Below are 72,089 nucleotides of genomic sequence, written 5' to 3'. Positions count from 1 at the left end.
AAACCTTGCCAGTGATTGTGTCCTCTGCACTAACAACTCCACAAGAAGAGAAGTTGGTGGAAATGTTGAAGCAACACAAGACCGCCATAGGATGGACATTGGCGGATATCAAGGGAATCAGCCCTACAACTTGCGTCCACAGGATACTTCTAGAGGAGGGGTCTAAACCCACTAGAGAGGCTCAACGTCGTCTCAACCCTCCAATGATGGAAGTAGTGAAGAAGGAGGTTATCAAACTCCTTGATTGTGGGGTAATCTACCCTATTTCTGACTCCAAGTGGGTCTCTCCAGTTCAGGTCGTGCCCAAGAAGTCTGGGATCACTGTGGTAAAGAATGCTGATAACGAACTGGTGCCCCAAAGGACAGTAACAGGCCACAGAGTGTGCATTGACTATAGGAGGCTCAACGCAACTACAAGGAAAGACCACTTTCCTCTGCCATTCATTGACCAGATGCTTGAGCGCCTAGCTGGACATGACTACTACTGCTTCCTGGATGGATACTCTGGTTACAACCAGATTGCAATTGCTAATGAAGATCAAGAGAAGACAACCTTCACTTGCCCCTTTGGAACGTTTGCCTATAGACGTATGCCCTTCGGACTTTGCAACGCTCCAGGTACCTTTCAGAGGTGTATGGTAAGTATCTTTTCAGATTATATTGAGAAAATCATAGAGGTATTCATGGATGACTTTTCAGTTTTTGGAAAGAATTTTGATGATAGTCTTAATAATCTGGAGATAATTCTGAAACGTTGCATTGAAACTAACCTTGTCTTAAACTGGGAAAAATGCCATTTTATGGTTAAACAAGGAATAGTTCTAGGACATATTGTCTCTGCTAGGGGTATAGAGGTTGATAAAGCCAAGGTTGATATTGTGCGTCACTTACCCTCTCCCACTTCTGTGAGAGAGATTCGTTCTTTCCTTGGTCATGCAGGTTTTTACAGGAGGTTCATCAAGGACTTCTCCAAAATTTCGAGACCCTTATGTGATAGGAGCAAAAAAGTGTGACGATATTATTAATTATGTGCCTCATTTTAGCCTTGTTTCTCCCTTAAGTTTAGTGTTTTGAGTCATCGAGTCATTTTAAGAGTCTTGTAGAGTGTTTGGAGTGAAATAGGCAGAAAACGCAAAATTCATGAAGAATCCTAGCTGGATCAGGATTCCTCACCGTCATGCAAATCTGTGGGCCTTAAGATAGAATTTATGGGAGTATTTTTCTGAAATTAAATTGTTTTAATTCTTTTTATTTTCTCTAAAAGAATTTAATTTTCTGCCCTTTATTAAATCAGGTTGACCAAGCAATGAAGAAGGGAAATAAAGCAGAAAAGACGTTTTCAGTTGAGGAATAAAAGAAAAAGATGTTTCAGCTGGAAAAATAAATAAGAGAAAGATGTTTCAACTTGGAAATTAAAGGAATTGCCCCATTATGAGAGGAGTTAAGGCCATAAAGAAGACGTTTCAGTTGGGAAAGCCAACCAATGCTCCCCTATAAATAGGCAACGTCCAGAACTGAATTTGCATCACTTCCCAGCCAAGATCACTTCCCAGCCAAGATCATTCCAAGACTACCCAATTCACTCCTCAAACCTCCATATCTTACAAGACCGTGACCACCATCCATCCATCAATCTACAAAGCTCTAAGGCGCTGAGTCAAGGACGCTCCACCACCATAGTAGAGACAAGTTCATCACCTTGTTGCTAAGCCGCTGAGGAAAGCTTCAAAGTGTAACTATGACTCTACTTATATTTTTTATTCCGGTTTTGTGTGTTTCAATTTGCGAGTTGTGTAATTGGAGACATGGAATTTTCAGAATATTTTTATTAATATTTTTGAGATTTTCAGTTTATTATTGAGTTAATTTCGAGAATTCTTTTATGATGCATGTTACAATCTTGTGCCCTTTTACGTGTTTAGGTAATTTTCAGAGTTAGGTTAATAAGTTTGCATGCTAGAATAATGGTGAGAGTTCTTGTGTGTTTGCTTAATTTGCCAAGAGTAATTGTTATTTGTTAAGGCGCTGAGTTAAACAAGTAGCAATTAGTTCTAAAAAGTGGTAAAAACTATGTTCAATGGTTAAACGATTCTGGAAATTACGTGTTAAATTCTATGTCTAATGGTTAATTTGCACGTGTGAGTTGATTCGAGGGTTAGATAATACTACTAGTTAAGAGAATTACGCTGAGTGTTTTCGAAAATTAGTAGTATTAGGCTTGGTAAGGACTTTTCCGATTCAAGCCTACATTAGAATGAATCAGATAAGTGGATTGATCCGCTGAGGCTTTTCATTTGAGCTCTTATCTAGGCATTTAAGGTGGGCACATTTTTGTAGCATGTTGAAATGAATTTCTGTTTTTACACTTAGTAATTTCCGAGTGGTATTGGTCTAGGTTAGGGAAGTCGATCATTGTATATAGTTTTATTTGTTTTGTTTTTATTTTAAGTAGATTAGAAACCAAATTCCAAAACCCCCATTTTATTTTTTTATTTGTTAATTGACCTTTTTGTGTAGGTGTACCCTACAATCCCCGGACTGAACGATCCCTGCTTATCCTATACTGACAACTACATTTTGCAGGGTTAAATTGTGAGGCTATTTCAGCCGAATCAATTTTTGGCGCCGTTGCCGGGGATTGTTAAAATCCCTTGCACTTAAAGTGTCATCGATTTTGTTGTATATAGAATGCATGCTAATTTTTGTACTACACTTGTGGAATGGTGACAAATTGCGATTTCGGTTAGGCCAAGCTTTAATTGTGATTTAGTTTAAGTTTTATGAGTGTTACAAAATTAAGCATGTCTTTTATCATTGTTGTACAATTTGTAGAAGATGTTTTTTTTTAACCATATTGTAAATTGAATGCGTTTCACTTAGATTTTTTTTTTTTTTTTTTTTTTTTTTTTTTTCAGTATATTGTAAATTGTAGAATGAGTTTTTTTTTTTAGTATGTTGTAAATTGTATGTGTTTCACTTAGATTAATATACTTAGGTTATGAATTTAGCTAAATACTTAATTGTTGTAAGTGTGTAAAATCGTATGAGTAGACAAGGGCCCTTTTGTTAATATTGGCCTAAACCCTTCATTAGTACCTTACTCAGGTCTCTTGAGGTTGAGGGCGGCCTTTATTAGCACTTGGAGAACGGTCTAACACATTAGTTAATTTCCCAGCTGAGTAAGGGGCGCATACGGATGGTGTCTTAGGTTGAGACCCTGGGTGATGGGTTCAATTGGATCTCAGAGATACTATAGAATGAGCCTAAACCACTATGTGGGAGTAGCCGATAGGGGCCTAAACCTCAATGAGGGAGTAGCCTCCGTAGTATCACTAAAATGAGTCCTCCCTCTCACTTACCTCTTAATCTGGCCATTCGGCCTTCTGAAACAAAGGAAAGAGACTTATGTCTGGGCGACTATCCCTATATCGTATCTCACCAATAGTAGTGGTTTCTATTGGGCTCGACTTATAACTTGGAATCAATTGAGATATTAACTATGTTTATAATAATTAAAAAAAAAAAAAAAATTGATGTGTGACCTGCTTAAGGTATATTGGATTAAACATGACTTTGTCGAGGGTAGCTGTTCTATAGTCCCATTGCACAAACGAGGTCCTCTGTTCCAGTACCTAAGTATGTAAATGTAAAAGTAACTTAGAAAGTTAAGGAAAGACATAATGTTTGTATTTCGAACCTTGTACATGTTACTAACACTTGATTTGGTCTTAAAGGTCCATGAATGTCCACTGTCTCTGATAAGACTAAGGAGCTCTTTGAAAAATTGGAACGTGCTAAGCAAAGGGCAGAACTCACTTTTTCAGACCGCCTTCCTCTAGAAAGGAGGGATTCTCAGGACTCTAGCTATTCAGGTTATAACTCCTCAACTAGATCAACCGAGGAGATCAACAAACCTGACCATTCTGAAGAAGGAGAAGAACAAGTCTTGGAAGAGGAAGAAGAGGAGGTCATTGAAGAGGAAGAAGAGGAAGAGCACGCCCGTGTTGAGCAAGTACAGGCACCAATGGCTGAGACTATTAGGCAACTGTCTAATCCTACAGGTGGGGGTGTTGCACCCTTATGCATTGCCTATCCAGAACCAGGAGAGGGGCTTAATGATGATTTTGAGTTAAAGAGTGGGTTTCTGCATCACCTACCCAAGTTTCATGGGATGAGTAGTGAAGACACCAACAAGCATCTCAAGGAGTTCGAGTTTGTCTGTGGGAGTATGTGCCCTAAAGGAGCTGATATCAATATCTTGAAGATGAAGGCATTTCCCTTTACTTTGGAGGACAAGGCCAAGACTTGGCTATTCGAGCTGCCTGCTGGGACTATCAACACTTGGGATAGGATGAAGGGCGAGTTCCTTACGAAGTACTTTCCTGCCTCAAAGGTCACTGTTTTGAGGAAGCAGATTAGTGGAATCACGCAAGGACATGAGGAGAATTTCTGCAATTATTGGGATAGATTTAAGAGCCTTGTAGCATCATGCCCTAACCATGGGATGAGTGAGGGGTCCCTCCTAACCTATTTTTATGAAGGACTCACCGCTAATGAGCGTGGTCTGTTAGATGCTGCTGCTGGAGGATCTTTTATGGATAAGACACCTGCTGATGCCAAGGTGCTACTTACTAATCGTGCACTAAACTATCAACAATATGAGGGGGTGCTTTCCTCTCAACGGAGGGTACATGAGGTGTCCACTAACTCTGCTCTTGAAGACAAGGTCAACAAGATGTCTACTCTGCTGTCTCAAGTCTTAAACGTTAATGGAGGAGGAGCAATGACTCAAGTGTGTGGGATGTGCTCGACTCAAGGGCACCCCACAGATAAATGTCCCCAGCTTGCCTCTCCAGAAGGATGGGAATCTGTTAATGCCCTAGGGTATCAAGGAGGTCAAGGAGGCCCGAGGTACAACCCTTACTCCAATACTTACAATCCTGGGCTCAGAGACCACCCCAACTTTCGTTGGGCCAACAATGATAACACCTTGAGACCACCTCAAGGCCCAGGTCAGAATTCTCAGCGCCCACCAGGTTTGTTTTTGAGGCCTCAGGTACCTCAAACTTTTGGTATTCCTAATTCTGTCCCTCCACCTCCTGTTTCTAATACTTTGAGTGCCCCTAATTATGATGAACTGTTGAAGTCCCTTGCTGCGGGGCAACAACAACTAAACACGGCTACTCAAGCTTTGGTTGTAGGACAGGCGACCCATTCAAAGGATATTGCAGAGCTCAAGAATCAAATGGGCCAAGTGGTGGATTTCATGGGACGGATTGCTGAAACAGGGAAACTTCCAAGCAACACAGTGCCTAACCCAAGGAATGAGCACGCCCAAGCCATCATCACTAGGAGTGGGCACGTACTAGTTGACCCTCCCAGAGCCCACAAGAAGGCCCAAGCAGCCCATAATGAAGAAGAAGACGTTGTGGAGGTGTCTAAGAAGGATGTTGAGAAGGACCCAGCTACATCAAGGGTGGAAGTTGACTTGCCCCAAGCTGAGACACCCAAAGGTACAATTCCTAACTCTACTGGTTTAGTTAAGACTAACCCAGTTGTTTCTATACCTTTCCCAAGCAGGTTTGCCAAGACAAAGAAAGATAAATCTGATCAAGAGATCTTGGAAATCTTCAAGAAGGTTCAAGTGAACATGCCCTTGATCGAGTGCATCAAACAGGTGCCTAAATACGCCAAGTTCTTGAAGGAGCTATGCACCACAAGGAGGCAGACAAGAGAGAAGGAGGTGGTGAAAATGAGCGAAACGGTATCAGCCGTTATCCAGAGGAAGCTACCCCCAAAGTTGAAGGACCCAGGGAGTTTTTCTGTTCCCTGTATCATTGGTGACACCAGGTTTGAAAATGTGATGTTAGACTTAGGGGCATCCATAAATGTTATGCCTTATAATTTGTATGTGTCCCTAGGTCTAGGCCCTCTTAAGAGGGATAATGTTGTCATTCAACTTGCTGATAGGTCTAACAAATACCCTCAAGGGTATGTTGAGGATGTTCTTGTGCAGGTAAACCATCTGATATTCCCTGCGGATTTCTACGTATTGGACATGGAGGAATCGGCCCTAAATACCACACCATTACTTTTAGGGCGTCCCTTTATGAGGACTGCAAGAACTAAAATCGACGTGTACAAAGGGACTCTCACCATGGAGTTTGATGGTGATGTTATACGCTTCAACATTCTTGAAGCCATGAGGTACCCTATTTCTGATTTGAAACCTTGCTTTGCTATTGATGTAGTTGATTCACTCGCGCAGGTTTTCTCTGAAGCAATGGTTGAGGATGAATTGGCTCTGACCCTGGAGGAGGGGGTTGGATATGATGCAAATGGGGAACCTATTCCCAAGGTTGAGTGGGACGCTGAGGAGCCTAGAGTGATCAAGACTGTGGCCTCACTGGAGGCTCAGCCTATAAAGAGGTCAATTTCCTATTTGTCAATTCCGGTTTCTACTAATAAAATGCTACCCTCTATTGTTCAGGCACCCAAGTTGGAATTGAAGGTACTCCCTGAGCATTTGAAGTACGCGTACCTAGGAGAAAAGGAGACCCTCCCAGTGATCATATCATCAATGCTGGAGGTAGAGCAAGAAAGAAAGTTGGTGAACGTGTTGAAGAAGCACAAGACCGCCATTGGTTGGACTCTGGCAGATATCAAGGGGATCAGCCCAACCACGTGTGTCCACCGGATCCTGTTAGAAGATGGCGCCAAGCCCACAAGAGAAGCCCAAAGACGTCTACATCCGCCCATGATGAAGGTGGTCCAAGACGAGGTGATCAAGTTGCTAGATTGTGGGGTGATCTACCCCATTTCTGATAGTAAGTGGGTCTCTCCAGTGCAAGTGGTGCCCAAGAAGTCTGGGGTGACAGTGGTGAAGAACGAGGATAATGAGCTAGTGCCCCAGAGATTAGTCACTGGTCATAGGGTATGTATCGACTATCGGAAGCTGAATGCCACAACGAGGAAGGATCATATGCCCTTGCCTTTTATTGACCAGATGTTGGAGCGCTTAGCGGGCCATTCCTACTATTGCTTCTTGGACGGATATAGTGGGTACAACCAGATCTGCATAGCCCACGAGGATCAGGAGAAGACGACTTTCACATGCCCCTTTGGGACCTTTGCTTATAGGCGCATGCCCTTTGGCTTATGCAACGCACCAGGTACTTTCCAAAGATGTATGCTTTCCATTTTCTCAGAATACATTGAAAATATTATTGAAGTCTTTATGGACGACTTTAGTGTCTTTGGTAAAGATTTTGATACTTGTTTAGAGAATCTAGGATTGATACTTGAGAGGTGTGTAGAAACTAACCTTGTGCTGAATTGGGAGAAGTGTCACTTCATGGTGACACAAGGAATAGTGTTAGGACACATAATATCTGATAGAGGCATTGAGGTAGATAAGGCTAAGGTTGATCTTGTACGTCACTTACCCTCCCCCACAACTGTGAGGGAGGTACGCTCTTTTCTTGGCCATGCAGGATTTTACAGGCGGTTCATCAAAGACTTCTCCAAGGTGGCGAGACCTATGTGTGCCCTATTGCAAAAGGACGTGCCCTTTGTGTTCAATGAGGATTGCAAGAAGGCGTTTGAAAAGCTCAAGGAGTTGTTGACCACGGCCCCCATCATATGCCCTCCGGATTGGAGTCTACCCTTCGAGCTTATGTGTGATGCATCGGACTATGCTGTTGGAGCTGTGTTGGGCCAGAGGAAGGATAAGAAGCCCTATGCTATTTACTATGCTTCTCGGACCCTCAACGACGCCCAGCTCAACTACTCCACCACTGAAAAAGAACTCTTGGCCGTAGTCTTTGCTTTAGATAAGTTTCGTTCTTATGTATTGCATTCTAAAGTAATTGTTTACTCTGACCATGCAGCCTTGAGATATCTGATGATTAAGAAGGAGGCCAAGCCCAGATTGATTCGATGGATCCTGTTGCTTCAGGAATTTGACCTAGAGATCAAGGACAAGAAGGGCAGCGAGAATGTGGTGGCGGACCATTTGAGCAGGATAATACATGAGGAGGACGTCCAGCCCCTACAGGAAACTTTCCCAGATGAGCAGCTCTTTGGGATAGAGGTTAGTGTGCCCTGGTATGCGGATATAGTTAACTATTTAGTCACTAGGACATTTCCTGACACACTTTCCAAAGCTAGTAAGGATAAATTGAAGAAAATGGCTAGGCACTTTATTTGGGATGAGCCCTATTTATGGAAACATTGTAGTGACCAAGTCATTAGGAGATGTGTCCCAGAGTCTGAGCATAGGTCAATTCTATCATTTTGCCATAGTGAGGCTTGTGGAGGCCACTTTGGGCCTCGTAAAACAGCCTTGAAGGTCTTAGATTGTGGATTTTATTGGCCCACTATCTTCAAGGATGCAAACTTGTTTTGTATTTCTTGTGATAGGTGCCAACGGACTGGTAATCTTGGCCCAAAAGATCAAATGCCCATGAGCCCAATAATAAATGTAGAAATTTTTGATGTTTGGGGCATTGACTTTATGGGCCCATTTCCCTCATCTAATGGTTGTTTATATATACTATTGGCTGTGGACTATGTATCAAAGTGGGTGGAAGCAAAAGCCACCCGGACTAACGATTCAAAAGTGGTTGCAGGTTTCTTGAAAACTAACATATTTTCCAGGTTTGGAGTGCCACGTGTGCTAATCAGTGATGGAGGTTCTCACTTTTGCAACCGTACAATCGAGGCTTTGCTGAAGAAGTATGGGGTAACCCATAAGGTGTCCACGCCCTACCACCCTCAGACCAGTGGCCAAGCAGAGGTATCCAACAGGGAGATCAAGAGGATACTCGAGAAGACAGTGGGCCCGACAAGGAAGGATTGGAGCCAGAGATTGGATGATGCGTTGTGGGCCTACAGAACGGCCTACAAGACGCCTATTGGGATGTCTCCCTTTAGGTTGGCCTACGGAAAGGCATGCCACCTTCCAGTGGAGCTAGAGCACAAGGCTTGGTGGGCTGTCCAGAAGTTCAACATGGATTATGATGAAGCGGGCCTACATAGGAAGCTACAGCTAAATGAGCTTGAGGAGATAAGGAATGAGGCCTACGATGCTTCATGGATCTACAAGGAGAAGACAAAGGCCTACCATGACAAAATGATTCGCGGAAAAAGCTTCCAAGTGGGCCAGAAAGTTCTGTTATTCCATTCCAGACTTAAGCTATTCCCGGGTAAACTACGTTCTCGTTGGGTTGGCCCATTTATAGTTTCAAATGTGTTTGCTCATGGTGCTGTAGAGATCAAGAGTGAGAAGACGGGGAAGGAGTTCAAGGTAAATGGGCATCGTCTCAAGCCCTACTATGAGTCCTTGGTGGGGCACACATTGGAAGAGATACCCCTCCAGGAGGCACCCCATGACGTGTGAACAAGGAGAAGAGTCCAGGCTGAAGGACTATAAATATTAAGCGCTGCATGGGAGGCAACCCATTTCAACCGAAGCTGTGAAGGAGCCATCAACGAGAGTTTGACATTTCTATCCCTTCACTTGCTTAGGTTGAATTGTACTTGGGTCTTTGTTTGTTTGTTTGTTTATTTTACCCTTCCCTTATTTTCGTAGCCCCCCATATTTAGGGTCTATATACCATACTTTTTGCCTACATTAAGACAATGTAGATTCTAAGTGTGGGGTGGGTTTACACCTTTATTTCAGTTAAAAAAAGAAAGAAAAAAAAAGAAGTTGGTTTTATAGAGTCTTTTTGTTTGTTTGAGTCTTAGGATGCCTCTAATGTCTAGGATGAACATGTCTCTGAATTCATGGCTGAAGGTTTTGACAATCAAAATAGGACTTAATTGAATTCTGTGGTTAATCGACGTTGTGATGCTTGTATGAAGATTTGAGATAGGATTGTAACTTGGTTCATTAAGCATGCTAGGATTAAGTCTGATTCATTTGACCCTAAGTGAGCTGTTGAGCTAAAATACTTTCTTTTTGAGTGCTTAATTGATAATTCTAGAATTTCATGGCTGTATTTGCAAAACCTCATCATTCTTTGAAATCCAATGATCATGTGCCATAGATTTTAATGGACTAGAGAGTACTAGAACTCGGCTGTTGTGACTGTCAAAACTTGTATGCCATAATATGCACTGATCCTGGATAGGATAGAAGGCATTAGGGTAACCACCATAGCCAAACAAGCATGTGTCCCCAACTGTGCCCGTCGTGGGACTCCTTAGAATGAACCCCTTTGAGCCTACGTTGAAAACCTTTGTTTCATCACCCTCACTACCCTACCATGAGCTTAGTACAGGATATCTCTACCCTTGTCTTAGGGACTTAGTAGAGCATGACATAGTATGTAGGGGTGACGATGAAAGACAAGTGTGGGGTGGGGAAAATCCAAGAAAAAAAGAAGAGAAAAAAAAAAATTTGCCGTAAAAAAAAATGAAAGAAAATGAAAATGAAAAAGAAAGAAAGAAAAGCGGCAAAATAGAAGAAAAATTGAAAAGAAAACTCTTGGGAAATTGTTGCAGTGTGGTTTTGGACTTTCAAATTTGTAGAAGGCTTAAAGTTGAAAATTATGCCTTTGTCCATTCCCATGTTGGTTAGAGTGAAGGTTTGGCCCAAAACAATGATATTTGGTCTACAAAAATGATGACATAAGGTGGTCCTTATGTGCTCTGCTAGGTCCTTAGGATTTTTGTATCCTTAATCTTCATTTCAAAAACCCTAGCTTAGCCCCATTACAACATGTTTTAAGTGCTTACTTGATCCTTGAGATGGGCAGTCTTTGGTTAGTGGAGTCAGGTACGTAGTCGAGCTTATGGTTTAGGTCCATTTGTGCACTTAGTCATTTCATGAGGTCTTTAATAATTCTACACAAAATGCGTTTCTTGATGAAATATACAAGCTGTTTGTTGCCTTACAATTTGTTCTCTTGCATATACTTGAGTGTGAAGCTTTTAAGCATAGCCATTTCTGAGAGAAAAATCGAGAGTATGCCCTGTGAGTTTGGATTGGACTTGTTCGAAACATGCTATCATTCACTGTATAACTTAAGTTCTCCATATCTTGCTTAGTCATATGAATGTCACATGTTTATTAACCATGGAATTATCTATGCGATTTTGATTAAGTGTTTAACGTGAAAGCCATGAGTTTGGAGTCTCTGAGACAACAGTTAGGAGCAATAGAGTCATTTACTGCTTTTCGTTGAGTCTTTGTTTTGTTTTGTATTTTTGTTTTGCTAAGGGACTAGCAAAAGCTAAGTGTGGGGTAGTTGATAGGAGCAAAAAAGTGTGACGATATTATTAATTATGTGCCTCATTTTAGCCTTGTTTCTCCCTTAAGTTTAGTGTTTTGAGTCATCGAGTCATTTTAAGAGTCTTGTAGAGTGTTTGGAGTGAAATAGGCAGAAAACGCAAAATTCATGAAGAATCCTAGCTGGATCAGGATTCCTCACCGTCATGCAAATCTGTGGGCCTTAAGATAGAATTTATGGGAGTATTTTTCTGAAATTAAATTGTTTTAATTCTTTTTATTTTCTCTAAAAGAATTTAATTTTCTGCCCTTTATTAAATCAGGTTGACCAAGCAATGAAGAAGGGAAATAAAGCAGAAAAGACGTTTTCAGTTGAGGAATAAAAGAAAAAGATGTTTCAGCTGGAAAAATAAATAAGAGAAAGATGTTTCAACTTGGAAATTAAAGGAATTGCCCCATTATGAGAGGAGTTAAGGCCATAAAGAAGACGTTTCAGTTGGGAAAGCCAACCAATGCTCCCCTATAAATAGGCAACGTCCAGAACTGAATTTGCATCACTTCCCAGCCAAGATCACTTCCCAGCCAAGATCATTCCAAGACTACCCAATTCACTCCTCAAACCTCCATATCTTACAAGACCGTGACCACCATCCATCCATCAATCTACAAAGCTCTAAGGCGCTGAGTCAAGGACGCTCCACCACCATAGTAGAGACAAGTTCATCACCTTGTTGCTAAGCCGCTGAGGAAAGCTTCAAAGTGTAACTATGACTCTACTTATATTTTTTATTCCGGTTTTGTGTGTTTCAATTTGCGAGTTGTGTAATTGGAGACATGGAATTTTCAGAATATTTTTATTAATATTTTTGAGATTTTCAGTTTATTATTGAGTTAATTTCGAGAATTCTTTTATGATGCATGTTACAATCTTGTGCCCTTTTACGTGTTTAGGTAATTTTCAGAGTTAGGTTAATAAGTTTGCATGCTAGAATAATGGTGAGAGTTCTTGTGTGTTTGCTTAATTTGCCAAGAGTAATTGTTATTTGTTAAGGCGCTGAGTTAAACAAGTAGCAATTAGTTCTAAAAAGTGGTAAAAACTATGTTCAATGGTTAAACGATTCTGGAAATTACGTGTTAAATTCTATGTCTAATGGTTAATTTGCACGTGTGAGTTGATTCGAGGGTTAGATAATACTACTAGTTAAGAGAATTACGCTGAGTGTTTTCGAAAATTAGTAGTATTAGGCTTGGTAAGGACTTTTCCGATTCAAGCCTACATTAGAATGAATCAGATAAGTGGATTGATCCGCTGAGGCTTTTCATTTGAGCTCTTATCTAGGCATTTAAGGTGGGCACATTTTTGTAGCATGTTGAAATGAATTTCTGTTTTTACACTTAGTAATTTCCGAGTGGTATTGGTCTAGGTTAGGGAAGTCGATCATTGTATATAGTTTTATTTGTTTTGTTTTTATTTTAAGTAGATTAGAAACCAAATTCCAAAACCCCCATTTTATTTTTTTATTTGTTAATTGACCTTTTTGTGTAGGTGTACCCTACAATCCCCGGACTGAACGATCCCTGCTTATCCTATACTGACAACTACATTTTGCAGGGTTAAATTGTGAGGCTATTTCAGCCTAATCATTATGTCAACTACTCCAGAAGGATGTGCCCTTCCACTTTGACAAGGAGTGTCAAGAAGCTTTTGACAAGCTTAAGGAGTTGTTGACATCTGCCCCCATCATGTTACCTCCAGACTGGTCCTTGCCCTTTGAATTAATGTGTGATGCCTCTGACTACGCAGTTGGAGCCGTTTTGGGACAAAGGAAGGAAAAGCTGCCCTATGCCATCTACTACGCCTCAAGGACTCTCAATGATGCACAAATGAATTACTCCACCACAGAGAAAGAGCTCCTTGCAGTTGTTTTTGCCCTTGAGAAGTTTCGTTCCTACTTACTTGGTACCAAGGTGATTATTTATACTGACCATGCAGCTTTGAAGTACTTGATGACCAAGAAGGAGGCGAAACCAAGGCTCATTAGATGGATCCTACTCTTGCAAGAGTTTGACGTTGAAATCAAGGACAAGAAGGGTAGTGAGAACGTGGTAGCTGACCACTTGAGTCGTTTGGTGCACGCAGAAGACCCTCTCCCTTTGGTGGAGACGTTTCCAGATGAACAACTCTTTGGAATCCAGGTAAGTGAACCATGGTATGCGGATATTGTGAATTACATTGTTTCTAGAAAGATTCCTGATACCATGTCACGTGCTCATAGGGATAGGCTTAGGAAAACTGTTAAGCAATATGTTTGGGATGAACCTTATTTGTGGAAGTATTGCTCTGATCAATTGATTAGGAGATGTGTGCCTGAACATGAACATAATGCTATACTTTCTTTTTGCCACTCTAAAGCATGTGGGGGTCACTTTGGGTCTAAGAAGACTGCGTTTAAGGTGCTAGAGTCTGGGTTCTATTGGCCAACATTATTTAGGGATGCACATGCCTATTGTTTAACTTGTGATAAGTGCCAAAGAACAGGAAATCTAGGTCCTAGAGATCAAATGCCATTGTCCAATATAATAACTGTTGAAATATTTGATGTCTGGGGTATAGATTTCATGGGACCTTTCCCTTCATCTTTTGGGTTTCTCTATATCTTACTTGCAGTGGACTATGTTTCCAAATGGGTGGAAGCAAAGGCCACTAGAACTAATGACTCTAAGGTTGTTGCAGATTTTATCAAGTCTAACATCTTTAGCAGGTTTGGAATGCCTAGAGTTCTCATTAGTGATGGAGGATCCCATTTTTGCAATCGGACGATTGAGGCTCTCTTGAAGAGATATGATGTCACACATAAGGTTTCTACACCTTATCACCCACAAACTAGTGGGCAGGCTGAGGTCTCTAATCGTCAGATTAAGGGGATATTGGAGAAGACTGTGAACCCCAACAGGAAGGACTGGTCCTTGCGTCTAGAGGATGCTTTGTGGGCCTACAGAACTGCATACAAAACTCCCATAGGTATGTCACCATATCGAATTGTCTATGGCAAACCATGCCATTTACCTGTGGAGTTGGAGCACAAAGCTTGGTGGGCTGTGAAGCAGTTCAACATGGATATGGATGCAGCTGGGCTTCATAGGAAGTTGCAATTGCAAGAGTTAGAGGAGATAAGGAATGATGCCTTTGAAAGTGCTAAAATTTACAAGGATAAGACTAAGGCATTCCATGACAAAATGATTCGAAGAAAGACTTTTGTTGTGGGTCAAAAAGTTCTTCTCTTCCATTCTCGTCTCAAACTCTTCCCAGGTAAGCTTCGTTCTCGTTGGATTGGACCTTTTGTTATCACTCATGTGTTTCCTCATGGAGCTGTGCAGATAAAGAGTGAACATACAAGCAACGAGTTCAAAGTGAATGGCCATCGCTTGAAGCCTTACTATGAGGCATTTGTGGAACATGAAGTGGAGGATGTACCCCTCCAAAACGTTCCAAACCCTGAGGATTAAATGGAGGTACAAGTCTAGGCTGAAAGACTATAAACATTAAGCGCTGCTTGGGAGGCAACCCAATTCTGAAGTAGCTGTGGAGGAGTCATCAACGCAGATTTGTTTTATCTCTCCCTTTTACTTCTCCAATTTTTCTTTATGTTGGTAGTCATTTTCGTAAATTTCATCCCTATATGCTTAAGTGTTCCATTGCATGCTTTTTATTGATTACATTGAGGACAATGCAATATTTAAGTGTGGGGGAAGGGATTTATACTTTTGTTTTGAGTCATATTTTGAGTCATATATATTGAAAAATACAAAAAATTGAAAAATGTCAAAAATTTAAAAAAATTTTCGTTGCTTTTGTTTTTGTTTTGAGTCTTAGGATGCCCTTTCAACTGTCTAGGATGATTCTATATCTCTGAAATCATGACTAAAAGAGGATCACAAGATTGAGATGATTTTTAAACATGGTATTCTTTGGTTAATTGAGATATATGAAAAATATGTGCCTTGTAGTGGATATGGATTTCGAAACTTTGGTACAGAAAATATGAGCATGTTAAGATAAGTTTTGATTCATAAAGCCCATGTGAGATATTTGAGCCATGTCCCTTTTTCTTGGAGTGAAAATGAAATATATATTCTTAATTTCTTGGCGATGTTTTGATGATCTCATTATTCTTTCATTTGATTGACTACTTGCCATAGATTAAGTTTGATGGACTAGAGAATGCTAGAATTCGCTCTTGTGCTTGTTGAGACGTATGTCAATACATGGCCCTGATTTTGGAAGGGATAGAGGCACCCTAGGAATTACCACCATTGCCATATAAACTTGTGTCCCCATTTGTGTCCGTCGTGGGACTCCCCTAGATAAGCCCCTTTGAGCCTACATTAAGCCTTTTCGTTCATCACCCTAAAATCCTTAACCATGAAGCTTAGTATAGTAACAACCCTACCCTTTGTTCTAAGAACTTAGTGGAGCTATCTTTTGAGACATACTACATGGGTTTGATGCTAAGGAGGAAAATTGAGAAGAGGTTAAAGTTCAAGTGTGGGGGTAGACTTGTCCATAAAGAAAAAAAAAAAATATGTGAAAGCCGTGAAAAATGAAAAGAAGAGAAAAAATGTACGGCTAGAAAAGAAAAGAAAGAAATATTTATGGATTTTAGTCCCCCATACTTAGTGATTTTGGAGTTTACTTTGAAATGAAGGCCTATTAAAGAAAAATTTGACCTTTGTCCATTCACTGTAGTTCAGGGGAAGTTTACAATGAAGATTGGGCCCAACATGAAGACACTAGGCCCCTTTTATGTTACCTCTAGGGGAAGTGACGTTTTTGCAATGCATTGGTGGATTTCTTGTGGTCTCTACATTTACATGTGCTCTGCTAGGTTTTTAGGACACTTTGATAAATCCTTACCCTTCATTTCTTAAAACCTTGAGCCTTAACCCATTACAACCCTTGAAAAGACCTTCTTGATCCTTAAGATGGGACAGCCCTTGATGTGGAGATGAGTTACCAGAGTTGAACCTATGGCTTGGGTCCATCTGTGCAAGTAGTTGGTATCCTTCATGAGATCTTTAAAGAAAATTATACATGTGCTTTCGTTTCTTGAATTATGTGATATACTTGCTATCTTTCACATATACTTGAGTGTATAAGCTTTTAAGCATTGCCATGATCTGAGAGAAGAAAGAGTGGATATAACTTGTGAGGAGTTGAATCATACTTGTTTGAAACATGCTTAACAGAAACCATCACCATTGTTTCAACCAAGTCCTACTTGTGTATATGTAAGTTATGTGTTTTAATTAACTCTCGAATGCCTAACATTGAATTTTGGTTAAGTGCTAATCTTGGTGTTATGAAAGTAAGAGATTGCTGAGACAAATAGTTGAAGGGCAATAGAGTCATTGTTTTTGTCAAGTCTTTAAATTTTCATTGAGTCTTAGTGTGTGTCTTAGTTTGATTTTGCTAAGGGACTAGCAAAAGCTAAGTGTGGGGGAATTTGATAGGAGCATTTTAATGCGACGTTTTAACTGCATTTCCCTGCACTTTTCTGCGCCATTTCCTTGAAAAATCCCTGTTTGGGAAAGTTTCCATTCTTTGATTGGGAAAGTTCCTTATTGTAGAAAGTTTCCATTTTTTGTCTTCATTTTTCATTTCTCATTTCTCATTTCTCATTTTTCATTTCTCATTTCTGGAAAGTTTCTATTTTTCATTTTTAGTAAGTTTCTATTTTCATTTTTTAGAAAGTTTCTATTTTAAGTATAGTTTCTATTTTCAGGACCTCCGAGCTAGAAAGTGGAAATGAACGCATGAATGGAAAGAGGAGCTTGCGAACATCAAGACGAACGAACATGAGAGAAAATGGCCCACACATTTGAGCAGAAATGAAGAAACAAGCTTTCCTAGTCCAACCAGGAAATCCTACAAAATGGAGGAAGGCTTCCCTAGCAAGTTTCCAACGCAACCATGAAAAAGAAATGGAAAAATATTGTGTTTTGCGTTGGAAAATGAGAAGGCTTGAAGATGAAGCAACGAGGCCCAAGAACTCTTTGGATTTTCGGCAAATTGGATAAAGGCCCATCAAAGCCCATATATTTAGGGTTTATGACGCATGAATAAACCCTAGGGGAGTGTTGCCGTTCAAAGCAAGAGAAAAACAAGGAAAGTGGCGTGAAAATCAGAATTATGTGTGGAGATTTTCTAGGAAGATTCTCTAGGGCTATTTTTATGGAAAGAAAATACTTGGAGATAATCCCTAGAAGTTTTGCCGTGAAAAAGGAAGAGATAAACAAGGGAGGACGCCAAAACCCTAGGGTTTTGGACGGCAAAGATATTCCCTAGAGATTTTTAAGGAAAGAGAAAAAGGTGGAGACCAAGGAAAGATCAAAAGAAGTCTAGATACATTCCTACATTCCCTAAAGAGTTTTGGCCGAATTTGGAAGCATAAAATCAGAAATTATCTCTTTATTTCGGCAAGAATTATTTAGGGAATTAATATTGGAATTTTGTGATTGGTTGCACCACCTCATAGGGCTTATGTGGCAAGAATTCATTGGAGGAAATTATGTGGAGGAAGCAAGCACATGCCGTGAACATCTCTAGGGTTTTGGACGGCTTGGACACCTAGGGGCCGTCCCCTATATATTCCTACACTTTCTCAACGTCAAGGGTTCCGAAAATTCCATACTTTTGCGTTTACACTTTGAGAAAATAATTCAGAAATCTCTCTAGCCTAGCCGTGCTCCTCTCCATCCTCTAGGGCAACCACGAAGTTCAAGCAAGGCCAAGGAAGAAGAAGACAAGCCGTGCACACCATCCACCCTCCACCTTGAAGATTGCTTTCGAAATTCAAGAGACCACATCATCACTTCATTCATCTCATCTTCATCACGGTGTAATCCGATTCTCCTTGTACCTTTGCTTTGTATTTTCGTTGGTTTTGCCTTAGTTGACACATATGTATGAACAAGTATTGTTTTCTGAAATTTTATGATGAATTGTTAATTTTCAGATTCATATATTACGATTTATGGTTGCTTTTGTGTGAGTGTTTGATTAAATTTGCATGATAGAAATCTTTTGTATGATTATCTTGAATGGTTCGAAACATTTAGGGTTCTTATGTGATTGTTGCTACGAATTTGAGAACATGAATCAACTTTTTGGTTTTGTGTTCTTGAATCGATAAGTAGTAAAGGTTTTGTACAAAAACCGAATTTAATCAAAGAAGATTGCAATTAGGTGGACTTTTTCATACTAAGTTGCACATTTGAGTTGATAGCCTTTCTAGGTGTTTATTGCGTTAAACATGACATGATTGACTAGCTTTCTAGGGCTTGATTGCATGTTTGATAGAATTAATCTAGGTGCTTTCACTTAGGTTAATTAGCATTGAAAGTAAAATATGGGAAATTGTTTGCTTTTGAACGTTTCACATGATCAACTCCTCTTGCATGACTATGATGAACAATGATGAACTTGAATCAATTTTAATCATGAGTTTCGACTTTGATCTTTGTTCTTACATTCCATTTATATTTTTATGTTTTTGCGTTTTTAATTATTTAGTTAGCTTTTATTTTCGAAAATAGAAAACCAAAATCAAAAATCCCCCCTTTTTCGTAAATATGTATATATTTTGTTTTATTTTTGTAAATATTATACTTTGTTTTAATTTTAATTGTTTAATTGTTTGATAATGACAGGTGTACCCTCAATCCCCGGAATAGAACGATCCCTATTTACTTTATACTACTAATGACATTTCAGGGTTAAATTGGTCGCTCGATAAAAGCGACATCATAAACGTAAAGAATGGAACTTGGAACTCCAAAACGTTGAGAAGAGGGGAGGTTATATAGGGGACGGCCAACTTGCTCTCCAAGCCGTGTAAACCTTATGGAATTAATCTGAAAATTCCACATAATTTCCTCCAATAATATCTTGCCAAATAAGCCCTATGAGGTGGTTCAACCAATCACAAAATTCCATTTAATTCCCTAAATAATCTTGCCGAAATTCCCTTGATATAATTCTGATTTTTGTAGTTCAATTCGGCCAAACTTCCTTTAGGGAATTAAGGAATGTATCTAGACTTCTTTTGAGCTTTTCTTGGTCTCCACCTTTTTCTCTTTCCTTTTATTTCTCCCTTGAATATCTCCTTGCCGAATTCTCTAGGGTTTTCTTTTAATTCACACGGCAACTTCCTTCTTTTCCTCTTGGCTTGGACGGCAAAAGATATTCTAGGGTTTATCTCTTGATGAATTTCCATAAAAATAGCCCTAGAAAATCTCCCTAGAAAATCTCCTTTTAATTTCTGATTTTCCACGTCATTTTCCTTGTTTCTCTCTTCATTTTGGACGGCAAACATCTCTAGGGTTTCTTCATTGCGTCACAAACCCTAATTGCATGGGCTTTGTGGGCTTTTGATCCATTTGCCGAAAATCCAACAAGTCTTGAGAGTTCTTGGGCCTCCATGCGCCACCTTTGTGCCATGTCATCATCTAGAGTCTTCAAGAAGCTTCTCTCATGCCATGTCACTTCATTAATTCGATCTCCATTCATGGTTGGCTCAAGAGTCTTGTTTTGGCAAGCTTTCCTTTTCTGGACAGGGTTTCCTGGTTGGACCAGGAAAGCTTCATTTCTTCATTTCTGCTCATTTGTGCTTCCCTTTGTACTTCATCTTGTCTCCCTCCAACGTTGGCTAGCTTCTCTCTCCATTTGTGAGCTCGTTTCAGCTCATTTGTGACAAGGACCTGAAAATAGAAACTAGTAAGAAAAATAGAAACTTTCCTAAAATGAAAAGTGGGAAACTTTCTAAAAATGAAAAATAGAAACTACTAAAAATGGAAACTTACTAAAAATGATAAATAAAAACTACAAAAATAGAAACTTTCTACAAATAGGAACTTTCCCAATCAAAGAATGGAAACTTTCCTAAACAGGGTTTTATTAAGGAAATAACGCAGAAAATGCAGGGAAAAGCAAGTAAAACGTCGCATTAAAATGCTCCTATCAAATTCCCCCACACTTAGCTTTTGCTAGTCCCTTAGCAAAATCACACTAAGACACACACTAAGACTCAACGAAAATTAAAGACTTGACACGAAACAGACTCTATAGCCCTTCAACTTTTTGTCTCAGCAATCTCTTACTTTCACAACACCAAGATTAGCACTTCACCAAGAATAAATGTTTAGGCATTCGAGAGTTAATTAAAACACATAATCTTCACATACACAAGTAGGACTTGGTTGTAACAATGGTGATGGGTTCTGTTAAGCATGTTTCAGACAAGTATGATTCAATCCTCACAAGGCATATCCACTCTTTCTTCTCTCAGAATTCAAGGCAATGCTTAAAAGCTTATACACTCAAGTATATGTGAAAGATAGCAAGTATATCACATAATGTAAGAAACGAAAGCACATGTATAATTTTCTTTAAAGATCTCATGAAGGATACCAACTACTTGCACAGATGGACCCAAGCCATAGGTTCAACTCTTGTAACTCATCTCCACATCAAGGGCTGTCCCATCTTAAGGATCAAGAAGGTCTTTTCAAGGGTTGTAATGGGTTAAGGCTCAAGGTTTTAAGAAATGAAGGGTAAGGATTTATCAAAGTGTCCTAAAAACCTAGCAGAGCACATGTAAATGTAGAGACCACAAGAAATCCACCAATGCATTGCAAAAACGTCACTTCCCCTAGAGGTAACATAAAAGGGGCCTAGTGTCTTCATGTTGGGCCCAATCTTCATTGTAAACTTCCCCTGAACTACAGTGAATGGACAAAGGTCAAATTTTTCTTTAATAGGCCTTCATTTCAAAGTAAACTCCAAAATCACTAAGTATGGGGGACTAAAATCCATAAATATTTCTTTCTTTTCTTTTCTAGCCGTACATTTTTTCTCTTCTTTTCATTTTTCACGGCTTTCACATATTTTTTTTTTTCTTTATGGACAAGTCTACCCCCACACTTGAACTTTAACCTCTTCTCAATTTTCCTCCTTAGCATCAAACCCATGTAGTATGTCTCAAAAGATAGCTCCACTAAGTTCTTAGAACAAAGGGTAGGGTTGTTACTATACTAAGCTTCATGGTTAAGGATTTTAGGGTGATGAACGAAAAGGCTTAATGTAGGCTCAAAGGGGCTAATCTAGGGGAGTCCCACGACGGGCACAAATGGGGACACAAGTTTATATGGCAATGGTGGTAATTCCTAGGATGCCTCTATCCCTTCCAGAATCAGGGCCATGTATTGATATAACGTCTCAACAAGCACAAGAGTGAATTCTAGCATTCTCTAGTCCATCAAACTTAATCTATGGCAAGCAGTCAATCAAATGAAAGAATAATGAGATCATCAAAACATCGCCAAGAAAATAAGAATATATTTTTCATTTTACTCCAAGAAAAAGGGACATGGGCTCAATTATCTCACATGGGTTTTTATGAATCAAAACTCATCTTAACATGCTCATATTTTCTGTACCAAAGTTTCGAAATCCATATCCACTACACATGCATATATATCTCATATATCTCAATTAACCAAAGAATACCATTTTAAAATCATCTCAATTTTGTGATCCTCTTTTAATCATGATTTCAGAGATATAGAATCATCCTAGACAGTTGAAAGGGCATCCTAAGACTCAAAACAAAAACAAAAGCAACGAAAATTTTTTTTTAAATTTTTGACATTTTTCACTTTTTTTTGTATTTTTCAATATATGTGACTCAAAATATGACTCAAGATAAAAGTGTAAATCCCTTCCCCCACACTTAAATATTGCATTGTCCTCAATGTAATCAATTAAAAGCATGCAATGAAACAAGTAAGCATATAGGGATGGAATTTACGAAAATGACTACCAAAATAAGGAAAAATTGGAGAAGTAAAAGGGAGAGATAAAACAAATCTGCGTTGACGACTCCTCCACAGCTACTTCTGAATTGGGTTGCCTCCCAAGCAGCGCTTAATGTTTATAGTCTTTCAGCCTAGACTTGTACCTCCATTTAATCCTCAGGGTTGGGAACGTTTTGGAGGGGTACATCCTCCACTTCATGTTCCACAAATGCCTCATAGTAAGGCTTCAAGCGATGCCCATTCACTTTGAACTCATTACCTGTTTGTTCACTCTTTATCTGCACAGCTCCATGAGAAAATACATGAGTGATAACAAAAGGCCCAATCCAACGAGAACGAAGCTTACCTGGAAAGAGTTTGAGACGAGAATGGAAAAGAAGAACTTTTTGACCCACAACAAAAGTCTTCCTTCGAATCATTTTGTCATGGAATGCCTTAGTCTTGTCCTTGTAAATTTTAGCACTTTCGAAGGCATCATTCCTAATCTCCTCTAACTCTTGCAATTGCAACTTCCTATGAAGCCCAGCTGCATCAATATCCATGTTGAACTGCTTCACAGCCCACCAAGCTTTGTGCTCCAACTCCACAGGTAAATGGCATGGTTTGCCATAGACAATTCGATATGGTGACATACCTATGGGAGTTTTGTATGCAGTTCTGTAGGCCCACAAAGCATCCTCTAAACGCAAGGACCAGTCCTTCCTGTTAGGGTTCACAGTCTTCTCCAATATCCCCTTGATCTGACGGTTAGAGACCTCAGCCTGCCCACTAGTTTGTGGGTGATAAGGTGTAGAAACCTTATGTGTGACATCATATCTCTTCAAGAGAGCCTCAATCGTCCGATTGCAAAAATGGGATCCTCCATCACTAATGAGAACTCTGGGCATTCCAAACCTGCTAAAGATGTTAGACTTGATAAAATCTGCAACAACTTTAGAGTCATTAGTTCTAGTGGCCTTTGCTTCCACCCATTTGGAAACATAGTCCACTGCAAGTAAGATATAGAGAAACCCAAAAGATGAAGGGAAAGGTCCCATGAAATCTATACCCCAGACATCAAATATTTCAACAGTTATTATATTGGACAATGGCATTTGATCTCTAGGACCTAGATTTCCTGTTCTTTGGCACTTATCACAAGTTAAACAATAGGCATGTGCATCCCTAAATAATGTTGGCCAATAGAACCCAGACTCTAGCACCTTAAACGCAGTCTTCTTAGACCCAAAGTGACCCCCACATGCTTTAGAGTGGCAAAAAGAAAGTATAGCATTATGTTCATGTTCAGGCACACATCTCCTAATCAATTGATCAGAGCAATACTTCCACAAATAAGGTTCATCCCAAACATATTGCTTAACAGTTTTCCTAAGCCTATCCCTATGAGCACGTGACATGGTATCAGGAATCTTTCTAGACACAATATAATTCACAATGTCTGCATACCATGGTTCACTTACCTGAAGTCCAAAGAGTTGTTCATCTGGAAATGTCTCCACCAGAGGGAGATGGTCTTCTTCATGCACCAAGCGACTCAAATGATCAGCTACCACGTTTTCACTACCCTTCTTGTCCTTGATTTCCACATCAAACTCTTGCAAGAGTAGGATCCATCTGATAAGCCTTGGTTTCGCCTCCTTCTTGGTCATCAAGTATTTCAAAGCTGCATGGTCAGTAAAGATAGTAACTTTGGTACCAAGTAAGTAAGAGCGAAACTTCTCAAGGGCAAAGACAACTGCAAGGAGCTCTTTCTCTGTGGTGGAGTAATTCATTTGTGCATCATTGAGAGTCCTTGAGGCGTAGTAGATGGCATAGGGCAGCTTTTCCTTCCTTTGTCCCAAAACGGCTCCAACTGCGTAGTCAGAGGCATCACACATTAACTCAAAGGGCAAGGACCAGTCTGGAGGTAACATGATGGGGGCAGATGTCAACAACTCCTTAAGCTTGTCAAAAGCTTCTTGACACTCCTTGTCAAAGTGGAAGGGTACATCCTTCTGGAGTAGTTGACATAAGGGTCTCGAAATCTGAGAGAAGTCCTTGATGAACCTCCTGTAAAAACCTGCATGGCCAAGGAAAGAACGAATCTCTCTCACAGAAGTGGGAGAGGGTAAGTGACGCACAATATCAACCTTGGCTTTATCAACCTCTATACCCCTAGCAGAGACAATATGTCCTAGAACTATTCCTTGCTTAACCATAAAATGACATTTTTCCCAGTTTAAGACAAGGTTAGTTTCCATGCATCGTTTCAGAATTATTTCCAGATTATTAAGACAATCATCAAAATTCTTTCCAAAAACTGAAAAGTCATCCATGAATACCTCTATGATTTTCTCAATATAATCTGAAAAGATACTTACCATACATCTCTGAAACGTACCTGGAGCGTTGCAAAGTCCGAAGGGCATACGTCTATAGGCAAATGTTCCAAAGGGGCAAGTGAAGGTTGTCTTCTCTTGATCTTCATTTGCAATTGCAATCTGGTTGTAACCAGAATATCCATCCAGAAAACAATAGTAGTCATGTCCAGCTAGGCGCTCAAGCATCTGATCAATGAATGGTAGAGGAAAGTGGTCTTTCCTTGTAGTTGCGTTGAGCCTCCTATAGTCAATGCACACTCTGTGGCCTGTGACTGTCCTTTGGGGCACCAGTTCGTTATCAGCATTCTTTACCACAGTGATCCCAGACTTCTTGGGCACGACCTGAACTGGGGAGACCCACTTGGAGTCTGAAATAGGGTAGATCACCCCACAATCAAGGAGTTTGATAACCTCCTTCTTCACAACTTCCATCATTGGAGGGTTGAGACGACGTTGAGCCTCTCTAGTAGGTTTAGACCCCTCCTCCAGAAGTATCCTATGGACGCAAGTTGTAGGGCTGATTCCCTTGATGTCCGCCAATGTCCATCCTATGGCGGTCTTGTGTTGCTTCAACATGTCCACCAACTTCTCTTCTTGTGGAGTCGTTAGTGCAGAGGACACAATCACTGGTAAGGTCTCCTTGTCCCCTAAGTAGACATACTTCAAATGGTCTGGAAGAGGTTTTAGCTCAAGTTCTGGGGCCTGGACCACTGAAGGTAAAGTCTTGTTAGTGGATAACTGAATGGACAAGGGAGAAACAGACTTACCTATGAAGGGTGATGCCTCAAGGAAGGAGACGTTTTCAATGATTTTCTCCTCACAAGTGTCTTTCAACTTGTCCTCTGAGATGGTGATGCCTTCCTTTGTATAGCCTACCCCACTCTCAAGGGTAGTGACTAGGGTATCCTCATGCATAACATCAAACATTTTCTGCGCAAGTTCATCCAAAATGTCAGCAGAAAAACAATCATTAACCTCTAGGGGATACCTCATGGCTTCAAAGATGTTAAAGCCAATAATGTCACCATCGAACTCCATTGTAAGAGAGCCTTCATACACATCAATCTTCGTCCTAGCTGTCCTTAAGAAAGGACGTCCCAAAAGCAATGGAGTGGAACTTACAGGGGAGTCCTCCATTTCCAATACATAAAAATCAGCTGGGAAGATAAGATGGTTAACCTGTACAAGTACATCCTCCAACAAACCTCTAGGGTATGCATTGGATCTGTCAGCTAACTGAATGATAACATTGTCAGATTTAAGTTCCCCTAGACCTAGGGTTTCATAAACTGAATAGGGCATAACATTAACAGATGCACCTAGGTCTAGCATAGCATTCTTAAATCTAGAGTTACCAATAGTACACGGAATAGTAAAGCTTCCAGGATCCTTACACTTTGGAGGAATCTTTCTCTGAATCAGGGCAGAGACATTCTCACTTACCTTTACCACCTCCTTTTCACGGTTTACTCTCCTAGTAGTGCAAAGCTCTTTGAGGAACTTGGCATACTTAGGGACTTGCTTGATGGCCTCTAGGAGGGGTAGGTTTACTTGCACCTTCTTGAAAGTTTCCAAGATGGCTTGGTCACTTTCATCCTTCTTAGATTTGGCAAACCTGCGTGGGAAGGGCATGCAAGAAGAAGAAGGGTTAGCAATAACCGAATTCGATAGGTTAGAATTATTACCTTTGATTTCCGGTTTGGCCTTTAAAGATGAGGATGCCTTGGTCTCTTCCTTTGACGTTGCAGGGTCCTTCTCAACACCCAACTTGGTGGGCTCTTGGTCTTCCTCAATCTCTATGCTCATTTGGACCTTCTTGGGTTGCATGGGTGGATCCACCAATGGTCTTCCACTCCTCGTAGTCACAACTGATGCATTCTCCACATTACCCTTAAGGTTAGGTATTGTGCCACTAGGAAGCTTCCCAGTCTCATGAATCTTGCTCATGAAGTCCACAACTTGGCCCATCTGCTTCTTAAGATCTGCAATATCCTTAGTGTGGGTCTGTTGTCCTTGAATCAAAGCTTGAGTAGAGTTTGTCAAGGCTTGGGTGGAACTAGTCAAGGCTTCCAACGTTTTGTCATAGTGAGACATTGAAGGTCCTGAGTTCTGTTGAGGAGGAGGCATGTAGGGCCTTTGAAAAGATGATCCTTGGAATGAAGGCCCTTGAGGACGTTGGAAGTTCCCACCAAGAGGATTCTGAACGTTATCATTGTTGGTCCACTTGAAGTTGGGATGGTCCCTCCATCCTGGGTTATAAGTATTGGAGTAAGGGTCATGTCTAGGACGTTGAGGTCCTCCTTGATATCCTCCTTGATACCCTCCAATAGCATTTGCAGATTCCCATCCTCCATTCTCATTGAGTTGAGGGCACTGATCTGTAACATGCCCTTGCATAGAGCATACTCCACAAGCTATTGTTGCACTTGGTCCCTTGGAACTTACCACTTGATTCATGAGTAGAGTAAGCTTACTCAGTTGGTCTTCAATGGCAGTATTCTTGCTCATCTCATGCACCCTACGAATAGAGTGTCCTACCCCTCATATTGTTGGGAGTTCAAGGCACGATTAGCTATAAGCTCCTTCCCAACTGCAGGTGACTTATCCACGAAAGCTCCTCCAGCTGCAGCATCCAACATTTGCCTTTCCAAGGGTAAGAGTCCTTCATAGAAACATGTGAGTAGGGTCTCATCCTTCATCTGATGTTGAGGACATTGTGCAAGTAAGGAATTGAACCTCTCATAGTAAGCAGCATAGGACTCATCATGGGCTTGCTCTATTCCACTGAGCTTCTTTCTAAGTGTGATGACCTTAGAAGCTGGGAAGTATTTCTCCAAGAAGGCCTTTCTCATTGTTTCCCATGATGTGATACGTCCTGCAGGAAGTTCATATAGCCAATCCTTGGCTCTATCAGCTAGAGAGAATGGAAATGCTCTCATCTTCAGAAGATTCTCATCTGCCCCTTGTGGTTGCATGTTTGCACAAACAGATTGAAATTCTCTGACATGCTTGTTAGCATCCTCCATATTAAGGCCATGGAAGATAGGGAGCTTGTGCAACAGTCCACTCTTAAGCTCAAACTCTGCTTGTCTTCCAGCTGCAGGGGCAGGGTATACTATGCTTGTAGGAGGTCCTCCTTCAACAGTTGCGGTGGAGAGTTCCCTAATAGATGCCATTCTCTCTTCTTCGACTTCTTCAGGTGGTGGTGTAGAGTTGGACGAAATCACAGGTGAAGGTGAACGTGAAGGAGGAGATGGACTTGGTGTAGGTGATGTAGACTTCTCAGAAAAGTAAGTCCGCTTCCCTTGCTCGTTAAATGTGTACTCTTTGTATGTTGAAGGGGAAGGGCTTGTGTGCTCAAGAAGTGAAGGACCCTTCAAGCGAGCGAGCCTTGCTTCGATTTCCTTTAGTGTAGAGGATCTAAAAGGCTCGGTCATTCATAGGAATCCTGAACATTATCAGAATTCAAAGAAGTTAGCAAAGTATAAAGTAAACTAATTACAAATTAGTGGTTTATACATCAACTTCACTATTCACGAGTCACTATTCACAAGTTACTATTCACGACTTTACTATTTATGATTTATACAAGTATAAATAGAGTATAAATTACAAACTATCCACAATCTTTTCACAAATAAACCACGTAAGAAGTTTATACAAGTATAAAATGTACAAAACAACACAATTTACAAGTGGAGGTTATGTTCAAGTATCTTATTATCTTTACAAAATAAAGTTAATATCTCAATTGATTACAATTTGTAAGTCGAGCCCAATAGAAACCACTACTATTGGTGAGATACGATCTAGGGATAGTCGTCTAGACATAAGTCGCTTTCCTTTGTTTCAGAAGGCTAGATGGCCAGATTAAGAGGTAAGTGAGAGGGAGGACTCATTTTGGTGACACTACGGAGGCTACTCCCTCATTGAGGTTTAGGCCCCTATTGGCTACTCCCACATTGTGGTTTACGCACGGTCTATAGTATCTCTGAGATCCAATTTGAACCCATCACCCAGGGTCTCAACCTAAGACACCACCTATATGCCCCTTACTCAGCTTGAAAAGAACTCATGTGTTAGACAGTTCTCCAAATGCTAATAAAAGCCGCCCTCAACCTCATAAGACCTTAGAAAGGCACTAATGAAGGGTTAAGGCCAATATTAACAAAAGGGCCCTTATCTACTCATACGATTTTACACACTTATAACAATCAAGAATTTAACAATATTCACAATTAATTCTTTACATTTCCTTTGTTTAACAAGATTAGACACATTTTACACAAAACTTTCAAACAAGAACAAACAAACGTCACACTTTGTACAACTTTTTTTTTTTTTTTTTTTTTTTTTTTTTCGAACTTAAGTACAAATATTTCTATTCTTTCCTTTTCTTTACAATTATTTTCAACACTTAGGTACGGGAACAGGAAGTCTCGATGTGCAATGGGGCTGAAACAGCTACCCTTTTCAAGACTATGTTTAATCCAATATACCTTAGGTGCATCACAACATTTTCTTTTGTTATAAATACCATTGATTTCGAATTAAATTCCAAGCGGTAAATCAAGTGGACGTGCGGCCCAAGTATAATCGTCAAGACACTAAGTCTCTCCTACATCCTTTGGGCAACCTTACTGAAATGGCCAGGTAGGGGAGGACGAACACAAGAGGTAGGATCCATTTTGGCATAGGCTACTCCCTCATTGAGGTTTACGCCCATTTGTAAGCACTTCTGAATCCAAGAACCAGTCATGAGCGTTGTCCCCTTCCTAGACACCATCCCACATAGGCTATACTTACTTGGATATAAAAGGTCCTAAGTGTGAAGACAGTTCAATGAATGTTAATAAAAGCCGCCCTCAACCTTAAGGGACCTGGACTAGGTACCAATAAGGGGTTTAGGACAATATTAATAAACACGACTTCACCTATTCCTTCTTTAATTTACAACTCACAATTAAAATTCGTATTCAATAATATAAATAACAACCTAAGTAATTAATTAACTAATTAACTAATTAACTAACAAATTAAGAACAATTAACAAGTAAATATTTTATTTTTTTTCTTTTTCAAACACAACATATAAACAAAACAAATATTCACAATATAACAAATGATTTTTCAATCCCCGGCAACGGCGCCAAAAATTGATGTCGCTTTTATCGAGCGACCAATTTAACCCTGAAATGTCATTAGTAGTACGTAATAAATAGGGATCGTTCTATTCCGGGGATTGAGGGTACACCTGTCATTGTCAAACAATTAAACAATTAAAATTAAAACAAAGTATAATATTTACAAAATATAGACATATTTACGAAAAGGGGGAGTTTTTGGTTTTTGGTTTTAATTTCCGAAAATAAAATCTAAGTTACCTAAATAATTAAAATGCAAAAACATAAAAATACAAATGGAATGTAAGAACAAAGATCAAAGTCGAAACTCATGATTAAAATTGATTCAAGTTCATCATTGTTCATCATAGTCATGCAAGAGGAGTTGATCATGTGAAACGTTCAAAAGCAAACAATTTCCCATATTTTACTTTCAATGCTAATTAACCTAAGCGAAAGCACCTAGATTAATCCTATCAAACATGCAATCAAACCCTAGAAAGCTAGTCAATCATGTCATGTTTAACGCATTAAGCACCTAGAAAGGCTATCAACTCAAATGTGCAACTTAGTATGAAAAAGTCCACCTAATTGCAATCTTCTTTGATTAAATTCGGTTTTTGTACAAAACCTTTACTACGTATCGATCCAAGAACACAAAACCAAAAAGTTGATTCATGTTCTTAAATTCGTAGCACCAATTATATCAAAACCCTAAGTGTTTGCAACCACATAAGATTAAAATACAAAAGTTATCTATCATGCAAATTTAATCAAACACTCACACAAAAGCAACCATAAATCGTAATATATGAATCTGAAAATTAACAATTCATCATAAAATTTCAGAAAACAATACTTGTTCATACATATGTGTCAACTAAGGCAAAACCAACGAAAATACAAAGCAAAGGTACAAGGAGAATCGGATTACACCGTGATGAAGATGAGATGAATGAAGTGATGATGTGGTCTCTTGAATTTCGAAAGCAATCTTCAAGGTGGAGGGTGGATGGTGTGCACGGCTTGTCTTCTTCTTCCTTGGCCTTGCTTGCACTTCGTGGTTGCCCTAGAGGATGGAGAGGAGCACGGCTAGTCTAAAGAGTTTTCTGAATTATTTTCTCAAAGTGTAAACGTAAAGAATGGAACTTGGAACTCCAAAACGTTGAGAAGAGGGGAGGTTATATAGGGGACGGCCAACTTGCTCTCCAAGCCGTGTAAACCTTATGGAATTAATCTGAAAATTCCACATAATTTCCTCCAATAATATCTTGCCAAATAAGCCCTATGAGGTGGTTCAACCAATCACAAAATTCCATTTAATTCCCTAAATAATCTTGCCGAAATTCCCTTGATATAATTCTGATTTTTGTAGTTCAATTCGGCCAAACTTCCTTTAGGGAATTAAGGAATGTATCTAGACTTCTTTTGAGCTTTTCTTGGTCTCCACCTTTTTCTCTTTCCTTTTATTTCTCCCTTGAATATCTCCTTGCCGAATTCTCTAGGGTTTTCTTTTAATTCACACGGCAACTTCCTTCTTTTCCTCTTGGCTTGGACGGCAAAAGATATTCTAGGGTTTATCTCTTGATGAATTTCCATAAAAATAGCCCTAGAAAATCTCCCTAGAAAATCTCCTTTTAATTTCTGATTTTCCACGTCATTTTCCTTGTTTCTCTCTTCATTTTGGACGGCAAACATCTCTAGGGTTTCTTCATTGCGTCACAAACCCTAATTGCATGGGCTTTGTGGGCTTTTGATCCATTTGCCGAAAATCCAACAAGTCTTGAGAGTTCTTGGGCCTCCATGCGCCACCTTTGTGCCATGTCATCATCTAGAGTCTTCAAGAAGCTTCTCTCATGCCATGTCACTTCATTAATTCGATCTCCATTCATGGTTGGCTCAAGAGTCTTGTTTTGGCAAGCTTTCCTTTTCTGGACAGGGTTTCCTGGTTGGACCAGGAAAGCTTCATTTCTTCATTTCTGCTCATTTGTGCTTCCCTTTGTACTTCATCTTGTCTCCCTCCAACGTTGGCTAGCTTCTCTCTCCATTTGTGAGCTCGTTTCAGCTCATTTGTGACAAGGACCTGAAAATAGAAACTAGTAAGAAAAATAGAAACTTTCCTAAAATGAAAAGTGGGAAACTTTCTAAAAATGAAAAATAGAAACTACTAAAAATGGAAACTTACTAAAAATGATAAATAAAAACTACAAAAATAGAAACTTTCTACAAATAGGAACTTTCCCAATCAAAGAATGGAAACTTTCCTAAACAGGGTTTTATTAAGGAAATAACGCAGAAAATGCAGGGAAAAGCAAGTAAAACGTCGCATTAAAATGCTCCTATCACAAGCTCCTCTTTCCATTCGTGCGTTCATTTCCACTTTCTAGCTCGGAGGTCCTGAAAATAGAAACTATACTTAAAATAGAAACTTTCTAAAAAAATGAAAATAGAAACTTACTAAAAATGAAAAATAGAAACTTTCCAGAAATGAGAAATGAAAAATGAGAAATGAGAAATGAGAAATGAAAAATGAAAAATGAAGACAAAAATGGAAACTTTCTACAATAAGGAACTTTCCCAATCAAAGAATGGAAACTTTCCCAAACAGGGATTTTTCAAGGAAATGGCGCAGAAAAGTGTAGGGAAATGCAGTTAAAACGTCGCATTAAAATGCTCCTATCAAATTCCCCCACACTTAGCTTTTGCTAGTCCCTTAGCAAAATCAAACTAAGACACACACTAAGACTCAACGAAAATTTAAAGACTTGACAAAAACAATGACTCTATTGCCCTTCAACTATTTGTCTCAGCAATCTCTTACTTTCATAACACCAAGATTAGCACTTAACCAAAATTCAATGTTAGGCATTCGAGAGTTAATTAAAACACATAACTCACATATACACAAGTGGGACTTGGTTGAAACAATGGTGATGGTTTCTGTTAAGCATGTTTCAAACAAGTTTGATTCAAATCTCACAAGTTATATCCACTCTTTCTTCACTCAGATCATGACAATGCTTAAAAGCTTATACACTCAAGTATATGTGAAAGATAGCAAGTATATCACATAATGTAAGAAACGAAAGCACATGTATAAATTTTTCTTTTAAAGATCTCATGAAAGATATCAACTACTTGCACAGATGGACCCAAGCCATAGGTTCAACTCTTGTAACTCATCTCCACATCAAAGGCTGTCCCATCTTAAGGATCAAGAAGGTCTTATCAAGGGTTGTAATGGGGCTAGGGCTTAAGGTTTAAGGAAATGAAAGGTAAGGATTTATCAAAGTGTCCTAAAAACCTAGCAGAGCATATGTAGATGTAGAGACCTCAAGAAATCCACCAAGGTATTGCAAAAACGTCACTTTCCCTAGAGGTAACATAAAAGGGGCCTAATGTCTTCATGTTGGGCCCAATCTTCATTGTAAACTTCCCTTGAACTATAGTGAATGGACAAAGGCCAAATTTTTCTGTAGTGGGCCTTCAGTTCAACGTAAACTCCAAAATCACCAAGTATGGGGGACTAAAATCCATAAACATTTTTCTTTCTTTTCTTTTTAGCCGTATACATTTTTTTTTTTTTTTTTTTTTTCTTTTTCTCGGCTTTTTCATATATTTTTCTTTTATGGACAAGTCTACCCCCACACTTTAACTTTCACCTCTTCTCAATTTTCATCCTTAGTGATAAGAGCACAAAGTGTGACATTTTTAATATGTATTTTCCCTCATTTGGCTAAGTTATTCTCTTAAAATTAATAATTATAATAAAGTTTATGTTTTTAGTTACTTCAAGGTTGGAAAGGGTGAAAACAAGTGAAAAAGAGCAGAAATGAGCATAAATTAATGACAAGTCATTTATGAAACTTTCCTCTTTCATTTTAGGAAATATTTCCTATTTTGTTTTAGGAAACTTTCTTCATTTGAACTTTTCTATTTCTGATTTTTGTACTCTAATGAGAGTCCATCCCATTAGAAACTCTTGAGTGATGAAATCAAGAAAAATTGAAGGATTAATCAGGAAGAATTTGAGGAGATAAAATGGATTGTTTTTAATCAATATTTATTCCTAATTATCTGATTTCTTATTGATTATAAACTCTAATTAAATTCTGATTTTTCTTGATTGTAGGAGTTTATTGTGTGCACAATTCTTGGAAGAAATTAGTGCAAATCAAAGGAGAAGAATAAGGGATGTATCTGGTCGCTATTCAAGGCATATACAATGAGCCATTAAGGGGAAAAGAAATCAGAAAATTCATGACTTTGTCAAGAGAAAATCAAGCAAATTTGGAGGAGAAATCACCTCAAGATGATTGGCCATGATTACATCACAAGAGATGAGAATTCCACTATAAATAGCAGCCATTCTCTACTCCAAAATCATCACTTCCTGACCAAGATCACTTCCTAGTTTATCAGTTCCTAGTTAAAAATTATTCCATAGCTCTGCCCAATTCACTTCTCAAACCTCCATCACCTACAAGATCGTGACCACCATCCTTCCATCATTCCAAGAAGTTCTTAGGCGCTAAGTCAAATACAATCCACCACCATAGCGGAGACGAGTTCATCACCTTGTTGCCAAGCCGCTAAGGAAAGCTTCAAAGTGTAACTATGACTCTACTTACAATCTTTCTTTCGGTTTTGTTTGTTTGGATTTGTGAGTTGTGTAATTGGAGACATGAGATTTTCAGAATATTTTTATTAATATTTTTGAGATTTTCAGTTTATTATTAAGTTAATTTTGAGAATTCTTTGATGATGCATATTACAATCTTGTGCCCTTTTATGTGTTTAGGTAATTTTCAGAGTTAGATTGATAAGTTTGCATGCTAGAATAAAGGTGAGAGTTCTTGTGTGTTTGCTTCATTTGCCAAGAGTAATTGTTATCTGTTAAGGCGCTAAGTTAAACAAGTAGCAATTAGTTCTAAAAAGTGGTAAAAATCATGTTTCAATGGTTAAACGATTCTGGAAATTACGTGTTAAATTCTATGTGTAATGGTTAATTTGCACGTGTGAGTTGATTCGAGGGTTAGATAATACTACTAGTTAAGAGAATTACGCTAAGTGTTTTCGAAAATTAGTAGTATTGGGCTTGGTAAGGACTTTTCTGATCCAAGCCCACATTAGAACGAATTAGATAAATGGATTGATCCGCTAAGGCTTTTCATTTGGACTCTTATCTAGGCATTTAAGATGGGCACGTTTTTGTAGCATGTTGAAAAGGATTTTCTGTTTTTGCACTTAGTAATTTTCGAGTGGTAGTGGTATAGGTTACGGAAGTCGATCATTGTAGATAATTTTATTTGTTTTGTTTTTATTTTAAGTAGATTAGAACCAAATCTCAAAACCCCCATTTTATTCTTTTATTTGTTTATTGACCTTTAGTGTAAGTGTACCCTACAATCCCCGGACTGAACGATCCCTGCTTATCCTATACTGACAACTACATTTTGCAGGGTTAAATTGTGAGGCTATTTCAGCCGCATCAATTTTTGGCGCCGTTGCCGGGGATTGTTAAAATCTCTAACGCTTAAAGTGTCATTAATTTTTTATCTATATAGAATGCATGCTAAATTTTTGTACTACATTTGTGGAATGGTGACAAATTGCGATTTATGCTAGGCCAAGCTATAATTGTGATTTAGTTTAAGTTTTATGAGTGTTACCAAATTAAGCTTGTATTTTATAATTGTTGTGCAATTTGTAGAGGTTTTATTTTTCAGCATGTTGTAAATTATATGTGTTTCACTTAGATTAAGCATGATGTAAATTGTAATTAATATACTTAGGTTGTTTTGAATTTCATTAAATATTTAATTGTTGTAAGTGTGTAAAAATAAAAAAATAAAGAAAATTAACTCAAAAAAAAAAAAAAAAAAAAAAAAAAATTGTTGTGTGAGCAAGGAGAAGAGTCCAGGCTGAAGGACTATAAATATTAAGCGCTGCATGGGAGGAAACCCATTTCAACCAAAGCTGTGGAGGAGCCATCAACGAGAGTTTGACATTTCTATCCCTTCACTTGTTTAGGTTGAATTGTACTTGTGTCTTTTATTTTCGTTTTTGCTTTTTTGTTTTCGTATTTATTATCGTAAATTCCATTCCTATATGCTTAATTGTTCCATTGCATGCTTATGATTGATTACATAGAGGACAATGCAATATTTAAGTGTGAGGGAAGAGATTTATACTTTTGTCTTGAGTCATATATATTGAAAATACAAAAAAATTGAAAAATGTCAAAAATTAAAAAAAAATTTTGTTGCTTTTATTTATTGAGTCAAAATTATTTTTGGGTGAAATAATTTCTTCATCGTAGGCGCATCTGATGGGATGTGATGTCTAAGGTCTAGTTTGGATTCGAGAAGTGCTGACAAAGGGTCTCGTCCCCTGTCAAACAAGTGAGCTGAGCTCCGCCAAAATCGGTCCCTTCTTCACCTGGTCATGTCCCAAAGGAGTTACCGAAAGGAGAAAGGAAATAACCCTAGTCCAAAACCTTTTTGGGGTCAGTCTTAGTCCTTTGTTTTTAATTTTGAGTTTTAGGATGCCCTTAACTGTCTAGGATGATTCAATATCTCTGAAATTATGGCTAAAAGAGGATCACAATATTGAGATGATTTTAAATGGTATTCCTTGGTTAATTGAGATAAATGAAAAATATATGCATGAGTAGTGGATATGGATTTCGTAACCTTGGTACAGAATATGAGCATGTTAAGATGAGTTTTGATTCATAAAAGCCCATGTGAGATATTTGAGCCATGTCCCTTTTTCTTGGAGGAATGAAAGAATATATTCTTATTTTCTTGGCGATGTTTTGATGATCTCATTATTCTTCATTTGATTGATTGCTTGCCATAGATTAAGTTTGATGGACTAGAGAATGCTAGAATTCACTCTTGTGCTTGTTGAGACTTTTATCAATACATGTCCCTGATTCTGGAAAGGATAGAGGCATCATAGGAACCACCACCCTAGACAAATTAACTTGTGTCCATATTTGTGCCCGTCGTGGGACCCCCTTAGATAAACCACTTTGAGCCTACATTGAGCCTTTTCTTTCATCACCCTTAAATTCCTTAACCCTTAACCTTAGTATAGTTACAATCCTACCCTTTATTCTAAGAAGAATTTAGTAGAGCTATCTTTTGAGACTTACTACATGGATTCGATGGCAAGGATGAAGATTGAGAAGAGGTGAAAGTTCAAGTGTGGGGGTAGACTTGTCCATAAGAAAAAAAATGTGGAAGCCTTGAAAAAGAAATGAAAGAAAAAAAAAATGTGTATGGCTAAGAAAAGAAAAACAAAGAAAAAAAAATATATATGCATATGGATTTTAGTCCCCCATACTTGGTGAATTTGGAGATTGTTTTGACTTGAAGGCCCATTACATAAAAATTTGGTCTTTGTCCAGTTCACGAGGGTTCAAGTGGATTTCTAGAAGTCTCTCTACATCAAAATGAGCTCTACTAGGTTTTTAGGATACTTTGACATTCCTTAACCTTTGTTTCTTAAAACCTTGAACCTAAAACCCTAAGCCCCATTTACACCCTTTAAAGTCCTTTTTGATCCTTAAGATGTGACAGCCTTTGATCTGTGGAGATGAGTTATAAGAGTTGAACCTATGGCTTGGGTCCATCCGTGCAAGTAGTTGATATCTTTCATGAGATCTTGAAAAAAAAAATTATATTCACAAAGTGCTTTTCATTTCTTATATATGTGAGCTATTTGATTGCCTCAAAATATTTTCTCTCACATATAATTTGAGTGATTATAAGCTTTTAAGCATTGCCCTGTTCTGAGAGAAGAAAGAGTGGATATACCTTGTGAGGATATGAATCATACTTGTCTGAAACATGTTGAGCTCCACCCATCACCATTGTTACAACCAAGTCCTACTGATTTATATGTGGATTATATGCTTCAATTAACTCTCGAATATCTAAATATTGATTCTTGATTAAGTGCTAATTTTGATGCCATGAGAGTAAGGATTTATGAGACAAATGTGAAGGGCAATTTAGTCTTTGTGTGTCATTTGTGTAGAGTCTGGTAGTAAATTGTTTATTTTGATTGAGTGTTTTGTTTTGATTTTGCTAAGGGACTAGCAAAAGTTAAGTGTGGGGGTATTTGATAAGAGCACAAAGTGTGACATTTTTAATATGTATTTTCCCTCATTTGGCTAAGTTATTCTCTTAAAATTAATAATTATAATAAAGTTTATGTTTTTAGTTACTTCAAGGTTGGAAAGGGTGAAAACAAGTGAAAAAGAGCAGAAATGAGCATAAATTAATGACAAGTCATTTATGAAACTTTCCTCTTTCATTTTAGGAAATATTTCCTATTTTGTTTTAGGAAACTTTCTTCATTTGAACTTTTCTATTTCTGATTTTTGTACTCTAATGAGAGTCCATCCCATTAGAAACTCTTGAGTGATGAAATCAAGAAAAATTGAAGGATTAATCAGGAAGAATTTGAGGAGATAAAATGGATTGTTTTTAATCAATATTTATTCCTAATTATCTGATTTCTTATTGATTATAAACTCTAATTAAATTCTGATTTTTCTTGATTGTAGGAGTTTATTGTGTGCACAATTCTTGGAAGAAATTAGTGCAAATCAAAGGAGAAGAATAAGGGATGTATCTGGTCGCTATTCAAGGCATATACAATGAGCCATTAAGGGGAAAAGAAATCAGAAAATTCATGACTTTGTCAAGAGAAAATCAAGCAAATTTGGAGGAGAAATCACCTCAAGATGATTGGCCATGATTACATCACAAGAGATGAGAATTCCACTATAAATAGCAGCCATTCTCTACTCCAAAATCATCACTTCCTGACCAAGATCACTTCCTAGTTTATCAGTTCCTAGTTAAAAATTATTCCATAGCTCTGCCCAATTCACTTCTCAAACCTCCATCACCTACAAGATCGTGACCACCATCCTTCCATCATTCCCAGAAGTTCTTAGGCGCTAAGTCAAATACAATCCACCACCATAGCGGAGACGAGTTCATCACCTTGTTGCCAAGCCGCTAAGGAAAGCTTCAAAGTGTAACTATGACTCTACTTACAATCTTTCTTTCGGTTTTGTTTGTTTGGATTTGTGAGTTGTGTAATTGGAGACATGAGATTTTCAGAATATTTTTATTAATATTTTTGAGATTTTCAGTTTATTATTAAGTTAATTTTGAGAATTCTTTGATGATGCATATTACAATCTTGTGCCCTTTTATGTGTTTAGGTAATTTTCAGAGTTAGATTGATAAGTTTGCATGCTAGAATAAAGGTGAGAGTTCTTGTGTGTTTGCTTCATTTGCCAAGAGTAATTGTTATCTGTTAAGGCGCTAAGTTAAACAAGTAGCAATTAGTTCTAAAAAGTGGTAAAAATCATGTTTCAATGGTTAAACGATTCTGGAAATTACGTGTTAAATTCTATGTGTAATGGTTAATTTGCACGTGTGAGTTGATTCGAGGGTTAGATAATACTACTAGTTAAGAGAATTACGCTAAGTGTTTTCGAAAATTAGTAGTATTGGGCTTGGTAAGGACTTTTCTGATCCAAGCCCACATTAGAACGAATTAGATAAATGGATTGATCCGCTAAGGCTTTTCATTTGGACTCTTATCTAGGCATTTAAGATGGGCACGTTTTTGTAGCATGTTGAAAAGGATTTTCTGTTTTTGCACTTAGTAATTTTCGAGTGGTAGTGGTATAGGTTACGGAAGTCGATCATTGTAGATAATTTTATTTGTTTTGTTTTTATTTTAAGTAGATTAGAACCAAATCTCAAAACCCCCATTTTATTCTTTTATTTGTTTATTGACCTTTAGTGTAAGTGTACCCTACAATCCCCGGACTGAACGATCCCTGCTTATCCTATACTGACAACTACATTTTGCAGGGTTAAATTGTGAGGCTATTTCAGCCGCATCACTTAGCACCAAACCCACGAAGTATGTCTCAAAAGATAGCTCCACTAAGTTCTTAGAACAAAGGGTAGGGTTTCAACTATACTAAGCTTCATGGTTAAGGGTTTTAAGGGTGATGAATGAAAAGGCTCAATGTAGGCTCAAAGGGGCTTATCTAGGGGAGTCCCACGACGGGCACAATTAGGGACACAGGTTTATTTGGCAATGGTGGAAATTCCTAGGGTGCCTCTATCCCTTCCAGAATCAGGGCCATGTATTGACAAACGTCTCAACAAGCACAAGAGTGAATTCTAGCATTCTCTAGTCCATCAAACTTAATCTATGGCAAGCAATCAATCAAATGAAGAATAATGAGATCATCAAAATATCGCCAAGAAAATAAGAATATATTTTTCATTTCACTCCAAGAAAAAGGGACATGGCTCAATTATCTCACATGGGCTTATATGAATCAAAACTCATCCTAACATGCTCATATTCTGTACCAAAGTTTTCGAATCCATATCCACTACAAGGCACACATTTTTCATATATCTCAATTAACCAAAGAATACCATGTTTAAAAATCATCTCAATCTTGTGATCCTCTTTTAGTCATGATTTTAGAGATATAGAATCATCCTAGACAGTTGAAAGGGCATCCTAAGACTCAAAACAAAAACAAAAGCAACGAAAATTTTTAAATTTTTGACATTTTTCAATTTTTTGTATTTTTCAATATATGACTCAAGATAAAAGTGTAAATCCCTTCCCCCACACTTAAATATTGCATTGTCCTCAATGTAATCAATAAAAAGCATGCAATGGAACACTTAAGCATATAGGGATGAAATTTACGAAAATGACTACCAACATAAAGAAAAATTGGAGAAGTAAAAGGGAGAGATAAAACAAATCTGCGTTGATGACTCCTCCACAGCTACTTCAGAATTGGGTTGCCTCCCAAGCAGCGCTTAATGTTTATAGTCTTTCAGCCTAGACTTGTACCTCCATTTAATCCTCAGGGTTTGGAACGTTTTGGAGGGGTACATCCTCCACTTCATGTTCCACAAATGCCTCATAGTAAGGCTTCAAGCGATGGCCATTCACTTTGAACTCGTTGCTTGTATGTTCACTCTTTATCTGCACAGCTCCATGAGGAAACACATGAGTGATAACAAAAGGTCCAATCCAACGAGAACGAAGCTTACCTGGGAAGAGTTTGAGACGAGAATGGAAGAGAAGAACTTTTTGACCCACAACAAAAGTCTTTCTTCGAATCATTTTGTCATGGAATGCCTTAGTCTTATCCTTGTAAATTTTAGCACTTTCAAAGGCATCATTCCTTATCTCCTCTAACTCTTGCAATTGCAACTTCCTATGAAGCCCAGCTGCATCCATATCCATGTTGAACTGCTTCACAGCCCACCAAGCTTTGTGCTCCAACTCCACAGGTAAATGGCATGGTTTGCCATAGACAATTCGATATGGTGACATACCTATGGGAGTTTTGTATGCAGTTCTGTAGGCCCACAAAGCATCCTCTAGACGCAAGGACCAGTCCTTCCTGTTAGGGTTCACAGTCTTCTCCAATATCCCCTTGATCTGACGGTTAGAGACCTCAGCCTGCCCACTAGTTTGTGGGTGATAAGGTGTAGAAACCTTATGTGTGACATCATATCTCTTCAAGAGAGCCTCAATCGTCCGATTGCAAAAATGGGATCCTCCATCACTAATGAGAACTCTAGGCATTCCAAACCTGCTAAAGATGTTAGACTTGATAAAATCTGCAACAACCTTAGAGTCATTAGTTCTAGTGGCCTTTGCTTCCACCCATTTGGAAACATAGTCCACTGCAAGTAAGATATAGAGAAACCCAAAAGATGAAGGGAAAGGTCCCATGAAATCTATACCCCAGACATCAAATATTTCAACAGTTATTATATTGGACAATGGCATTTGATCTCTAGGACCTAGATTTCCCGTTCTTTGGCACTTATCACAAGTTAAACAATAGGCATGTGCATCCCTAAATAATGTTGGCCAATAGAACCCAGACTCTAGCACCTTAAACGCAGTCTTCTTAGACCCAAAGTGTCCCCCACATGCTTTAGAGTGGCAAAAAGAAAGTATAGCATTATGTTCATGTTCAGGCACACATCTCCTAATCAATTGATCAGAGCAATACTTCCACAAATAAGGTTCATCCCAAACATATTGCTTAACAGTTTTCCTAAGCCTATCCCTATGAGCACGTGACATGGTATCAGGAATCTTTCTAGACACAATATAATTCACAATGTCTGCATACCATGGTTCACTTACCTGGATTCCAAAGAGTTGTTCATCTGGAAACGTCTCCACCAGAGGGAGACGGTCTTCTGCGTGCACTAAGCGACTCAAGTGGTCAGCTACCACGTTCTCACTACCCTTCTTGTCCTTGATTTCCACGTCGAATTCTTGCAAGAGTAGGATCTATCTGATGAGCCTTGGTTTCGCCTCCTTCTTGGTCATCAAGTATTTCAAAGCTGCATGGTCAGTAAAGATAGTAACTTTGGTACCAAGTAAATAAGAGCGAAACTTCTCAAGGGCAAAGACAACTGCAAGGAGCTCTTTCTCTGTGGTGGAGTAGTTCATTTGTGCACCATTGAGAGTCCTTGAGGCATAGTAGATGGCATAGGGTAGCTTTTCCTTCCTTTGTCCCAAAACGGCTCCAACTGCGTAGTCAGAGGCATCACACATTAACTCAAAGGGCAAGGACCAGTCTGGAGGTAACATGATGGGGGCAGATGTCAACAACTCCTTAAGCTTGTCAAAAGCTTCTTGACACTCCTTGTCAAAGTGAAAGGGCACATCCTTCTGGAGTAGTTGACATAAGGGTCTCGAAATTTTGGAGAAGTCCTTGATGAACCTCCTGTAAAAACCTGCATGACCAAGGAAAGAACGAATCTCTCTCACAGAAGTGGGAGAGGGTAAGTGACGCACAATATCAACCTTGGCTTTATCAACCTCTATACCCCTAGCAGAGACAATATGTCCTAGAACTATTCCTTGTTTAACCATAAAATGGCATTTTTCCCAGTTTAAGACAAGGTTAGTTTCCATGCAACGTTTCAGAATTATCTCCAGATTATTAAGACAATCATCAAAATTCTTTCCAAAAACTGAAAAGTCATCCATGAATACCTCTATGATTTTCTCAATATAATCTGAAAAGATACTTACCATACACCTCTGAAAGGTACCTGGAGCGTTGCAAAGTCCGAAGGGCATACGTCTATAGGCAAACGTTCCAAAGGGGCAAGTGAAGGTTGTCTTCTCTTGATCTTCATTTGCAATTGCAATCTGGTTGTAACCAGAATATCCATCCAGAAAACAATAGTAGTCATGTCCAGCTGATAGGAGCATTTTAATGCGACGTTTTAACTGCATTTCCCTGCACTTTTCTGCGCCATTTCCTTGAAAAATCCCTGTTTGGGAAAGTTTCCATTCTTTGATTGGGAAAGTTCCTTATTGTAGAAAGTTTCCATTTTTTGTCTTCATTTTTCATTTCTCATTTCTCATTTCTCATTTTTCATTTCTCATTTCTGGAAAGTTTCTATTTTTCATTTTTAGTAAGTTTCTATTTTCATTTTTTAGAAAGTTTCTATTTTAAGTATAGTTTCTATTTTCAGGACCTCCGAGCTAGAAAGTGGAAATGAACGCATGAATGGAAAGAGGAGCTTGCGAACATCAAGACGAACGAACATGAGAGAAAATGGCCCACACATTTGAGCAGAAATGAAGAAACAAGCTTTCCTAGTCCAACCAGGAAATCCTACAAAATGGAGGAAGGCTTCCCTAGCAAGTTTCCAACGCAACCATGAAAAGAAATGGAAAAATATTGTGTTTTGCGTTGGAAAATGAGAAGGCTTGAAGATGAAGCAACGAGGCCCAAGAACTCTTTGGATTTTCGGCAAATTGGATAAAGGCCCATCAAAGCCCATATATTTAGGGTTTATGACGCATGAATAAACCCTAGGGGAGTGTTGCCGTTCAAAGCAAGAGAAAAACAAGGAAAGTGGCGTGAAAATCAGAATTATGTGTGGAGATTTTCTAGGAAGATTCTCTAGGGCTATTTTTATGGAAAGAAAATACTTGGAGATAATCCCTAGAAGTTTTGCCGTGAAAAAGGAAGAGATAAACAAGGGAGGACGCCAAAACCCTAGGGTTTTGGACGGCAAAGATATTCCCTAGAGATTTTTAAGGAAAGAGAAAAAGGTGGAGACCAAGGAAAGATCAAAAGAAGTCTAGATACATTCCTACATTCCCTAAAGAGTTTTGGCCGAATTTGGAAGCATAAAATCAGAAATTATCTCTTTATTTCGGCAAGAATTATTTAGGGAATTAATATTGGAATTTTGTGATTGGTTGCACCACCTCATAGGGCTTATGTGGCAAGAATTCATTGGAGGAAATTATGTGGAGGAAGCAAGCACATGCCGTGAACATCTCTAGGGTTTTGGACGGCTTGGACACCTAGGGGCCGTCCCCTATATATTCCTACACTTTCTCAACGTCAAGGGTTCCGAAAATTCCATACTTTTGCGTTTACACTTTGAGAAAATAATTCAGAAATCTCTCTAGCCTAGCCGTGCTCCTCTCCATCCTCTAGGGCAACCACGAAGTTCAAGCAAGGCCAAGGAAGAAGAAGACAAGCCGTGCACACCATCCACCCTCCACCTTGAAGATTGCTTTCGAAATTCAAGAGACCACATCATCACTTCATTCATCTCATCTTCATCACGGTGTAATCCGATTCTCCTTGTACCTTTGCTTTGTATTTTCGTTGGTTTTGCCTTAGTTGACACATATGTATGAACAAGTATTGTTTTCTGAAATTTTATGATGAATTGTTAATTTTCAGATTCATATATTACGATTTATGGTTGCTTTTGTGTGAGTGTTTGATTAAATTTGCATGATAGAAATCTTTTGTATGATTATCTTGAATGGTTCGAAACATTTAGGGTTCTTATGTGATTGTTGCTACGAATTTGAGAACATGAATCAACTTTTTGGTTTTGTGTTCTTGAATCGATAAGTAGTAAAGGTTTTGTACAAAAACCGAATTTAATCAAAGAAGATTGCAATTAGGTGGACTTTTTCATACTAAGTTGCACATTTGAGTTGATAGCCTTTCTAGGTGTTTATTGCGTTAAACATGACATGATTGACTAGCTTTCTAGGGCTTGATTGCATGTTTGATAGAATTAATCTAGGTGCTTTCACTTAGGTTAATTAGCATTGAAAGTAAAATATGGGAAATTGTTTGCTTTTGAACGTTTCACATGATCAACTCCTCTTGCATGACTATGATGAACAATGATGAACTTGAATCAATTTTAATCATGAGTTTCGACTTTGATCTTTGTTCTTACATTCCATTTATATTTTTATGTTTTTGCGTTTTTAATTATTTAGTTAGCTTTTATTTTCGAAAATAGAAAACCAAAATCAAAAATCCCCCCTTTTTCGTAAATATGTATATATTTTGTTTTATTTTTGTAAATATTATACTTTGTTTTAATTTTAATTGTTTAATTGTTTGATAATGACAGGTGTACCCTCAATCCCCGGAATAGAACGATCCCTATTTACTTTATACTACTAATGACATTTCAGGGTTAAATTGGTCGCTCGATAAAAGCGACATCAATTTTTGGCGCCGTTGCCGGGGATTGAAAAATCATTTGTCACTTTGTGAATAATATTTGTTTTGTTTATATTGTGATCGAAAAAAGAAAAAAAAAAAATTTTTACTTGTTAATTATTTTGTAAATTGTCGAAAATTAGTTAATTAATTACTTAGGTTGTTATTTATATTGTTGAATACGAATTTTAATTGTAGGTTGTAAATTAAAGAAGGAATAGGTGAAGTCGTGTTTATTAATATTGGCCTAAACCCCTTATTGGTACCTAGTTCAGGTCCCTTAAGGTTGAGGGCGGCCTTTATTAACATTCATTGAACTGTCTTCACACTTAGGACCTTTTTCATCCAAGTAAGTATAGCCTATGTGGGGTGGTGTCTAGGAAAGGGGACAACGCTCATGACTGGTTCTTGGATTCAGAAGTGCTTACAAATGGGCGTAAACCTCAATGAGGGAGTAGCCTATGCCAAAATGGATCCTACCTCTCGTGGTCGCCCTCCCCTACCTGGCCATTTCAGTAAGGTTGCCCAAAGGATGTAGGAGGGACTTTGTGTCTAGACGACTATACTTGGGCCGCACGTCCTCTTGATTTACCGCTTGGAATTTAATTCGAAATCAATGGTATTTATAACAAAAGAAAATGTTGTGATTCACTAAGGTATATTGGATTAAACATAGTCTTGAAAAGGGTAACTGTTTCAGTCCCATTGCACATCGAGACTCCCTGTTCCCGTACCTAAGTGTTGAAAATAATTGTAAAGAAAAGGAAAGAATAGAAGTAATTTTACTTAATTTCGTGAAAAAAAAAAAAAAGAAAAAAAAAAAAGAAGAAGATAATTAGATGTGAATAGTGACGTTTTGTTTGTTTGTGTGAAAGTTTTGTGTAAATGGTGTCTAATCTTGTTAAACAAAGGAAATGTAAAGAATTAATTATAAATATTGTTAAATTCTTGATTTATTATAAGTGTGTAAATTCGTATGAGTAGATAAGGGCCCTTTTGTTAATATTGGCCTTAACCCTTCATTAGTGCCTTTCTGAGGTCTTTTGAAGTTGAGGGCGGCTTTTATTAGCATTTGGAGAACTGTCTAACACATGAGTTCTTTTCAAGCTGAGTAAGGGGTATATAGGTGGTGTCTTAGGTTGAGACCCTGGGTGATGGGTTCAAATTGGATCTCAGAGATACTATAAACCGTGCGTAAACCACAATGTGGGAGTAGCCAATAGGGGCCTAAACCTCAATGAGGGAGTAGCCTCCGTAGTGTCACCAAAATGAGTCCTCCCTCTCACTTACCTCTTAATCTGGCCATCTAGCCTTCTGAAACAAAGGGAAGTGACTTATGTCTAGACGACTATCCCTAGATCGTATCTCACCAATAGTAGTGGTTTCTATTGGGCTCGACTTACAACTTGTAATCAATTGAGATATTAACTTTATTTTGTAAAGATAATAAGATACTTGAACATAACCTCTACTTGTAAATTGTGTTGTTTTGTACATTTTATATTCGTATAAACTTCTTACGTGGTTTATTTGTGAAAAGATTGTGGATAGTTTGTAATTTGTACTTCTCTTTATACTTGTATAAATCATAAATAGTAAAGTCGTGAATAGTAACTTGTGAATAGTGACTCGTGAATAGTAAGGTTGATGTATAAATCACTAATTTGTAATTAACTCACTTTATACTTTGCTAACTTCTTTGAATTTTGATGATGTTCAGGATTCCTATGAATGACCGAGCCTTTTAGATCCTCTACACTAAAGGAAATTGAAGCAAGGCTCGCTCGCTTGAAGGGTCCTTCACTTCTTGAGCAGACAAGCCCTTCCCCTTCAACACACAGAGGGTACATCTTTAACGAACAAGGGAAGAGGACCTACTGTTCTGAGGAGTCTACATCACCTACACCAAGTCCATCTCCTCCTTCACGTTCACCTTCACCTGTGATTTCGTCCAACTCTACACCACCACCTTCACCACCACCTGAAGAAGTCGAAGAAGAGAGAATGGCATCTATTAGGGAACTTTCCACTGCAACTGTTGAAGGAGGACCCCTTACAGGCATAGTATACCCTCCCCCTGCAGCTGGAAGACAAGCAGAGTTTGAGCTAAAGAGTGGTTTGTTGCACAAGCTCCCTATCTTCCATGGACTTAATATGGAGGACGCTAACAAGCATGTTCGAGAATTTCAATCTGTTTGTGCAAACATGCAACCACAAGGGGCAGATGAGAACCTTCTTAAGATGAGAGCATTTCCATTCTCTCTAGCTGATAGAGCCAAGGATTGGCTATATGAACTTCCTGCAGGACGTATCACTTCATGGGAGACAATGCGAAAGGCCTTCTTAGAGAAATACTTCCCAGCTTCTAAGGTCATCACACTCAGAAAGAAGCTCAGTGGAATAGAGCAAGCCCATGATGAGTCCTATGCTGCTTACTATGAGAGGTTCAATTCCTTACTTGCACAATGTCCTCAACATCAGATGAAGGATGAGACCCTACTCACATGTTTCTATGAAGGACTCTTACCCTTGGAAAGGCAAATGTTGGATGCTGCAGCTGGGGGAGCTTTTGTGGATAAGTCCCCTACAGTTGGGAAGGAGCTGATAGCTAATCGTGCCTTGAACTCTCAACAATATGAGGGGGTAGGACACTCTACTCGTAGGGTGCATGAGATGAGCAAGAATACTGCAATTGAGGACCAACTGAATAAGCTTACTCTACTCATGAACCAAGTGGTAAGTTCCAAGGGACCAAGTGCAACAATAGCTTGTGGGGTGTGCTCTATGCAAGGGCATGTTACAGATCAGTGCCCTCAACTTAATGAGAATGGAGGATGGGAATCTGCAAATGCTATTGGAGGATATCAAGGAGGATACCAAGGAGGACCTCAACGTCCTAGACATGATCCTTACTCCAATACGTACAACCCAGGATGGAGGGACCATCCCAACTTCAAGTGGACCAACAATGATAACATTCAGAATCCTCTTGGTGGGAACTTCCAACGTCCTCAAGGGCCTTCATTCCAAGGATCATCTTTTCAAAGGCCCTACATGCCTCCACCTCAACAGAACTCAGGACCTTCAATGTCTCACTATGACAAAACGTTGGAAGCCTTGACTAGTTCCACCCAGGCCTTGACAAACTCTACTCAAGCTTTGATTCAAGGACAACAGACCCACACTAAGGATATTGCAGATCTTAAGAAACAGATGGGCCAAGTTGTGGACTTCATGAGCAAGATTCATGAGACTGGGAAGCTTCCTAGTGGCACAATACCTAACCCTAAAGGTAATGTGGAGAATGCATCAGTTGTGACTACGAGGAGTGGGAGACCATTTGTGGATCCACCCAAGCAACCCAAGAAGGTCCAAATGAGCATAGAGATTGAGGAAGACCAAGAACCCACCAAGTTGGGTATTGAGAAGGACCCTGCAACGTCAAAGGAAGAGACCAAGGCATCCTCATCTTTAAAGGCAAAACCGGAAATCAAAGGTAATAATTCTAACTTATCAAATTCGGTTATTGCTAACCCTTCTTCTTCTTGCATGCCCTTCCCACGCAGGTTTGCCCAATCTAAGAAGGATGAAAGTGACCAAGCTATCTTGGAAACTTTCAAGAAGGTGCAAGTAAACCTACCCCTCCTAGAGGCCATCAAGCAAGTCCCTAAGTATGCCAAGTTCCTCAAAGAGCTTTGCACTACTAGGAGAGTAAACCGTGAAAAGGAGGTGGTAAAGGTAAGTGAGAATGTCTCTGCCCTAATTCAGAGGAAGATCCCTCCAAAGTGTAAGGATCCTGGAAGCTTTACCATTCCTTGTACTATTGGTAACTCTAGATTTAAGAATGCCATGCTAGACCTAGGTGCATCTGTTAATGTTATGCCCTACTCTGTTTATGAAACCCTAGGTCTAGGGGAACTTAAATCTGACAACGTTATCATCCAGTTAGCTGACAGATCCAATGCATACCCTAGAGGTTTGTTGGAGGATGTGCTTGTACAGGTTAACCATCTTATCTTCCCAGCTGATTTTTATGTATTGGAAATGGAGGACTCCCCTGTAAGTTCCACTCCATTGCTTTTGGGACGTCCTTTCTTAAGGACAGCTAGGACGAAGATTGATGTGTATGAAGGCTCTCTTACAATGGAGTTCGATGGTGACATTATTGGCTTTAACATCTTTGAAGCCATGAGGTATCCCCTAGAGGTTAATGATTGTTTTTCTGCTGACATTTTGGATGAACTTGCGCAGAAAATGTTTGATGTTATGCATGAGGATACCCTAGTCACTACCCTTGAGAGTGGGGTAGGCTATACAAAGGAAGGCGTCACCATCTCAGAGGACAAGTTGAAAGACACTTGTGAGGATAAAATCATTGAAAACGTCTCCTTCCTTGAGGCATCACCCTTTATAGGTAAGTCTGTTTCTCCATTGTCCATTCAGTTATCCACTAACAAGACTTTACCTTCAGTGGTCCAGGCCCCAGAACTTGAGCTAAAACCTCTTCCAGACCATTTGAAGTATGTCTACTTAGGGGACAAGGAAACCTTGCCAGTGATTGTGTCCTCTGCACTAACAACTCCACAAGAAGAGAAGTTGGTGGAAATGTTGAAGCAACACAAGACCGCCATAGGATGGACATTGGCGGATATCAAGGGAATCAGCCCTACAACTTGCGTCCACAGGATACTTCTAGAGGAGGGGTCTAAACCCACTAGAGAGGCTCAACGTCGTCTCAACCCTCCAATGATGGAAGCAGTGAAGAAGGAGGTTATCAAACTCCTTGATTGTGGGGTAATCTACCCTATTTCTGACTCCAAGTGGGTCTCTCCAGTTCAGGTCGTGCCCAAGAAGTCTGGGATCACTGTGGTAAAGAATGCTGATAACGAACTGGTGCCCCAAAGGACAGTAACAGGCCACAGAGTGTGCATTGACTATAGGAGGCTCAACGCAACTACAAGGAAAGACCACTTTCCTCTGCCATTCATTGACCAGATGCTTGAGCGCCTAGCTGGACATGACTACTACTGCTTCCTGGATGGATACTCTGGTTACAACCAGATTGCAATTGCTAATGAAGATCAAGAGAAGACAACCTTCACTTGCCCCTTTGGAACGTTTGCCTATAGACGTATGCCCTTCGGACTTTGCAACGCTCCAGGTACCTTTCAGAGGTGTATGGTAAGTATCTTTTCAGATTATATTGAGAAAATCATAGAGGTATTCATGGATGACTTTTCAGTTTTTGGAAAGAATTTTGATGATTGTCTTAATAATCTGGAGATAATTCTGAAACGTTGCATTGAAACTAACCTTGTCTTAAACTGGGAAAAATGCCATTTTATGGTTAAACAAGGAATAGTTCTAGGACATATTGTCTCTGCTAGGGGTATAGAGGTTGATAAAGCCAAGGTTGATATTGTGCGTCACTTACCCTCTCCCACTTCTGTGAGAGAGATTCGTTCTTTCCTTGGTCATGCAGGTTTTTACAGGAGGTTCATCAAGGACTTCTCCAAAATTTCGAGACCCTTATGTCAACTACTCCAGAAGGATGTGCCCTTCCACTTTGACAAGGAGTGTCAAGAAGCTTTTGACAAGCTTAAGGAGTTGTTGACATCTGCCCCCATCATGTTACCTCCAGACTGGTCCTTGCCCTTTGAATTAATGTGTGATGCCTCTGACTACGCAGTTGGAGCCGTTTTGGGACAAAGGAAGGAAAAGCTGCCCTATGCCATCTACTACGCCTCAAGGACTCTCAATGATGCACAAATGAATTACTCCACCACAGAGAAAGAGCTCCTTGCAGTTGTTTTTGCCCTTGAGAAGTTTCGTTCCTACTTACTTGGTACCAAGGTGATTATTTATACTGACCATGCAGCTTTGAAGTACTTGATGACCAAGAAGGAGGCGAAACCAAGGCTCATTAGATGGATCCTACTCTTGCAAGAGTTTGACGTTGAAATCAAGGACAAGAAGGGTAGTGAGAACGTGGTAGCTGACCACTTGAGTCGTTTGGTGCACGCAGAAGACCCTCTCCCTTTGGTGGAGACGTTTCCAGATGAACAACTCTTTGGAATCCAGGTAAGTGAACCATGGTATGCGGATATTGTGAATTACATTGTTTCTAGAAAGATTCCTGATACCATGTCACGTGCTCATAGGGATAGGCTTAGGAAAACTGTTAAGCAATATGTTTGGGATGAACCTTATTTGTGGAAGTATTGCTCTGATCAATTGATTAGGAGATGTGTGCCTGAACATGAACATAATGCTATACTTTCTTTTGCCACTCTAAAGCATGTGGGGGTCACTTTGGGTCTAAGAAGACTGCGTTTAAGGTGCTAGAGTCTGGGTTCTATTGGCCAACATTATTTAGGGATGCACATGCCTATTGTTTAACTTGTGATAAGTGCCAAAGAACAGGAAATCTAGGTCCTAGAGATCAAATGCCATTGTCCAATATAATAACTGTTGAAATATTTGATGTCTGGGGTATAGATTTCATGGGACCTTTCCCTTCATCTTTTGGGTTTCTCTATATCTTACTTGCAGTGGACTATGTTTCCAAATGGGTGGAAGCAAAGGCCACTAGAACTAATGACTCTAAGGTTGTTGCAGATTTTATCAAGTCTAACATCTTTAGCAGGTTTGGAATGCCTAGAGTTCTCATTAGTGATGGAGGATCCCATTTTTGCAATCGGACGATTGAGGCTCTCTTGAAGAGATATGATGTCACACATAAGGTTTCTACACCTTATCACCCACAAACTAGTGGGCAGGCTGAGGTCTCTAATCGTCAGATTAAGGGGATATTGGAGAAGACTGTGAACCCCAACAGGAAGGACTGGTCCTTGCGTCTAGAGGATGCTTTGTGGGCCTACAGAACTGCATACAAAACTCCCATAGGTATGTCACCATATCGAATTGTCTATGGCAAACCATGCCATTTACCTGTGGAGTTGGAGCACAAAGCTTGGTGGGCTGTGAAGCAGTTCAACATGGATATGGATGCAGCTGGGCTTCATAGGAAGTTGCAATTGCAAGAGTTAGAGGAGATAAGGAATGATGCCTTTGAAAGTGCTAAAATTTACAAGGATAAGACTAAGGCATTCCATGACAAAATGATTCGAAGAAAGACTTTTGTTGTGGGTCAAAAAGTTCTTCTCTTCCATTCTCGTCTCAAACTCTTCCCAGGTAAGCTTCGTTCTCGTTGGATTGGACCTTTTGTTATCACTCATGTGTTTCCTCATGGAGCTGTGCAGATAAAGAGTGAACATACAAGCAACGAGTTCAAAGTGAATGGCCATCGCTTGAAGCCTTACTATGAGGCATTTGTGGAACATGAAGTGGAGGATGTACCCCTCCAAAACGTTCCAAACCCTGAGGATTAAATGGAGGTACAAGTCTAGGCTGAAAGACTATAAACATTAAGCGCTGCTTGGGAGGCAACCCAATTCTGAAGTAGCTGTGGAGGAGTCATCAACGCAGATTTGTTTTATCTCTCCCTTTTACTTCTCCAATTTTTCTTTATGTTGGTAGTCATTTTCGTAAATTTCATCCCTATATGCTTAAGTGTTCCATTGCATGCTTTTTATTGATTACATTGAGGACAATGCAATATTTAAGTGTGGGGGAAGGGATTTATACTTTTGTTTTGAGTCATATTTTGAGTCATATATATTGAAAAATACAAAAAATTGAAAAATGTCAAAAATTTAAAAAAATTTTCGTTGCTTTTGTTTTTGTTTTGAGTCTTAGGATGCCCTTTCAACTGTCTAGGATGATTCTATATCTCTGAAATCATGACTAAAAGAGGATCACAAGATTGAGATGATTTTTAAACATGGTATTCTTTGGTTAATTGAGATATATGAAAAATATGTGCCTTGTAGTGGATATGGATTTCGAAACTTTGGTACAGAAAATATGAGCATGTTAAGATAAGTTTTGATTCATAAAGCCCATGTGAGATATTTGAGCCATGTCCCTTTTTCTTGGAGTGAAAATGAAATATATATTCTTAATTTCTTGGCGATGTTTTGATGATCTCATTATTCTTTCATTTGATTGACTACTTGCCATAGATTAAGTTTGATGGACTAGAGAATGCTAGAATTCGCTCTTGTGCTTGTTGAGACGTATGTCAATACATGGCCCTGATTTTGGAAGGGATAGAGGCACCCTAGGAATTACCACCATTGCCATATAAACTTGTGTCCCCATTTGTGTCCGTCGTGGGACTCCCCTAGATAAGCCCCTTTGAGCCTACATTAAGCCTTTTCGTTCATCACCCTAAAATCCTTAACCATGAAGCTTAGTATAGTAACAACCCTACCCTTTGTTCTAAGAACTTAGTGGAGCTATCTTTTGAGACATACTACATGGGTTTGATGCTAAGGAGGAAAATTGAGAAGAGGTTAAAGTTCAAGTGTGGGGGTAGACTTGTCCATAAAGAAAAAAAAAAAAATATGTGAAAGCCGTGAAAAATGAAAAGAAGAGAAAAAATGTACGGCTAGAAAAGAAAAGAAAGAAATATTTATGGATTTTAGTCCCCCATACTTAGTGATTTTGGAGTTTACTTTGAAATGAAGGCCTATTAAAGAAAAATTTGACCTTTGTCCATTCACTGTAGTTCAGGGGAAGTTTACAATGAAGATTGGGCCCAACATGAAGACACTAGGCCCCTTTTATGTTACCTCTAGGGGAAGTGACGTTTTTGCAATGCATTGGTGGATTTCTTGTGGTCTCTACATTTACATGTGCTCTGCTAGGTTTTTAGGACACTTTGATAAATCCTTACCCTTCATTTCTTAAAACCTTGAGCCTTAACCCATTACAACCCTTGAAAAGACCTTCTTGATCCTTAAGATGGGACAGCCCTTGATGTGGAGATGAGTTACCAGAGTTGAACCTATGGCTTGGGTCCATCTGTGCAAGTAGTTGGTATCCTTCATGAGATCTTTAAAGAAAATTATACATGTGCTTTCGTTTCTTGAATTATGTGATATACTTGCTATCTTTCACATATACTTGAGTGTATAAGCTTTTAAGCATTGCCATGATCTGAGAGAAGAAAGAGTGGATATAACTTGTGAGGAGTTGAATCATACTTGTTTGAAACATGCTTAACAGAAACCATCACCATTGTTTCAACCAAGTCCTACTTGTGTATATGTAAGTTATGTGTTTTAATTAACTCTCGAATGCCTAACATTGAATTTTGGTTAAGTGCTAATCTTGGTGTTATGAAAGTAAGAGATTGCTGAGACAAATAGTTGAAGGGCAATAGAGTCATTGTTTTTGTCAAGTCTTTAAATTTTCATTGAGTCTTAGTGTGTGTCTTAGTTTGATTTTGCTAAGGGACTAGCAAAAGCTAAGTGTGGGGGAATTTGATAGAAGCATTTTAATGCGACGTTTTAACTGCATTTCCCTGCACTTTTCTGCGCCATTTCCTTGAAAAATCCCTGTTTGGGAAAGTTTCCATTCTTTGATTGGGAAAGTTCCTTATTGTAGAAAGTTTCCATTTTTTGTCTTCATTTTTCATTTCTCATTTCTCATTTCTCATTTTTCATTTCTCATTTCTGGAAAGTTTCTATTTTTCATTTTTAGTAAGTTTCTATTTTCATTTTTTAGAAAGTTTCTATTTTAAGTATAGTTTCTATTTTCAGGACCTCCGAGCTAGAAAGTGGAAATGAACGCATGAATGGAAAGAGGAGCTTGCGAACATCAAGACGAACGAACATGAGAGAAAATGGCCCACACATTTGAGCAGAAATGAAGAAACAAGCTTTCCTAGTCCAACCAGGAAATCCTACAAAATGGAGGAAGGCTTCCCTAGCAAGTTTCCAACGCAACCATGAAAAAGAAATGGAAAAATATTGTGTTTTGCGTTGGAAAATGAGAAGGCTTGAAGATGAAGCAACGAGGCCCAAGAACTCTTTGGATTTTCGGCAAATTGGATAAAGGCCCATCAAAGCCCATATATTTAGGGTTTATGACGCATGAATAAACCCTAGGGAGTGTTGCCGTTCAAAGCAAGAGAAAAACAAGGAAAGTGGCGTGAAAATCAGAATTATGTGTGGAGATTTTCTAGGAAGATTCTCTAGGGCTATTTTTATGGAAAGAAAATACTTGGAGATAATCCCTAGAAGTTTTGCCGTGAAAAAGGAAGAGATAAACAAGGGAGGACGCCAAAACCCTAGGGTTTTGGACGGCAAAGATATTCCCTAGAGATTTTTAAGGAAAGAGAAAAAGGTGGAGACCAAGGAAAGATCAAAAGAAGTCTAGATACATTCCTACATTCCCTAAAGAGTTTTGGCCGAATTTGGAAGCATAAAATCAGAAATTATCTCTTTATTTCGGCAAGAATTATTTAGGGAATTAATATTGGAATTTTGTGATTGGTTGCACCACCTCATAGGGCTTATGTGGCAAGAATTCATTGGAGGAAATTATGTGGAGGAAGCAAGCACATGCCGTGAACATCTCTAGGGTTTTGGACGGCTTGGACACCTAGGGGCCGTCCCCTATATATTCCTACACTTTCTCAACGTCAAGGGTTCCGAAAATTCCATACTTTTGCGTTTACACTTTGAGAAAATAATTCAGAAATCTCTCTAGCCTAGCCGTGCTCCTCTCCATCCTCTAGGGCAACCACGAAGTTCAAGCAAGGCCAAGGAAGAAGAAGACAAGCCGTGCACACCATCCACCCTCCACCTTGAAGATTGCTTTCGAAATTCAAGAGACCACATCATCACTTCATTCATCTCATCTTCATCACGGTGTAATCCGATTCTCCTTGTACCTTTGCTTTGTATTTTCGTTGGTTTTGCCTTAGTTGACACATATGTATGAACAAGTATTGTTTTCTGAAATTTTATGATGAATTGTTAATTTTCAGATTCATATATTACGATTTATGGTTGCTTTTGTGTGAGTGTTTGATTAAATTTGCATGATAGAAATCTTTTGTATGATTATCTTGAATGGTTCGAAACATTTAGGGTTCTTATGTGATTGTTGCTACGAATTTGAGAACATGAATCAACTTTTTGGTTTTGTGTTCTTGAATCGATAAGTAGTAAAGGTTTTGTACAAAAACCGAATTTAATCAAAGAAGATTGCAATTAGGTGGACTTTTTCATACTAAGTTGCACATTTGAGTTGATAGCCTTTCTAGGTGTTTATTGCGTTAAACATGACATGATTGACTAGCTTTCTAGGGCTTGATTGCATGTTTGATAGAATTAATCTAGGTGCTTTCACTTAGGTTAATTAGCATTGAAAGTAAAATATGGGAAATTGTTTGCTTTTGAACGTTTCACATGATCAACTCCTCTTGCATGACTATGATGAACAATGATGAACTTGAATCAATTTTAATCATGAGTTTCGACTTTGATCTTTGTTCTTACATTCCATTTATATTTTTATGTTTTTGCGTTTTTAATTATTTAGTTAGCTTTTATTTTCGAAAATAGAAAACCAAAATCAAAAATCCCCCCTTTTTCGTAAATATGTATATATTTTGTTTTATTTTTGTAAATATTATACTTTGTTTTAATTTTAATTGTTTAATTGTTTGATAATGACAGGTGTACCCTCAATCCCCGGAATAGAACGATCCCTATTTACTTTATACTACTAATGACATTTCAGGGTTAAATTGGTCGCTCGATAAAAGCGACATCACCAGCTAGGCGCTCAAGCATCTGATCAATGAATGGCAGAGGAAAGTGGTCTTTCCTTGTAGTTGCGTTGAGCCTCCTATAGTCAATGCACACTCTGTGGCCTGTGACTGTCCTTTGGGGCACCAGTTCGTTATCAGCATTCTTTACCACAGTGATCCCAGACTTCTTGGGCACGACCTGAACTGGGGAGACCCACTTGGAGTCTGAAATAGGGTAGATCACCCCACAATCAAGGAGTTTGATAACCTCCTTCTTCACTACTTCCATCATTGGAGGGTTGAGACGACGTTGAGCCTCTCTAGTGGGTTTAGACCCCTCCTCTAGAAGTATCCTGTGGACGCAAGTTGTAGGGCTGATTCCCTTGATATCCGCCAATGTCCATCCTATGGCGGTCTTGTGTTGCTTCAACATTTCCACCAACTTCTCTTCTTGTGGAGTTGTTAGTGCAGAGGACACAATCACTGGCAAGGTTTCCTTGTCCCCTAAGTAGACATACTTCAAATGGTCTGGAAGAGGTTTTAGCTCAAGTTCTGGGGCCTGGACCACTGAAGGTAATGTCTTGTTAGTGGATAACTGAATGGACAAAGGAGAAACAGACTTACCTATAAAGGGTGATGCCTCAAGGAAGGAGACGTTTTCAATGATTTTCTCCTCACAAGTGTCTTTCAACTTGTCCTCTGAGATGGTGACGCCTTCCTTTGTATAGCCTACCCCACTCTCAAGGGTAGTGACTAGGGTATCCTCATGCATAACATCAAACATTTTCTGCGCAAGTTCATCCAAAATGTCAGCAGAAAAACAATCATTAACCTCTAGGGGATACCTCATGGCTTCAAAGATGTTAAAGCCAATAATGTCACCATCGAACTCCATTGTAAGAGAGCCTTCATACACATCAATCTTCGTCCTAGCTGTCCTTAAGAAAGGACGTCCCAAAAGCAATGGAGTGGAACTTACAGGGGAGTCCTCCATTTCCAATACATAAAAATCAGCTGGGAAGATAAGATGGTTAACCTGTACAAGCACATCCTCCAACAAACCTCTAGGGTATGCATTGGATCTGTCAGCTAACTGAATGATAACATTGTCAGATTTAAGTTCCCCTAGACCTAGGGTTTCATAAACAGAGTAGGGCATAACATTAACAGATGCACCTAGGTCTAGCATGGCATTCTTAAATCTAGAGTTACCAATAGTACAAGGAATGGTAAAGCTTCCAGGATCCTTACACTTTGGAGGGATCTTCCTCTGAATTAGGGCAGAGACATTCTCACTTACCTTTACCACCTCCTTTTCACGGTTTACTCTCCTAGTAGTGCAAAGCTCTTTGAGGAACTTGGCATACTTAGGGACTTGCTTGATGGCCTCTAGGAGGGGTAGGTTTACTTGCACCTTCTTGAAAGTTTCCAAGATAGCTTGGTCACTTTCATCCTTCTTAGATTGGGCAAACCTGCGTGGGAAGGGCATGCAAGAAGAAGAAGGGTTAGCAATAACCGAATTTGATAAGTTAGAATTATTACCTTTGATTTCCGGTTTTGCCTTTAAAGATGAGGATGCCTTGGTCTCTTCCTTTGACGTTGCAGGGTCCTTCTCAATACCCAACTTGGTGGGTTCTTGGTCTTCCTCAATTTCTATGCTCATTTGGACCTTCTTGGGTTGCTTGGGTGGATCCACAAATGGTCTCCCACTCCTCGTAGTCACAACTGATGCATTCTCCACATTACCCTTAGGGTTAGGTATTGTGCCACTAGGAAGCTTCCCAGTCTCATGAATCTTGCTCATGAAGTCCACAACTTGGCCCATCTGTTTCTTAAGATCTGCAATATCCTTAGTGTGGGTCTGTTGTCCTTGAATCAAAGCTTGAGTAGAGTTTGTCAAGGCCTGGGTGGAACTAGTCAAGGCTTCCAACGTTTTGTCATAGTGAGACATTGAAGGTCCTGAGTTCTGTTGAGGAGGGGGCATGTAGGGCCTTTGAAAAGATGATCCTTGGAATGAAGGCCCTTGAGGACGTTGGAAGTTCCCACCAAGAGGATTCTGAACGTTATCATTGTTAGTCCACTTGAAGTTGGGATGGTCCCTCCATCCTGGGTTGTACGTATTGGAGTAAGGGTCATGTCTAGGACGTTGAGGTCCTCCTTGGTATCCTCCTTGATATCCTCCAATAGCATTTGCAGATTCCCATCCTCCATTCTCATTAAGTTGAGGGCACTGATCTGTAACATGCCCTTGCATAGAGCATACCCCACAAGCTATTGTTGCACTTGGTCCCTTGGAACTTACCACTTGGTTCATGAGTAGAGTAAGCTTATTCAGTTGGTCCTCAATTGCAGTATTCTTGCTCATCTCATGCACCCTACGAGTAGAGTGTCCTACCCCCTCATATTGTTGAGAGTTCAAGGCACGATTAGCTATCAGCTCCTTCCCAACTGTAGGGGACTTATCCACAAAAGCTCCTCCAGCTGCAGCATCCAACATTTGCCTTTCCAAGGGTAAGAGTCCTTCATAGAAACATGTGAGTAGGGTCTCATCCTTCATCTGATGTTGAGGACATTGTGCAAGTAAGGAATTGAACCTCTCATAGTAAGCAGCATAGGACTCATCATGGGCTTGCTCTATTCCACTGAGCTTCTTTCTAAGTGTGATGACCTTAGAAGCTGGGAAGTATTTCTCCAAGAAGGCCTTTCTCATTGTCTCCCATGAAGTGATACGTCCTGCAGGAAGTTCATATAGCCAATCCTTGGCTCTATCAGCTAGAGAGAATGGAAATGCTCTCATCTTAAGAAGGTTCTCATCTGCCCCTTGTGGTTGCATGTTTGCACAAACAGATTGAAATTCTCGAACATGCTTGTTAGCGTCCTCCATATTAAGTCCATGGAAGATAGGGAGCTTGTGCAACAAACCACTCTTTAGCTCAAACTCTGCTTGTCTTCCAGCTGCAGGGGGAGGGTATACTATGCCTGTAGGGGGTCCTCCTTCAACAGTTGCAGTGGAAAGTTCCCTAATAGATGCCATTCTCTCTTTTTCGACTTCTTCAGGTGGTGGTGAAGGTGGTGGTGTAGAGTTGGACGAAATCACAGGTGAAGGTGAACGTGAAGGAGGAGATGGACTTGGTGTAGGTGATGTAGACTCCTCAGAACAGTAGGTCCTCTTCCCTTGTTCGTTAAAGATGTACCCTCTGTGTGTCGAAGGGGAAGGGCTTGTCTGCTCAAGAAGTGAAGGACCCTTCAAGCGAGCGAGCCTTGCTTCAATTTCCTTTAGTGTAGAGGATCTAAAAGGCTCGGTCATTCATAGGAATCCTGAACATCATCAAAATTCAAAGAAGTTAGCAAAGTATAAAGTGAGTTAATTACAAATTAGTGATTTATACATCAACCTTACTATTCACGAGTCACTATTCACAAGTTACTATTCACGACTTTACTATTTATGATTTATACAAGTATAAAGAGAAGTATAAATTACAAACTATCCACAATCTTTTCACAAATAAACCACAAAAGAAATTTATACAAGTATAAAATGTACAAAACAACACAATTTACAAGTGGAGGTTATGTTCAAGTATCTTATTATCTTTACAAAATAAAGTTAATATCTCAATTGATTACAAGTTGTAAGTCGAGCCCAATAGAAACCACTACTATTGGTGAGATACGATCTAGGGATAGTCGCCTAGACATAAGTCACTTCCCTTTGTTTCAGAAGGCTAGATGGCCAGATTAAGAGGTAAGTGAGAGGGAGGACTCATTTTGGTGACACTACGGAGGCTACTCCCTCATTGAGGTTTAGGCCCCTATTGGCTACTCCCACATTGTGGTTTACGCACGGTCTATAGTATCTCTGAGATCCAATTTGAACCCATCACCCAGGGTCTCAACCTAAGACACCACCTATATGCCCCTTACTCAGCTTGGAAAGGACTCATGTGTTAGACAGTTCTCCAAATGCTAATAAAAGCCGCCCTCAACCTCATAAGACCTTAGAAAGGCACTAATGAAGGGTTAAGGCCAATATTAACAAAAGGGCCCTTATCTACTCATACGATTTTACACACTTATAATAAATCAAGAATGTAACAATATTTATAATTAATTCTTTACATTTCCTTTGTTTAACAAGATTAGACACCACTTACACAAAACTTTCACACAAACAAACAAAACGTCACTATTCACATCTAATTATCTTCCTTTTTTTTTTTTTTTTATTTTTTTTTTTTTTTTATTATTATGAAGTACAATGATTTACATTCTTTCTTTTTCTTCACAATTATTTTCAACACTTAGGTACGGGAACAGGGAGTCTCGATGTGCAATGGGACTTAAACAGCTACCCTTTTCAAGACTATGTTTAATCCAATATACCTTAGGTGCATCACAACATTTTCTTTTGTTATAAATACCATTGATTTCGAATTAAATTCCAAGCGGTAAATCAAGTGGACGTGCGGCCCAAGTATAATCGTCAAGACACTAAGTCCCTTCTACATCCTTTGGGCAACCTTACTGACATGGCCAGGTAGGGGAGGACGAACACAAGAGGTAGGATCCATTTTGGCATAGGCTACTCCCTCATTGAGGTTTACGCCCATTTGTAAGCACTTCTGAATCCAAGAACCAGTCATGAGCGTTGTCCCCTTCCTAGACACCATCCCACATAGGCTATACTTACTTGGATATAAAAGGTCCTAAGTGTGAAGACAGTTCAATGAATGTTAATAAAGGCCGCCCTCAACCTTAAGGGACCTGAACTAGGTACCAATAAGGGGTTTAGGCCAATATTAATAAACACGACTTCACCTATTCCTTCTTTAATTTACAACCTACAATTAAAATTCGTATTCAACAATATAAATAACAACCTAAGTAAGTAACTAAATTTCGACAATTACAAAATAATTAACAAATAAATTTTTTTTTTTTTTTTTTTTTCGGTCACAATATACAAAACAAATATTCACAATATGACAAATGATTTTTCAATCCCCGGCAACGGCGCCAAAAATTGATGTCGCTTTTATCGAGCGACCAATTTAACCCTGAAATGTCATTAGTAGTATAAAGTAAATAGGGATCGTTCTATTCCGGGGATTGAGGGTACACCTGTCATTGTCAAACAATTAAACAATTAAAATTAAAACAAAGTATAATATTTACAAAATATAGACATATTTACGAAAAAGGGGGAGTTTTTGGTTTTTGGTTTTAATTTCCGAAAATAAAATCTAAGTTACCTAAATAATTAAAATGCAAAAACATAAAAATACAAATGGAATGCAAGAACAAAGATCAAAGTCGAAACTCATGATTAAAATTAATTCAAGTTCATCATTGTTCATCATAGTCATGCAAGAGGAGTTGATCATGTGAAACGTTCAAAAGCAAACAATTTCCCATATTTTACTTTCAATGCTAATTAACCTAAGTGAAAGCACCTAGATTAATTCTATCAAACATGCAATCAAGCCCTAGAAAGCTAGTCAATCATGTCATGTTTAACGCAATAAACACCTAGAAAGGCTATCAACTCAAATGTGCAACTTAGTATGAAAAAGTCCACCTAATTGCAATCTTCTTTGATTAAATTCGGTTTTTGTACAAAACCTTTACTACTTATCGATTCAAGAACACAAAACCAAAAAGTTGATTCATGTTCTCAAATTCGTAGCAACATTCACATAAAAACCCTAAATGTTTCGAACCATTCAAGATAATCATACAAAAGATTTCTATCATGCAAATTTAATCAAACACTCACACAAAAGCAACCATAAATCGCAATATATGAATCTGAAAATTAACAATTCATCATAAAATTTCAGAAAACAATACTTGTTCATACATATGTGTCAACTAAGGCAAAACCAACGAAAATACAAAGCAAAGGTACAAGGAGAATCGGATTACACCGTGATGAAGATGAGATGAATGAAGTGATGATGTGGTCTCTTGAATTTCGAAAGCAATCTTCAAGGTGGAGGGTGGATGGTGTGCACGGCTTGTCTTATTCTTCCTTGGCCTTGCTTGCACTTCGTGGTTGCCCTAGAGGATGGAGAAGAACACGGCTAAGCTAGAGAGATTTCTGAATTATTTTCTCAAAGTATTAACGCAAAAGTGTGGAATTTTCGGAACCCTTGACGTTGAGAGAAGAGAGGAATATATAGGGGACGGCTTCTAGGTCTTCAATCCGTCCACAACCCTAGCAAAGCTCACGGCAATCTCTTGCTTCCTCCACATAATTTTCTCCAATGATTTCGTGCCACATAAGCCCTATGAGGTGGTGCAACCAATCACAAAATTCCAATATAAATTCCCTAAATAATCTTGCCGAAATATATATAGATATTTTCTGATTTCCTTCACCAATTTCGGCAACAATATACTTAGAGAATAAAGGGGACGAACCTAGACTCCTTTGAGAGCTTTTTGTGTTCAACACATATTCTCTTTCCTTTAAAAGCTCCCTAAGAAATCTCCACGAAATCTCTTTATTTTTTCTGATTTTTCCTCACGGCAAAACCCTAGTTTTTCTCTTCATTATCTTTTGCCGAATTCCCTAGGGTTTGCACGGCATCCCCTTGTTTTCCTCTTGGCTTGGACGGCTAGGTCTTCTAGGGTTTTATCTCTTGATTTATTTCCATAAAAATAACCCTAGAAAATCTCCTTTTAATTTCTGATTTTCTTGGACGCCACCTCCTTGTTTCTCTCTTGCAAATTCACGGCAACAACAACCTTAAGGGTTAGGGTTTGCGTCACAAACCCTAATGTCATGGGCTTTGATGGGCCTTTATCCAATTTGCCGAAAATCCAAAGAGTTCTTGGGCCTCGTTGCTTTATCTTCAAGCCTTCTCATTTTCCAACGCAAAACACAATATTTTTCCATTTCTTTTTCATGGTTGCGTTGGAAACTTGCTAGGGAAGCCTTCCTCCATTTTGTAGGATTTCCTGGTTGGACTAGGAAAGCTTGTTTCTTCATTTCTGCTCAAATGTGTGGGCCATTTTCTCTCATGTTCGTTCGTCTTGATGTTCGCAAGCTCCTCTTTCCATTCGTGCGTTCATTTCCACTTTCTAGCTCGGAGGTCCTGAAAATAGAAACTATACTTAAAATAGAAACTTTCTAAAAAAATGAAAATAGAAACTTACTAAAAATGAAAAATAGAAACTTTCCAGAAATGAGAAATGAAAAATGAGAAATGAGAAATGAGAAATGAAAAATGAAAAATGAAGACAAAAATGGAAACTTTCTACAATAAGGAACTTTCCCAATCAAAGAATGGAAACTTTCCCAAACAGGGATTTTTCAAGGAAATGGCGCAGAAAAGTGTAGGGAAATGCAGTTAAAACGTCGCATTAAAATGCTCCTATCAAATTCCCCCACACTTAGCTTTTGCTAGTCCCTTAGCAAAATCAAACTAAGACACACACTAAGACTCAACGAAAATTTAAAGACTTGACAAAAACAATGACTCTATTGCCCTTCAACTATTTGTCTCAGCAATCTCTTACTTTCATAACACCAAGATTAGCACTTAACCAAAATTCAATGTTAGGCATTCGAGAGTTAATTAAAACACATAACTCACATATACACAAGTGGGACTTGGTTGAAACAATGGTGATGGTTTCTGTTAAGCATGTTTCAAACAAGTTTGATTCAAATCTCACAAGTTATATCCACTCTTTCTTCACTCAGATCATGGCAATGCTTAAAAGCTTATACACTCAAGTATATGTGAAAGATAGCAAGTATATCACATAATGTAAGAAACGAAAGCACATGTATAAATTTTCTTTTAAAGATCTCATGAAAGATATCAACTACTTGCACAGATGGACCCAAGCCATAGGTTCAACTCTTGTAACTCATCTCCACATCAAAGGCTGTCCCATCTTAAGGATCAAGAAGGTCTTATCAAGGGTTGTAATGGGGCTAGGGCTTAAGGTTTAAGGAAATGAAAGGTAAGGATTTATCAAAGTGTCCTAAAAACCTAGCAGAGCATATGTAGATGTAGAGACCTCAAGAAATCCACCAAGGTATTGCAAAAACGTCACTTTCCCTAGAGGTAACATAAAAGGGGCCTAATGTCTTCATGTTGGGCCCAATCTTCATTGTAAACTTCCCTTGAACTATAGTGAATGGACAAAGGCCAAATTTTTCTGTAGTGGGCCTTCAGTTCAACGTAAACTCCAAAATCACCAAGTATGGGGGACTAAAATCCATAAACATTTTTCTTTCTTTTCTTTTTAGCCGTATACATTTTTTTCTTTTTTTCTTTTTTTTCTCTTTTTCTCGGCTTTTTCATATATTTTTCTTTTATGGACAAGTCTACCCCCACACTTTAACTTTCACCTCTTCTCAATTTTCATCCTTAGCACCAAACCCACGAAGTATGTCTCAAAAGATAGCTCCACTAAGTTCTTAGAACAAAGGGTAGGGTTTCAACTATACTAAGCTTCATGGTTAAGGGTTTTAAGGGTGATGAATGAAAAGGCTCAATGTAGGCTCAAAGGGGCTTATCTAGGGGAGTCCCACGACGGGCACAATTAGGGACACAGGTTTATTTGGCAATGGTGGAAATTCCTAGGGTGCCTCTATCCCTTCCAGAATCAGGGCCATGTATTGACAAACGTCTCAACAAGCACAAGAGTGAATTCTAGCATTCTGTAGTCCATCAAACTTAATCTATGGCAAGCAATCAATCAAATGAAGAATAATGAGATCATCAAAATATCGCCAAGAAAATAAGAATATATTTTTCATTTCACTCCAAGAAAAAGGGACATGGCTCAATTATCTCACATGGGCTTATATGAATCAAAACTCATCCTAACATGCTCATATTCTGTACCAAAGTTTTCGAATCCATATCCACTACAAGGCACACATTTTTCATATATCTCAATTAACCAAAGAATACCATGTTTAAAAATCATCTCAATCTTGTGATCCTCTTTTAGTCATGATTTTAGAGATATAGAATCATCCTAGACAGTTGAAAGGGCATCCTAAGACTCAAAACAAAAACAAAAGCAACGAAAATTTTTAAATTTTTGACATTTTTCAATTTTTTTGTATTTTTCAATATATGACTCAAGATAAAAGTGTAAATCCCTTCCCCCACACTTAAATATTGCATTGTCCTCAATGTAATCAATAAAAAGCATGCAATGGAACACTTAAGCATATAGGGATGAAATTTACGAAAATGACTACCAACATAAAGAAAAATTGGAGAAGTAAAAGGGAGAGATAAAACAAATCTGCGTTGATGACTCCTCCACAGCTACTTCAGAATTGGGTTGCCTCCCAAGCAGCGCTTAATGTTTATAGTCTTTCAGCCTAGACTTGTACCTCCATTTAATCCTCAGGGTTTGGAACGTTTTGGAGGGGTACATCCTCCACTTCATGTTCCACAAATGCCTCATAGTAAGGCTTCAAGCGATGACCATTCACTTTGAACTCGTTGCTTGTATGTTCACTCTTTATCTGCACAGCTCCATGAGGAAACACATGAGTGATAACAAAAGGTCCAATCCAACGAGAACGAAGCTTACCTGGGAAGAGTTTGAGACGAGAATGGAAGAGAAGAACTTTTTGACCCACAACAAAAGTCTTTCTTCGAATCATTTTGTCATGGAATGCCTTAGTCTTATCCTTGTAAATTTTAGCACTTTCAAAGGCATCATTCCTTATCTCCTCTAACTCTTGCAATTGCAACTTCCTATGAAGCCCAGCTGCATCCATATCCATGTTGAACTGCTTCACAGCCCACCAAGCTTTGTGCTCCAACTCCACAGGTAAATGGCATGGTTTGCCATAGACAATTCGATATGGTGACATACCTATGGGAGTTTTGTATGCAGTTCTGTAGGCCCACAAAGCATCCTCTAGACGCAAGGACCAGTCCTTCCTGTTAGGGTTCACAGTCTTCTCCAATATCCCCTTGATCTGACGGTTAGAGACCTCAGCCTGCCCACTAGTTTGTGGGTGATAAGGTGTAGAAACCTTATGTGTGACATCATATCTCTTCAAGAGAGCCTCAATCGTCCGATTGCAAAAATGGGATCCTCCATCACTAATGAGAACTCTAGGCATTCCAAACCTGCTAAAGATGTTAGACTTGATAAAATCTGCAACAACCTTAGAGTCATTAGTTCTAGTGGCCTTTGCTTCCACCCATTTGGAAACATAGTCCACTGCAAGTAAGATATAGAGAAACCCAAAAGATGAAGGGAAAGGTCCCATGAAATCTATACCCCAGACATCAAATATTTCAACAGTTATTATATTGGACAATGGCATTTGATCTCTAGGACCTAGATTTCCCGTTCTTTGGCACTTATCACAAGTTAAACAATAGGCATGTGCATCCCTAAATAATGTTGGCCAATAGAACCCAGACTCTAGCACCTTAAACGCAGTCTTCTTAGACCCAAAGTGTCCCCCACATGCTTTAGAGTGGCAAAAAGAAAGTATAGCATTATGTTCATGTTCAGGCACACATCTCCTAATCAATTGATCAGAGCAATACTTCCACAAATAAGGTTCATCCCAAACATATTGCTTAACAGTTTTCCTAAGCCTATCCCTATGAGCACGTGACATGGTATCAGGAATCTTTCTAGACACAATATAATTCACAATGTCTGCATACCATGGTTCACTTACCTGGATTCCAAAGAGTTGTTCATCTGGAAACGTCTCCACCAGAGGGAGACGGTCTTCTGCGTGCACTAAGCGACTCAAGTGGTCAGCTACCACGTTCTCACTACCCTTCTTGTCCTTGATTTCCACGTCGAATTCTTGCAAGAGTAGGATCCATCTGATGAGCCTTGGTTTCGCCTCCTTCTTGGTCATCAAGTATTTCAAAGCTGCATGGTCAGTAAAGATAGTAACTTTGGTACCAAGTAAATAAGAGCGAAACTTCTCAAGGGCAAAGACAACTGCAAGGAGCTCTTTCTCTGTGGTGGAGTAGTTCATTTGTGCATCATTGAGAGTCCTTGAGGCATAGTAGATGGCATAGGGTAGCTTTTCCTTCCTTTGTCCCAAAACGGCTCCAACTGCGTAGTCAGAGGCATCACACATTAACTCAAAGGGCAAGGACCAGTCTGGAGGTAACATGATGGGGGCAGATGTCAACAACTCCTTAAGCTTGTCAAAAGCTTCTTGACACTCCTTGTCAAAGTGAAAGGGCACATCCTTCTGGAGTAGTTGACATAAGGGTCTCGAAATTTTGGAGAAGTCCTTGATGAACCTCCTGTAAAAACCTGCATGACCAAGGAAAGAACGAATCTCTCTCACAGAAGTGGGAGAGGGTAAGTGACGCACAATATCAACCTTGGCTTTATCAACCTCTATACCCCTAGCAGAGGCGCCAAAAATTGATGTCGCTTTTATCGAGCGACCAATTTAACCCTGAAATGTCATTAGTAGTATAAAGTAAATAGGGATCGTTCTATTCCGGGGATTGAGGGTACACCTGTCATTGTCAAACAATTAAACAATTAAAATTAAAACAAAGTATAATATTTACAAAATATAGACATATTTACGAAAAAGGGGGAGTTTTTGGTTTTTGGTTTTAATTTCCGAAAATAAAATCTAAGTTACCTAAATAATTAAAATGCAAAAACATAAAAATACAAATGGAATGCAAGAACAAAGATCAAAGTCGAAACTCATGATTAAAATTAATTCAAGTTCATCATTGTTCATCATAGTCATGCAAGAGGAGTTGATCATGTGAAACGTTCAAAAGCAAACAATTTCCCATATTTTACTTTCAATGCTAATTAACCTAAGTGAAAGCACCTAGATTAATTCTATCAAACATGCAATCAAGCCCTAGAAAGCTAGTCAATCATGTCATGTTTAACGCAATAAACACCTAGAAAGGCTATCAACTCAAATGTGCAACTTAGTATGAAAAAGTCCACCTAATTGCAATCTTCTTTGATTAAATTCGGTTTTTGTACAAAACCTTTACTACTTATCGATTCAAGAACACAAAACCAAAAAGTTGATTCATGTTCTCAAATTCGTAGCAACATTCACATAAAAACCCTAAATGTTTCGAACCATTCAAGATAATCATACAAAAGATTTCTATCATGCAAATTTAATCAAACACTCACACAAAAGCAACCATAAATCGCAATATATGAATCTGAAAATTAACAATTCATCATAAAATTTCAGAAAACAATACTTGTTCATACATATGTGTCAACTAAGGCAAAACCAACGAAAATACAAAGCAAAGGTACAAGGAGAATCGGATTACACCGTGATGAAGATGAGATGAATGAAGTGATGATGTGGTCTCTTGAATTTCGAAAGCAATCTTCAAGGTGGAGGGTGGATGGTGTGCACGGCTTGTCTTATTCTTCCTTGGCCTTGCTTGCACTTCGTGGTTGCCCTAGAGGATGGAGAAGAACACGGCTAAGCTAGAGAGATTTCTGAATTATTTTCTCAAAGTATTAACGCAAAAGTGTGGAATTTTCGGAACCCTTGACGTTGAGAGAAGAGAGGAATATATAGGGGACGGCTTCTAGGTCTTCAATCCGTCCACAACCCTAGCAAAGCTCACGGCAATCTCTTGCTTCCTCCACATAATTTTCTCCAATGATTTCGTGCCACATAAGCCCTATGAGGTGGTGCAACCAATCACAAAATTCCAATATAAATTCCCTAAATAATCTTGCCGAAATATATATAGATATTTTCTGATTTCCTTCACCAATTTCGGCAACAATATACTTAGAGAATAAAGGGGGACGAACCTAGACTCCTTTGAGAGCTTTTTGTGTTCAACACATATTCTCTTTCCTTTAAAAGCTCCCTAAGAAATCTCCACGAAATCTCTTTATTTTTTCTGATTTTTCCTCACGGCAAAACCCTAGTTTTTCTCTTCATTATCTTTTGCCGAATTCCCTAGGGTTTGCACGGCATCCCCTTGTTTTCCTCTTGGCTTGGACGGCTAGGTCTTCTAGGGTTTTATCTCTTGATTTATTTCCATAAAAATAACCCTAGAAAATCTCCTTTTAATTTCTGATTTTCTTGGACGCCACCTCCTTGTTTCTCTCTTGCAAATTCACGGCAACAACAACCTTAAGGGTTAGGGTTTGCGTCACAAACCCTAATGTCATGGGCTTTGATGGGCCTTTATCCAATTTGCCGAAAATCCAAAGAGTTCTTGGGCCTCGTTGCTTTATCTTCAAGCCTTCTCATTTTCCAACGCAAAACACAATATTTTTCCATTTCTTTTTCATGGTTGCGTTGGAAACTTGCTAGGGAAGCCTTCCTCCATTTTGTAGGATTTCCTGGTTGGACTAGGAAAGCTTGTTTCTTCATTTCTGCTCAAATGTGTGGGCCATTTTCTCTCATGTTCGTTCGTCTTGATGTTCGCAAGCTCCTCTTTCCATTCGTGCGTTCATTTCCACTTTCTAGCTCGGAGGTCCTGAAAATAGAAACTATACTTAAAATAGAAACTTTCTAAAAAAATGAAAATAGAAACTTACTAAAAATGAAAAATAGAAACTTTCCAGAAATGAGAAATGAAAAATGAGAAATGAGAAATGAGAAATGAAAAATGAAAAATGAAGACAAAAATGGAAACTTTCTACAATAAGGAACTTTCCCAATCAAAGAATGGAAACTTTCCCAAACAGAGATTTTTCAAGGAAATGGCGCAGAAAAGTGTAGGGAAATGCAGTTAAAACGTCGCATTAAAATGCTCCTATCAATATGTGAAAGATTAACAAGTGTATCACATATTAGAAATGAAAGCACACATATATTATTCTTTTAAAGATCTCATGAAAGATATCAACTACTTGCACAGATGAACCCAAACCATAAGTTCAACAGTTATAACTCATCTCCACAGATCAAAGGCTGTCCCATCTTAAGGATCAAAGAGGTCTTACAATTTAAGGTTGTAATGGGGCCAAGGCTTAAGGTTAAAAGAAACGAAGGGATAGGAAAATCACAAAGTATCCTAAAAACCTAGTAGAGCACTTGTAGATGTAGAGAGACCATATTTCGAATCCACCAAAGCATGTAGAAGCCAAGTATCCTTCAAAGGCTTATAAAAGGCCAAGTGTCATCATGTTGGGTCCAAACTTCATTCTAATCTTCTCTTGAACAAGCGTGAATAGGACAAAGACCAAATTTTTCAACAATGGGCCTTCACTTCAAAGCAAACTCCAAATCCACTAAGTATAGGGGACTAAAATCCATAAACATAAACAATAATACACTTTTTTTTTTCTTTTGCCGTAATATTCTTTTTCTTTCTTTTTTTTTACGATTTCATTCTTTTTTTTCGGCAATACATACAATATTTCTCTTATAGACAAGTCTACCCCCACACTTCTTCATGTCTTCAAAAGTCTTCCTTGACGCCAAAACTCCAAGCAAAGTCTCAAAAATATGCTCCACTAAGTCTTTAGAACAAAGGGTAAGGATATAACAATACTAGGGTTAAGGGTTAAGGAAGGAATTTTGAGGGTGATGAAAGAAAAGGCTCAATGTAGGCTCAAAATGGTTAAACTAGGGGAGTCCCACGACGGGCACAAATAGGGACACAGGCTATATTTGGCTATGGTGGTAAAAATCCTAAGTTGCCTTTATCCTTTCCAGAATCAGGGACATGTATTGATAAAAGTTTCAACAAGCACGAAAGTGAATTCTAGCATTCTCTAGTCCATCAAACTTAATCTATAGCAAGTAATCAATCAAGATGAAAGAATAATGAGATCAACAAAATCATCGCCAAGAAAATAAGAGTATAATTCATTTTTTCATTAATCACTCAACAAAGAAAGGGCACATGGCTCAAATTCTCACAAGGGTTTATTATGAATCACAACTTATCTTCCACATGTTCATATTCTGTACCAAGGTTACGCATACACCATATCTACTACACATTCATATGCTTTTCATAAATCATAATTAACCAAAGAATATCATCAAACATTATCTCAATCTTGTGATCCTCTTTTAGCCTTAATTTCAGAGATATAAGCTCATCCTAGACAGTTAAAAGGGCATCCTAAGACTCGATCACAAAACAAAACAAAAACAAATTTTTTTTTTTTTTTGAACAGTGACGAATTTTTTTATTATTATTAAAGTGACGAAAATATTTATATATATTTTTTTCTGATATTTTCCAATTTTTTTATTTTT

Source organism: Rosa chinensis, chromosome 7 (assembly GCF_002994745.2).
Source record: "Rosa chinensis cultivar Old Blush chromosome 7, RchiOBHm-V2, whole genome shotgun sequence".
In the NCBI taxonomy this organism is placed as follows: domain Eukaryota; kingdom Viridiplantae; phylum Streptophyta; class Magnoliopsida; order Rosales; family Rosaceae; genus Rosa; species Rosa chinensis.
This window is presented reverse-complemented; position numbering follows the sequence as displayed.